Raw genomic sequence first — 72,089 nt, 5'->3', positions numbered from 1 at the left:
TGCTTACGCCATTGTTATAGGGTCTCTGTCACATATCCAACCCGTGTCATAACGAACACAGCACTTCCTCTGTCTTCACATTTGCTGGTCCTTCTCATCTCAAGACTCAATTTAGGTGTCACCTCAGAGAAACATGTCTGTCTTGACCACCCTATTGAAAGTCAGTCTGTTGAACTTCTATTGCCTTGTTTTATTTTCTTGATAGCACAAAGCAGTATATTAAATTGTTTTATTTAGTTATTCGCTTTTTAATTGTCTTTCTCCTAGATTGTGAGTTTCATGAATGCAATGGCCTTGTCTGTCTTGCTTATTGTTGAATTCCTAGTGCTTGGAACGGGGCCTGGTACATAGTAGTTGAGCAATATATATTTGCTGAGTGATCCACTACCTCATACTAGGACGTCAACAGATAAGAAGTTAGTAGATAAAATAGAAAAATCAATAAAAAGTATCACACACATATTGTTTGGAAATATAGAGATAAATTAGGAGATGCAACAGCTAAAATATTCTTAAATGGCTGCTTCTGGGGACAAGGGATGAAGTTAGGACAGGTGCCACAGAGTGCTATTTTTTTAAGCCTTTAATATTATTTTATTTTTTAAACTTGTGCATATATCACTTTGGAAAAGTCCAAATATGAAAATTAAATCAATTAAATACTGTATAGCCATTAAAATGATATGATAGAAGAGTGCTTAATGACATGGAAAGACATCTACAGTATGAAAATAAAAAGAGGAGGTTATATAACACTTCAATATATACAGCAGTTAACTATTTTTAAACATATAAACCATATATGATTTTAAAAGATGTTATAGTTAGTGCATACAGCAAATTCTTATCTTTAGGTATAAATGGATATTCCATTTTTACTAATAGAGGGAGTGTTTCCTGATTAACAATGCTGAATGAATATTTAAAGATTTTAGGTTTGAAGTGACAACATGATGTCTTCTTTCCCTTGGCTACTACATACCTTGGTCCAACCCTTCTATTTAGCCATTTCATAAGGAATTCTACCCTCACTCTAAGAGTAGTGAGGAGCCACTGAATTATGTTAAGCTGTGATAGTGTGATAAGATTGGGTCTAGGTAGATTTGTGGAAATAGTTTAGAAAGGCAAACCTAGAATCAGAGAAATAATCTGGAAACTATTAAGGCAATCAAAGCAAGAAATTATGTACACCTCAAACAGGAAAGCAGCAGCTGTGTTAGAGAGAAGGGGACTGTCTTAAGAACAGTGGAACAGAGAGTTGGAAGGATTGGAGAGAGTGAGGAAGTGTCCAAGAACCATTTTGACCTTGTCTGCTACTTGGTCCTGGCCCTACCTACCACAGTTCTGGTGCATGTTGACACTCAGTAAATATTTACAACCTAAAGAAGAGGAAAGGCTGAAGGATGAGGATAGAAGTCTGGTTAGGTGGCATGGTGAACCACGGTTGTTCACTGAGTATGACAGGAGGGCCAGCATGGGTAGAGGGAGACATACGGAACTTGGGTTATAGATGCCTGGTGCTCACTCAAGTAAAGGCAATCAGGGAACAGTTGGTTGTTCAGAGCTAGAAGATCTTGGTTAGGATAGGTTTGAGGTTCCTCAGCATACTAATAGTACCTACAAGCAGAGAGTGAATCATTTTCTATTATAAAAGTATAAATGGTGAGAGAAGAAGATAGGACCATCAAGCAACTCAATTAAAGTTCAGGGACTCCTAGAGGAGAATGAAAAGAGGAAACTGGAGAGGGAGGAGGGAAAATCTGTGTCACAAAGGAAGGGACAGTCATCAAAAAGAAATGCTGCCAATACAACATTAAGATCAGTTCTTTAAAAATGTCCCTTGTATTTACAACAAATAAGTTGTTAGTGATGATCACTTGGGGAGTTTTAGACTACACAGGAAATTAGAGATTGGGAACACCTCAAATAGGCAAGCAGTTGGATGTTCAGATCTAGAAGATCTTAGTTAGGATAGGTTTGAGGGTTTGCAGCATACTAATGGTACCTACAGGCAGAGAGTGAATAATTTTCTATTATAAAAGAATAAATAGTGAGAGAAGAAGATAGGACCATCAAGCAACTCCTCAGTTAAATTAAATTTGTGTTAGGGAGACTGACTGAGTGATGATGTACTTTTACCTCCATTTTTAATTTTTTTCTTCCTTTAATTTTGATGAATCTCTAAACGTGCGCCTACCACTATATTGTCACCTTCTTATCAAAGTTCCAGAGACTACTTTGGCAGCAGGGAGGTTTTTCCACTTGGTCACATTTGTAATCAGTTCACTATCAGTTAGCTGATAGAGACTTGTTTGTGCTGGTTCAGAATGTGGTTCCCACAAAACCAGTTCCCAAATACTTGACTTTCCTGCTTTATGATTACATCCACAGTTCATGTGTATCTTTTTCATCTTTCCTAGTACAAAGACACACACACACACACACACACACACACACACACACAATCCAGAAAAGGCTAATAGGTTAATAACATTAAAAATTATGCTGCTGACAAATTCTTGATTATTAATTGATATTTGGATTTTATAATTTTTCCAAATTTTCTTGGGTGAACATATTCTCAGCACATAATTATTTTCTGAGTGCGGCTTTTATTCACCTCTTTTTTCCTCCCCCAAGTCATTATTTCTCTTTTTCATCACAACTCCAGAATGTTAATACTTTTCCTGTACAACTAACCAGACCTGGTTAATTGCTTCTACTTGATCAACATGAAGTCTTTCTCTGTCATCTGCCCAGACTTGTATTTCACGATTTTCTCTTTCTAAATAATTCTTGGAAACAAAAAGTGATTTGGCAAATTACATAGGAATACCATACTAAGAACATGATTGTTTCATGGTAGAGTGTACTATGTTCAAACAAAACATTTTTAATTGTATACAACCTATTTTGTCATCAAAACATTAATACCAAAACACTATATTGAGCACCATCTGGATAGTGGGCACCACGAATGTACTGTAGGTATCAATAGCAGATATCGGCCTCAGCTCAGTGCCTGGCACCAAGTAGCTATTCAATTCATCTGTAAGTGAATGACAAACCTCAGGCAACCACTGATACAGCAGGTTTTGGGGGAAAGATGACTTGAGGTTAGAGCCCACACTTGGAAAACCCTGGTGATAAAGCCATGCATAATAGCATTGCACAAGGAAGTAATAGCCTCTGTCATAACCACCCAGACAGGGGCTAAGTGATGGATGACAAATCCCGAGGACCTTCTAAAGATGGGTATGAGTGGGTAAAGCAACCCTATTCCCAGTATGGCTGCGGTGATGAAGTCCTTTTGGTTGGAAAGGCCACAAACCAAAGGAGGAGGAGGAGAATTTTGTCCGCTCCAATTAAACAAAGTGAAGTTAGCCAAATAAGCTAAGGACATGTCTTAGTCTGTTTGTGTTGCTCAAACAAAATACCTGAAAGAGGTGATTTATAAATAATATAATTTTTTTTTTCTTACAGTTCTGGAGGCTGAGAAGTGCAAGATCAAGGTGCTGGCAGATTTGGTGTCTGGTGAGGGCCTTGTCTTTGTTCCCAATATGGCATCTTGAACTCTGTGTCCTCACATGGCAGAAAAGATCAAAGGACAAAAAGGGCTGAATCAACTGGGTGCAGTGGCTCATGCCTGTAGTCTCAGCACTTTGGGAGGCCAAGGCAGTAGGATCACTTGAGGCCAGGAGTTCAAGACTGGTCAGGGCAACATAGTGAGACACCCTGTTTCTATTTAAAAATACATATATATATATATATATTTATTTATTAATTATTTTTTTATATTAAAAAAATATATATATATAAATTAGCTGGGTGTAGTGGCATGTACCTGTTGTCCCAGCTACTCAGGAGGCTGAGATGGGAGGATTGCTTGAACTCAGGAGTTCAAGGTTGCAGTGAGCTGATTACACCAGCCTGGATGACTGAGCATGACTTCCAGTCTGGATGACAAAGTATGACTCTGTCTCAAAAAAAGAAAGAAAGAAATGACTGAATTATAAAGCCCCTTTCATAAGGAACTAATCCCATTCATTTAGAGGAGTCCTCCTGACCTAATCATCTCTGAAAGGTCCCACCTTTTAATACTATTGCCTTAGGATCTTGGGCAACTTAATTCACTTTCCTGAATCTCAGCATTGTCCACTAGAGAACTGATCTCTAGGTCCTGCCTCTATAAGTCTGTGAGTCTGTTAGCTCAGTTGCTACTTTTTTCAGAGTGTTTTCTGCTTTTCCTGAGCTTGGACATGGTCATATTGTTCAAGCTATTTATCACAATGGATGAGTTTTCTTATATTAAAACATATCAGGTGAGAAAATATTTTGAGCCTATTAATTTTGCTTATTTTGCTTATTATTTAATATTTATTTACTATTTTTTTCTTGTATATAAACAACAAAATTTTCCTCCAGTTTAGGTTTGGGGCCTTGAAGGTAGACCAATCCATTTTTTTATGGTGATATTATCTGCAAAATAATTGTATTGCCCTTAAAATGAGTCAATGAGCCTACAGCAACAGAGAAGCCCAAAAGTGAGTAAAAGAAAGAGGGATGAGCAGAGTATATTAGTTCTTTAGCATTCCCAGGTTATAGTGAATACGCAGGAGTGGAACAAATCCACACATGCAAATTACTTATTTTTATAAACTATATGTTGATACAAATAATTGGTAAAACCTATATCTTACGTCAATTGCCGAACAATGGCTCTTATAGTTCAGAACTACAGTTTTCAGATGTATGCACTACATGAGCAGACTTTGGCAGATCTATGAAGTTTCTTTGGTGATTCCTGCTAGATGATGATATACTACAGTATCTGCTCCTCCCTGGCACATAGAGTACAACAATGGTCCAAGAGGCATCAACGAAAAGTATGTATTTGAAGGTTTGAGGTTGAAACATATAAAAGTAAAGTGACCCTGAGTAAGAGTTGCTCGTTTCCTAGTGGTAGGAGATACTTTGCATGCCATTTCCTTCCACATACTCAGATTTCCTCTCTAGGCTTAGGACAGTCAGGTTCCCAGATGGAAAGTGAGCTAATTCCCTATCTGGCAAGGGAATTCAGAGGTCTGACTTCTAGTGGAAATACAAAGGACAGAGCTATTCTGCTTTTGTGAAAAGAAAGTATTGTTTTTAAAGTTTTTTCTCATGGATTGGCGGTAGCAGACACTGCTGGGTGGGGGTGAGGGAGCGGGGAGGACGGGGCACACATAGCATCAACAAGAGTGCCGAATCTCAAACCAGGTGAAGCAAGGACCAATGGGAGGCCCAAACTTCACCTGTACGATGGCCACTTACGCACCTAATCTCGAATTGTACCCCACATCTTTAAAATGAAATATGCTTAAAAGAAAATAATAATAATAAAATAAAGTTCTCCTTTCTCTCCTAGGATTATTCTCTCAGGACAGAACTCTCAACTCGAAGGAGGAGGTTACAAACACTGTCAGGATCCAAGTCCCACTGTTACCTGTTCATCCATTTTTGCAACTTCTTTCCTTCCATTACAACTGCGAAATATTCAAAAGACAGTGAGCATTTCCCCGCTGCTTATCCCTCAAATGGTCCATGAAGACGTGTTTTCATCATTTCCTGGCTTGGTGAGAGAGAGGATGTTGTCAACCAACTGCCATCTCAATGCTCAGATTACAGTGTCAAGATGAACAGGGCAGCTGGTTTGCTTCACCGATAAGAGAATGAAAGACCTGTGTTTGCAACTTCTTAAATTAGTCCTGCTACCCTCACATTCCCCGACTTCTTCTTCAAAAGCTTTGCTCTTTTCTTAGGTTTTGAGTTACCCTGGTTACTAATCTTGATAATCAGCTCCTGGAGGTTTCTATTGTGGTTACCTGAGAGTCCTGTGGCAGCCTCTCCCTTAGTTCCTCTGTGTGATGGCTTTGAACTTGGTGGGACTCCATGGACTGCCATCTGTTTTACTATTCCTGTCACAGAGGGTGGCGTGGGATGGGGAGAAATGCTCCCTGCTAGGATCTGAGCAATGATGTACTACTGAATTTCTCCACTATTTTAAATAATGCCTATCAGATTCGTTTTAAAAATAAGAAAGGTGATTTATTCCTAACCAACGTCAGGACTCTGGAGATAGTGGTCACTTGGTTTTCCTGAAGTGTTGAATCCCACCTCTAAGTTCTGCTATCATTGGGTACATAGCTATGCCATCTTCATAGAAATAGTTACTTGGCAGCCTTCAAATCAGCCTCTGGAAAAGGAGATTGGATAATGATAGGGGAAAAGAACATTTGCCCAAATGAACCAAAAGAGAAGGAGGAGGAAGAGAGGAGGGGGAGGGGGAGGAGGCGAAGGCAGGAAAGAGGAAGTAGAAGGGAAAGAAGAAGTGACAGAGAAGGGAGAGAAAGAGGAGAGGAGATGGTGAAAGGGAAGGAGGAGAAAAAGAAAAAAGGCAATCAGAGGATTAAATAAGACTTTTTTTTTTAAACCAAGGTGTCACCCTGTTGCCCAGATACAGTTCTGGCTCACTGAAGCCTTGACCTCCTGGGCTCAAGTGATCCTCCCATCTTAGCCTCCCAAGTAGCTGGGACTACAGATGCATGCCACTGTGACTGGCTGATTTTGTAGTTTTTGTGGAACTTTTCCCAAGCTAGTCTTGAACTGCTGAGGCCCCACCTTATCCTCCCAAAGTGCTGGGATTACCTTTTTTTTTAAAAAAAACAAAGCATTTTCCTTCATCTTTTCTCAAGGCATCCAGAAACCATTCATTGTAGAGCATTCAGTTCACTCAATGCTCACTCAGTGTTCACTCAAAGGAGGACTTTTTAACTCCTCATGGGTTTCTTTTTGAGTTTATGCAGAAATGACCCCAGACAGTAGCTTGACAAGTGGGTGAAAATGACTAGAATAGATCTTCTTCTTTCTAGGGTTCCTCGGAGCATGATCTGTGGGTCTGCCTCAGAATTATCTAGAACCCTAGTAAAGAAGAAGGTAGAGGAGGAGAAGGAGGAGAAAAAGAAGGAGAAGAGGAAGACAATGACAAATTCCTGGACCTTTATCTTCAGGAGTGGGGCCTGAGAATTTGTCATCTGCAGGGTTTTGTTGTTTTTGTTTTTAAGAGAGAAGGCCCCAGATAAGTCTGGCTGCCAACAAAAATTCAAGAATCATAGTTTAATCCATAGGACTCAGGGCTCTATTTTTCTCTTTGCAAAAGATAAAATTTAGTTCTGCTTAATTGGGCAAGACTAAAAAAAAAAAAAAAAAAAAAAAAAGGAGCAGATAAAATTTAGCAGTTTTTTTCTTTTAGCACTTGAATCATCAGGCAAGAAATGTGGGTGTTGCTTTGCTCTAAGCATCCTGAATCCTGAAATATTAAACAAATATGTATGTACAAACATTGAAAGAGAAAAGAAATTCTGCATGGCTATGCTACACAGTCAGACATCATAAGAGATACCAGCATAATGAGTCACTAAAGAATAAGAATTAGGAAACTTGTCTGCTGGTAGTTTAAGAGTATAAATATGGCCAGGCAGGGTGGCTTATGCCTGTAATCCCAGCACTTTAAGAGGCAGAGGCAAGAAGATTGCCTGAATCCAGGGGTTTGTGACCAAGCTGGGTAAATTGGCAAGACCTCGTCTCTACAATAAATCAAAAATTTAGCCTGGCATGATGGCTCATGCCTGTGGTTCCAGCTGCTTGGAAGGCTGAGGTAGAAAGTCGAGGCTGCAGTGACCATGAGCGTGCCACTGCACTCCAGCCTGGGCGACGGAGTGAGACCCTGACTCAAAAAAAAAAAAGAATATAAGTATGTATAAGTAAAGAGATAACATGCCAGAAACAAAGTTTGAATAAGGAAGTAGCTTTGTTTGGGATATCTTAGCACATCATACTATAGTGAATTACTAGTACAAGCTGTCTCCTCTCCTCCCTGGAAGCACTCTATAGCCTCATGGAGGGTGCACGGCTCATTGCCCACAGTTTAAATATTGCGTGACCAGGGAATGCAATCAACTTTTAATAATACTATAATGAGGCAGAAAGAAATTGGAGTCTAGTGCCCAGTCAGGTGACTGGCTTGGCCCCATAATGGAAACCCATGCCACTGGAGTTTTCTCTGCTGTGGGCTTAATTGCAGGAACTTCCAAAAGATGATCATAAATGACCCATAGAGGGGAGGAAAGTAAGAGTCATAGGGAGAAGACATTCCAGTTAACAGTGTGGTGAAGATAAAACATCGTGGAGTGTACCTGATGACCAGACATCTGTGAATAACCCAAAGCAAAAAACAAACATACAACCAAAAAAGCCCTGACATGTTTCCATTTTCATTCCTTAGTGACTCATCTGTTAAATTTTATTTTTTATGGATAGAAGTAGAATGAAGAAATTGCCATATTTAATTAAACTTAAACCAAACTAAATCTATCAAAAACAGATTGTTTTAAATAAATAATTCAGATGAAGGATTGAAAACTCAAAGAGGTAGACAGGCAATTGGAGTCTATTTTTGGCATCCAGAATTGAAATATTTTAGTAGTCAATAGTCCACTTTGAGTGGATTAAATGAACATTTTGTGAAGAAATGAATTGATCAAGGTTTATGCTGATGAATTAGGGAGTTTTCCATTATTACTCAGTCATAGTAGGTTTCAGCAAATACTGCCTACCTATTGACCTCATATTCTTATTTTTGTTTCTCCAAAGAGGTGACAGATGAGAAAGATTCAGCCAGCAAAGCCAGAGAAGGAAAAAGCTGGGTAGGAAGAGGGGATAGCATGTACTAAAAACTTTCAGTGGGAAAGAGCTTGGAGCATTTGGGGTGCAAGTAGAAATCAGTGTGGGTGAGGTGTGGCGTCCAAGGGACAGTGTCCATGCCGGCAGCAGTGCTGTCACACAGGGCCTGGCTGACTGTGGTAAGGAAATTGGGTTTATGCTCAGGGTGATGGAATACTCTCAAAGGGTCTAGAAGTGACCTGATCTACATATTCAAGATATAAACCTGTTTCTCAAAATTTATAATAAGTGAAGATAGAATAAGAGGAAAATATGATAGTCCATATTTAGCTACTGTCTTTATTTTTTGGTTGGTCAACTATTTGTTGCTATTAGTTAGTTGAGTAGATCTTGTATTATTTTGAAATAAATAGATAAATACTTAAAGCAATTATGGCCTGGGGCAATGGCTCACGCCTATAATCCCGACACTTTGGGAGGCAAGGCAGGAGGATTGCTTGAGCCCAGGAGTTCAAGACTAGCCTAGGCAGCATAGTGTAACTTTGTTTCTACAAAAATTAAGAAAAATTAGCAGGGCATGATGGCACGTGCCTGTAGTCCCAGCTACTTGGGAGGCTGAGGTAGAAGGATCACCTAAGCCCAGGAGGTTGAGGTTGAGGAGAGCCATGATCATGCCACTGCACTCCAGCCTGGATGACAGAATGAGACTCTGACTTGAAAAAAAAAGCTATTACCACTCTTTGGGGATAACTACAAATATAGCCAGCAACCAGCTCAGGACCCCAAGTCATAATAGATGCTTGGTGATTGTGGCAAATGTGATCACAGTCTGGGAAGGAGACATACAGATAATAAATGTATATCAACAATGTCTGGGATACATGAAGAAGAGAATATGATTGCACTGAGTGAAAACTTTGTCATACAATAGCTATTGAATTTCAGAGTTGTTAACTACATTTTTAAAGATACTCTTTCTCCCTCCCAATTGTTGACAATTAGGAACCTAAAGAAAGTTAAGTAAAAATGTTCCAAATAGGCTAGACTCTAATTTACCCAGTGTAAAAATGAGCTTTGATAGTAACACCGAGAGATGGGATTTCAATGCTAAACCATTTCCAAAGGATTAGAGTTATCCCTTCAACATTCCCAGTGTCTTCATGTAAGTCATATGGATGTGTCACCAAAAAACTTACACAAAGCATTCTCAAACTCATTAGGATGAGGAATTTCTTAATTTTATAGGCATTCAGAACTTTGTTTATCCTAAATTCATTTCTTTCAAAATATCACCACTGCTCAACTCTCAGTCTCTACCCAAGCTTGGTGGCTCAGTGTCCTTTCTTCCTGGGGCACATTGCAAGGAAAGGGAAGAACAACGCTATTTCTGTGCATCTAGAAGAGAGGCTGATGAGGAAGGGATCCTGCAGAGGGACATTACCCAGACACAAATCAGAAGGAGCCACTGATTACAACCGTGTGCAGTCTAGATTTCCTAGGAGGAAGAAAATCAAACTTGTAAGAAAACCTGAAAGAGAAGCAGTTTAGCATAGTCAGAGTCTTGAGAGTCAAAATGTTGGTTGGAATTCTTGCCTCTTAGTACGTTATTTAGCCTCTCTAAGCTTCAGTTCCTTCTATAAAGTGGGCTAAAAATTTGTCCTCACTCCATGGAGTGACTGAATAATAAATGAGAAGATTCAGGAATGCTAGGAGCTTGCATGGAGCAGATGCAGTCAGCACCCTGGAAAGTTTGCTCCGATCTTCTCCCACCATGCTCCTACTTTATAGAACGCCATACTGAAGGCTTCATCAAGCTTTTATCCTGAGGAATCCTGCTATGACAGACTTGCCAAAACCAGTTCAGTTCCACATCTCTGAAGATCACATGCCTAGCACAGGCCTCAGGAAATAATGAACACATGCTCTTTCCAGAAAAGAATACTCCATCTATCCCTAATATTTATTTATTTATTTATTTTGGATCTCACTCTGTCTCCCAGGCTAGAGTGCAGTGACACCATAATGGCTCACCGCAGCCTCGACCTCCTGGGCTCAAGCAATCCTTCCACCTCAGCCTCCCTTCCGAGTAGCTGGGACTACAGGTGCATACCACCACATCTCGCTAATTTTTGTAGAGATGAGGTCTCACTATGTTGTCCAGGCTGGTCTTGAACTCCTGGGCTCAAGTGATTCTTCTACTATGGCCTTCTCAGGTGCTAGGATTATAGGTGTGAGCCACTGTGCCTAGCCTCAATCCCCAATCTTTGATTGAGCTCCCAGGTCTTCTGTCTGGATTTATTTTATTTTAAGTACCCTTCATATGCAGCTCTGATCCCTCTCCAATGGGTCTTTGAGCATGGCAATTGAAACTGCCTCAAAGATTCTGGGCACATTACAGATTATACAGAGTTTAGTTTGCATATCACTTCTTGAGGATGCTTTACATTTTGTAGACATTTGTTTTTAGTTCCAGTACCTTCAGCTCACAAGAAACTCCACAGAGACAACTCACAGAAGTAGCTGAATCCCATGCTTATTCAAGCATGGTTTCCTTGTTCTCTTGTTTGTCTTGAAATGTTCTACTTCTATTCTGGCCACTCTCAGAGCTCAGTTAGCTCTGCTGCTATTTATTCTTATTAACTTGGCATTTTGCCGCTAGAAAACTTAGCGTGATGTACAAACTTGGTGATTTCAATTCTGAATTATTCATAGAATAAAAGACTAATTCTAGCACAAATACCTGGGAGATTGTTAATATCTGCAGCTTTTCAATTCAGAAAAGAATCATCCATCGATCCCTAATCTTTGATTCAACTCTCCTGTCTGGATTTATTTTGTTTTAGGTACCAAATCCATAGGCCTGTGTTGATTTGCATATTAGCTTTAGATCATCATTCCATCTGTATCTGTATCTGAGGTTTGTCTTTTTGTACAATTACTGGAGATAAGTACAGTCTTAAGGTTATATTCCCAAGAGTACACCCAGGTTAACTGTCCCCTAACTCTTCTCATGCTGGACATTGTGCCAACACCTAAAATTTGGTTCTTGTGCTAGGGAGACATGAATTACAACCCTAATTGTTTTGCTGTCTCTACTACCTCAGAGATTTCTTGTTATGAATCTAGAAACAGAGCTGAAATTGATATTTAACTTTGTAAACTTCTAAGTGCCAGAATGCCCCAAATCACTACATTACAAAAGAATTATTTGCAAAGCTGTCCTGTTTATGTGTTTTGTCAGCCTTTGAAATATTAACCCTGTTTGAATTTATTTATTTTTTATTTTTATTTTTAATAAATATTTTTTATTTTAAAATTGTGGGGTACAGTTAAGGGTTAGGTATACAAATATGCACTGTGCAGGTGCCCTTGTTGATGAGGTGTGGCCCCCCTGTCCCCCAAACAGATATCGACTACTGTTAATCCCACCTCCCTCCCCTCCCTGCCCCATAGTTTCCCTCCACTGTCAATCCTTTTCTTATAGTATTACAATAGTTGTTCAAGGTGCACTTATGAATGAGAACATGTGATACTCAGATCTTTGTTTCTGTGAGAGATCACTCAGTATTATAAACTCTAATTCCATCCAGGTTGCTGCGAAATTCATGATTTTGTTCTTCTTTATGGCTGCATAGTATTCCATTGTGTATATGTACCCCATTTGAATTAAATCCAGTAAGAGATATGAGCTTCCCATGTACCTTGAAATGAGGACTAACAAGAGGATTTTATTTGCAGCAAGTTGAGTCTTTCTTGTGATGAAGGAAACAGTGTGGCCATTCTGCATTTTAAAAACCAAGATTGAAGCGTTCTTGGTAGTGTTTTGTTCTGACTCTACATTCCAATGGGACAAATGAAAGTCAAGCCTTTCTTGGGTTAAAATAAATGATGGATGGCAATCTTCCTCTTGCTTGTCTAGTGCTTTTATTCATTACAAATCCCTGTCCCAATTATCTCTCTTAACTAAACTCAGACCAATACGTGTGGATGTCCTGAAAGCCTTTATTCAGAGCTTTGGTAAATCATTTTGTTACTTTTCTTTCCAGCACCAGGTCTTGGCCAGCTAGCAAAGTTCCTGGAGGCAGGTTGAAGTAGAAGAATCCTCCCTTTTTTTTCATATTCTTATCATCTCCTTAAATATCACTATTTCTGCTTTTGTGTGTTCTACTCAGACTGATAATCTGGAGTCATATGGGACTTGCAGGGAAATGGCAAGAGAAAAAATTCTCCACATCTTTTATGCCTTTGCAAAGGCATTCACTCAAACATCAAATCTTTGAGCTTCTTTATGTTCCATACGGATTCATCCCACAGATTGGGGGTTGTAAGTCTTAAGTTCAAGTTCTCGTTTTGCTACTAACCAAGTAATCTTGGGCGCATCTTTCAACTTCCTGGAGTCTTAAAACCTCACTCTATAGATGAGACTGTTAGGCCAGATGTCCTCCTATACTCCTTCCAAGCCCAGCACTCAAGTATTACAGAGAACTTTTGTGTGCCTGCTATGACCAAGACAAAGTGTGCTTGCTCTTCCGTCACCATAGTGGGGCTGTGGAGTTCAAGCACACAAACAAGAATCAAGTTTTTTTCAATATAAGGCTATGTATTATGAAATGCCCAGGCAGCTGACTGCGGAGGCTCACAATTTTGATTGCAGAGCTTGAAAATAATACTGAAAGTGTTTGTAAATAAATCTGTGAACTCTTGGGAGGCCAAATATCATCAACAGTCTTGTGCAATTTGTGAGAGGAGGGACGGACATCTGCAAATTGTAGATATTTACATAGATGAAATACAATACTCTAAGGGGATTATGCTGCATCTCAGTAAAAATGAAATTTCCAGTCACCATATTGTAAATTTAATTCCAAGCAAAATCTTTATTAAGCCTTTTGGGGCAGGAGGACATGGGGATATAAACATTTTAAAACTCGGCTGCTTTCCAGAAGTCAGCACGCTAAAATGTAGTTCTCTTCCCAGTTGCTGAAAAGATAATGTCCTATTTTAGTCACACCGAAGTAACTCTAATTGAAGCATTAACTCCTTATTAGCTAGTTCTTGAACCACCAAGAAAAAGCCAAAGCATGTATAGGCATTTAGAACAATGGCTATGTTTTTGGTGAATATTCTTAGCCATACTTGATGACAGGGTCCTTATTAATCAATAGCCCTTGGTTTAGAGTTCTGCATATAGAAGTCTCTCAAAAAAATTGCTGCTAGGGGATTGACATTGACATTGCAATATACCTTAAGCCATCTTTAATGAAAGAAAATAGTTCACACTTGTGCACTTGAACATTTAAAAAATGGTTTGCATTTCCATCATTTTTCATCTCAAATCCATTTTATAAATGAGGAAACTGAGACTTATAGAGATTAACTTGCTCAAGATCATATTCTCATGGCATCAAGATTACTCCACCTTTAACTTTAAATTCTATGATTCCATCAGATGGTTTGGTTAAAGAGCACAAAGTTTCAGTTAGGATGAGTAAGCTTTGAAGATCTATTATACAGCATGGTGACTATAATTAGTAACAACGTATAGTAAATTTGAAAATTGCAAGAGAGTAGATTTTAAATGTTCTTATCACAAAAATGACAAGCATGCGAGATGATGGTTATGCTAATTAGCTTGAGTTAATCTTTTCGCAATGTATGCATGTATCCAAACATCATGTTATATGCTATAAAATAAATTGATAGAAATATTTTTCCTAATAATTTTGCATTCTTTGGAGGCAAAGACGTCGCTGAGGGAAAAAAAAATTTTATTCTTTGATTTCTTTTTCCTCCCCACCCTTTTGTAGGCTTTCACATACCTTGCCTTGGTTGCATGCATTGAGTTTTCCAAATATCAGACCCAAGTATAAATTTCAGAGAAAACCCAAAACCACATCCTTGAGAATAACTTTAAGAAATTCTTCAATCCCTAAAGATTCCTTTTGATGCCCAGTATGCACTGGCAAGCCTTCTTAGTCAGGACTGGCGTCCGGCCTGTTTTTTATTTCTCTCTACTGCTATCTGCTGGTAGTAGACCTGCATTGGCATCTTCCAGAACATAGGCCACATCATCATTCATGTTTCTGGGTTCAGACTCTCTGTAAGACTTAAATCAGTGATTCTCAACTCCAGCTATATATTAGAATCACGTGGGATGTTTTCAAAAATACTGATGTTCAGGTCCTACCCCTAGAGATTCTTATTCAATTTGATTTGGAAAGAGTCACTGGTATTTTCTGAAAAATCTCACCGGAGAACTAGTAAGTCATATGTAGCCAGGGTGGAGAACCACTGACCTAAGCAATCAAATCTCACTAGTAGGATGATTAATGTAACTGAAAAAAATCTGCATGCAATTTTATCATATCTAGACCAATACTTCATTTCATACCCTTAATACAACTCACTTCAACTTGATGCAATTTTTATGATTTAAGAAAAATTGAAATCAATGATTTTCTCTGCAAACTTTCAGAATTTTCCGCATGACTAAATAGGAATACAGCCTGAAATAAATCAGTTTTATAATTTTATGACATTTTATATTATAAACCATGATATAAACAAGACTGGGTGTGGTGCCTCATGCCTGAAATTCCAGCATCTTGGGAGGCTGAGGTGGGACGATTGCTTGAGACCAAGAGTTTGAGACCAGCCTGGGCAGCACAGTGAGATCCATCTCTATTAAAAAATACTAAAAATAAAATGAGCTATGAAAAATGTATAATTCAGAAAGAAGTAGGCTTGCATTTTCTATTTATGTTCCTGTACACTTAGCATTCCTTTACCATGTTAGTTCTATGTTAGACTATGAAATCAGAGGTTTGTTTCCTTTTATAAGCAGATAGATTGAAAAGACAATTTATTTGAAATTGAATTTCTGTCCAGTCTTGAGGAAAACTGAAAACTTGCAAAAGAAGAAAATAGTATAAGTTTAAACACCCACGTGCTCCCTATCACGTATAGATCATATGTATTCACATATTACAAATGAGTGAGAATGAGGTTTTGATTTTCTTGGAAGTGAATTCAACAAATGACCCAAAGAACTTCTACTAAGACAAGCAAGCATCAGTTCTGTGATCCCAGGAGACGTTCTATTGGTCTGTAGGCCAGGAAACATCCCTAGACCCCAGCTAACCTCAATCTCAGGCAGTCCAAGTGAAAATGTGGAGTGTTTGTTTTCGTAGATTCTCAAATTGTAGGGATGCTACCTATCCTGTCAGCACAGAATGTCAGATATCTTTTCATCATTCCCTGTACCTGACAGGCCTTGACCTTACAACCTGCTGGACCCCATGGTATTAGGGACACTGCAGCTGTGGTATTTTCTCCATAACTGTGAGTTTTCTGGGATAATAGGAACTAAAAAAACCAACCAAACAAACAAAAAATTCACCCAGTACTGTTTAGCTTGTAGATTTGTCATTAACTTTTAAAATCTTAGGAACACATAAAAATTTCACAGTCTTGTTAAGGAGTGACTTCTCAGTCTGATGAGGAACACTTGGGGCTGTTAGTTCAATGATAATTTCTATTGGAAAAACTCTTAAATAATGAAATATAACCCATTTTTTAACCAGATAGATCTCACATTTTCACTGAACTTAAAAGATTTCCAATAAATACAGCTCTTACAAAAATTAAGGAAATGTGAGAGAGAGGCGGAGAAAATTCAGTTGTTTTTTAGTCTTATTGCCTCATTTCAACCTAATTAAGTTCTGAAAATATTGTGCAATTATTTATTTTTATGGCTTAAGACATGAGTTACAATAATTTGAAAATAACCCACTAGTCCAATTTCTCATCCTTATTTTATCTAGAAGATTAAATTATTGTTCCGTGATTTTCCCAATATCATAATTTTGGATTTAGCCAAGATTCCAATTCTGACCATTCAAAACCAATCTAGAGAGAATAATGTGACTTAAAAATTTTACTACAATTATTTTGTACTTAGAAGGAAATTTCAAGTGCCCTTTGATACTGAAACATAAACAACCAGTTCTAAATTCCTGAGATTAGTGTCAATCTCAACCAAAATGTTGCCACTAAAATGAATTGTACCAGATTCTATTTAAAACTCAACAGAATTACCCAAAGAAGTCCAGTCTACTGGATTTAAGCATCATCAAATTGTTTGGGAGGGAAGGCTCATTATTTGGAGCCCAGAGATAGGTTTAAATGGAGAAGCGGATGAGGGCATAGAGAATGTACATCCAGGGTTGTCTAATGATTCAGTGGTGAAGGTCAGACTAAATCTAGATGTCTTGCTGGTTACCAGTACCCTGCTGCCTCAGGAACCCCACTGCTGATTTCATTGGTGACATTACTCTTATTTTAGTTCTTTTGATAACTGCAAACATTCCAAGGTTTTTAACAAGTTTCTTGCCTTTTCCAAACTGTGCATTTCATCATTTGAATGTTAAGTTCCAGGATTCTTTATATACAAAAGATGTCACTAGGAAATGTGTAATCCAATTCAACTATCTTGCAGAAATGCAGCAAAATTATGTGGAAAAAAATATGTGGGGCCATTACAAGGGTGCGCATGTGGGATTGTTATTTCTAAGGACAAAAACAAGTTATTCAAGAGATTACATTTGTCAGGGATAAAAAAAGACAAAGTCAAGATTATGCTGGCAGCAGAAATCACAATTTAGCAAGACCCAAGATTTTAGGAATAACAGCAAATTCACAAAAGAGTTTTGATGTTATCGGCATGTTAAGTATATTCAAAATTTTTAGATGATTAATTTAGTAGATATAAATTAAATCCATAGTATAATCACATTTCATTTTAGTGTAAGTACACTATTAATTTTTAAAATAAGGGCATAATTAACTCAAATAGCAACAAGCATGCATATTATTGAGAAGAGTTTATTTTCAATTCAGATGTCAGACAATAAAAATTCTCCTAAAAAGTTGGCAGAAAATGCATAATCTCTAACAACTATGTATGAAAAATAGATCTATTATTATAATTTATATGCTGGAGGTGATGATTTTATGAAAATGTAAGCCCCACAAGATCAGCAATCTTTGCTTCTTTTGTCTGTTGTTAGTACCTTGAATACTACCTGGAATATAATAGGTGCTAAAAATATTTGTTGAGTGAATGGCTTTTCTTAAATAGACCCAAATAGGCTAGGAAGTAGACAAGACTAAAACTGTGGACAATTTCCCAGTGTTAAAGGGCATTTAATACTTGGATTTTATTCCCATTTTCAGATGTCATTAATCTGGGAGTAAAGAAGGGATTTTTGTTTTGACACTGATTTGTTTCTTCCAAATCTTCAGCCTACGTACTTGTAGTCACGTGCTCACCTTAACAGTTTGCAATGCCAGAGGTGGAAGGAGAGAGAAGGGTTATATGTAATCTGTCTTTGTGTCTTCAGGGTGTCTTGCATATAGTGGGTATTCAAAACATATTTATGGAGTTGCATTAGACTAGGCAACTTTAAGCTTTAAGGGTAGCTTTCTATTTTTCTTGGCAAATGTTATTCTGGGAAAGGATTGACATAAGGACTGAACACATCGACATATTGTTATTCAGTCCTGCCACAATGATTAAGTTTGGTTTTATTTCCAGACCTGAAATGAAAATCAGTTACCATATGGGAAAATGCTGTACAATTCCTCTCCACCTGCCAGTCATTTTCTAAGAAAGTGCTATCTGCATAATTTCCCGTGGTTTCATAGTAGATTTATCTTGTATTAAGTTACTAAGCATTTCAATGTGAGGCCCCCTCCAGGGCCAGATAGGTAGCAGCATGCTGGGTGAGCTTGCCCTATGCTACCCTCACCTAAGAAGGATTCAGGTCACCCAGCTGGGGAGACTTCATGGCTGAATCTTCACTGGAAGGCACCAGAGGGAGTTGAGCTCCCGTAAGCGGACCTCCCCACATCCTCACTACACTTTCTTCTGTTCTGTTGGTCCATATTGTGCTGAAATCAGTGCAGTGTTACTATTGAATGCTGACTTTACTTCCTTTCCAAATGGTCATCTTCCTGTCTAGAGCCATGGGATCCAGAATTTTCCTATCTGCAAAGATGTGTGTTTGTGCTGGGTATTCATTTGGTCTTTAAATTAGTCTCTAATTTTCTAATGTGCCTATTGATATTTGCCTCCCTCTGTCTCTTTCTCCCAGGCAGGTTTTAAATCCTTTGTGCATTTCTTTGAGCCCTTTAACTAATACAACAACTATTTATGTTATTGCCTCAGAGAATTTCTAAGCGAAAGGTTTTGTTTCTATCATATAGTCAGTCCTTGTGCTTCAAGCAATTAAATAATTTAAGGCTAGGCCTCTAATATAGAAATGACATAATCTAAGAAGTCACTTCCCCATTGCCCTCCACAATATGAAAACAAAACTGTTGCGACTATCATTCTACAAAAAAGATACCTGCACACGTATGTTTGTTGCAGCTCTATTCACAATAACAAAAACATGGAACCAACCATGTGGCCCATCAAAGCTGGACTGGATCAAAAAAATGTGTTACATATACACAATGGAATATTATGCAGCCATAAAGAAGGACAAGTATATGGACTTTGCAGCAAATTGGATGGATTTGGAATTGATCATACTCAGTGATTTATCACAGAAACAAAGAACTGAGTTCCATATGTTCTCACTCATAAGGTGAACTTGAACAATTATAAGACTGTGGGAAGGTGATCGGCAGTAGCGGAAAACTGTCAGGGGAAGGGGGGTTGGGACTGACAGTTGGGGGAAGCTGCTAGGGGAGGGAGGGGCATGCCTCATCAACAAGGGTACCTGCATGATCAGTGTTTGTATACCTAGCCCTGGATTGTACCCCACATTTTTATAATAATTAATTAAAAAATAAAATAATTAAAATAAAAATTTTTAAAAATTAGTCTAAAATTATAACAACAGAATTTGGAATTCTGTGTCAAACACAATGAAACTATAAGAAATGTGGATTACAAAGCAAAGATCTCAAAAAACTATCTTCCTCTGAAGGATCCTTGGGAAATGTGTCTCTGGAGAGTATTTCATGTGGCTGCCATTTCTCAGATGGGATTAAGGATTAAGGAAATAAATCTGCTTATTCATTGACTAGCCAACTTCTCATTATTGTTCTTTCAACATGGAATAATAGATAGATTATTAAGTTAAAAAAGTTACTAGATATTAACTTTCAAAAAGAGGAAGAAAAGATAATCTTCAAAAGGGAAGAAAAGCAGATACTGGAAACCACCTTGATTTTATGTTGACATTGAGACAAAACAAAACATTAAATCTATTGACATTGGCAAAAATGAAATGATGTGATGAATACCCAGAAAAGGTTAAATTAAATGAGTTGGATTTGTTGTATACTAAACGGTAGGGCAAGTTTTAGGAATCTGGGTGAAGTATTGCATCTCTTAACAGTTTGTGGAAAAAATTAGTTCCCAAAGACTGATACTCCCGGTGACTATCGAGGCAACCTGCATCTCCATATTCCTCTCCTTTCCCAGTCAAGGGCGTGGAGTCAGACTTTAGCTCTACAATGTAGTAACTGCATGAGCTCTCTGACTGATACTTAGTTTCCCCATTAGTACAAGGGGATAATCCGACACCTACCCTCATAAAAATTACTGGGAAGATTAAGTGAAACAATGCTTACAAAAGGGCTTGGCACACTTCTTACTGTCTAGTGAGCACTCAACAGATGGCAGAGTTCATTATCATTATGGACAGTGGTCTCTCTTCATTACCACAATTATTTTAAGTTTTCTCCCTATGTTCAATCTACTCTCTCTTGTCTTTCCAGTTATCATTCATTTTTTAAAGTTCCCATTTAAGCCCTATCTGTTCCAAGGGGCCTTCCTTGAGTATATTAGCATATTCTCTTCCTCTGAATTCTAGCATTATTTATGGTTTATACGGTGAATTTAAACACTCAAACATTCTTTCTTTTCTTTTTTTTTTTTTTTGAGTTGGGGTCTCACTCTGTCGCCCAGACTGGAGTGCAGTGACCGCTCCCGGCCACCACAGCCTCAACCTGCTGGGCTCCGGCGATCCTTCTGCCTCAGCCTTCCTAGTAGCTGGAACTACAGGCGTGCACTACCATGCCCGGCTAATCTTTTGATTTATTGTAGAGATGAGGTCTCGCCAAGTTACCCAGGTGGATCTGGAACCCATGGGCTCAGGCAATCCACTCACCTCGGCCTCCCAAAGCATGGGATTACAGGCTGAGCCACCGAGCCCAGCCTTCAAACATTCTTTCTTATGTTTTACACTATTTCTTTCAAGATAATTAGTCATATCTCCCAGAATGGATTTAGAATAATAGGCCTTAGAGTTTCAGAGTTTCTTAAAAGAGTATGCCATCATTTGTCAAAAAATGTAGTTTCACTTCCATTTTACTGATGCAATAATTGAGGCCCAGAGAGGTGCGGTAAATTTTCCAGGCCAAAGGTCAAGCTAAGTGGCACCTTAGGACTTCAAAGACTACAGTGGAGCATGGGCCTTGCAGGCAGGCAACCCGTTTGAATCTATGACCTTGAGACAGATACTTAATCTTTCCAACCTTCAATTTCCTTACTGGTAAAATGAGGCTGATAGTACCTTGAAGCGTTGGGTTTTTTTTTTTGTTGTTGTTGTTGTTGTTTTGTTTTTTGAGTTGGAGTCTCACTCTGTCACTCCGACTGGAGTGCAGTGACTGCTCCCGGCCACCGCAGCCTCGACCTGCTGGGCTCCGGCGATCCTTCCGCCTCAGCCTTCGGAGTAGCCAGACTACAGGCATGCGCTACCACGCCCGGCTGATTTTTTGATTTATTGTAGAGATGAGGTCTCGGTGCCCAGGTGGGTCTCGAACTCGCGGGCTCAGGTGATCCACTCACCTCAGCCTCCCAAAGGCGCGGGATTACAGGCTGAGCTACCGAGCCCGGCTCTTGAAGCGTTGTTGAGGAGATTGAATGGAATGATGTAAGTAGAGCTCCTAGTACAGTGCCTAGCATTGTTAAGTAGATGTTCAAGAAATCAGACTCCTTCCCATTCCTTTCCACATCTTTAAGAATAAAGAAGGTATCTTCTAGGCTCCTTTCTTAAGCAGCACTGAATAAATACTTGGCTTACTGACTCAAGAGTCAAAGGGAGGATTTTTGCAAATGTTAGAACTCTATTATCTCTGAACCATACAACTCTAAGAACTCATCTACCAAACCAAAACCAACTGGAGACTTGGTGTACCTGTGGGGATTGTAGTTGCACATTGTGGAAGGATGGTTTTGCATTGTGAGATTGTGATCTCATATTTCACCTTAATTTGACATGCATTTTTTAATTATTTTGAACACTCTTAAAGACTCTTAAATATAAATGTGATCAAGATATGGCTTTGCCCACAAAGAACCCACAGATTTGTGTGGAATGACAGATATATCGACAAATAATCTCACTAGATGTATATGTGCAGGAGAAATGGATACAAAGTGATGTGGAAACAGATGGGACAATCAATTTGGTCTGGGAAGGGGAGGCAGAGAGCTGTCTAGAAGGGTGACATTGAAGCTGGTTCCTGAGAGTTGAATGCTTGCCAAGTAAATTAATACTTTATTAAAAGTGTTCACAGCATTGCAATTTGCTGTATCTTTATTTTCTCTCTAGTTCCTATAATCATGGAAAACTAATCAGGCAATTCTGACAAGATTTTAATGATCTGGATGATCTACACTCTCACATACAGTAAAAAGAGACAGAGTGTGGGGGAGAGGAGGGTTATGACCATGAAAACACTTTGAGGGTTATAAATAATGTGCAAATGCCTAACAGCCAACATAAGACAATATGAAGGGACGCGTCTTTCCTAAACTCATGGTGACACTAGTATCAAGTCTATTTATGTAGCTCAATAAATAAATACTGCATTAAAGATGTTCACAACACTGCCTAATAAATCCACAACCCAGCTCAAGTTTGGCTTATGTAAGCTGGGAGGAATCTTGGCAGAGTCCTTTGCAGTTTCACCCACTTTGTTTGGAAGTGCGAGATATTAATTAAAGAGAAGGTGGATCACAGCATCACGGCTGGTTTGAGCTGGCAGCATCTTGCTAGCTGTCTGTAATTGGTTAAGACCAATTTCTTCCTAAATCTCCCTCTTCTTGAGATTGAGCCCACGCCTCCTCCGCTGAGCTTGCTGCTAGAGTTTCTGGTCTCCTAGCTAGAGACTTCGTGATTTGGCCATTGTTTAGACTTTCTGAAGACCTTTTTGACTAGTGCTAAATTTTGTGTGGCAAGATAATGGGATTGCAAGACAGTCTATGAAGAATCAGGATTGAATTAGCATATAAGGCAAAAAAATTGATTAAAGAGTCACCTTTCTTTGGAGCACAAAATCCTGCCAGTCCCAAGTGTGCAAAAATAGCAATCATGTTTTCTCAGCAATTTCTAGAAGGTGATTTTAGAGGAGGACATGCAACTTCCAGCTACGTTAGCTTCCATCGGTAACTACTTAGCTATTGATAAGTTGAGAAATGTGTTATTCGTTTTGGATGCTTTATTGGTATCGTTTCACTTTCTTTATAGTCTGTCTCTGCACACGCTACCCTTCTAGGCACTGAGTGCCCTCTTGTTCGCTCTTGTCATCCTTCTGCTCTCAGTTAAGACTCATATAGTCATTTATACTTTAGTATAAATGAATCATTCAATGGAACCTCTAATGGTTGAGGGGTAATTTTATTTTATGATTTGATGGTTGCAAGAATTATTACCTATAAAGGAGTCAAAGATTCTTGTTTAGCAGGCAGTCAACTATTTTTTACACAGGAAAACTCTTACCAGGTTCACGTGAAGTAATGCATCAGAAAAGACTGCTTATTCAGTGCCTGGGAAAGCTACTCCTGCCATCATTATTTATCAATTATACAAGAAACTTATCTCCAAGGTTGAAGAATGCCTTAATATCTAATTCCCCTACCCCAGTTTAGGCCTACAATGGATATTTTTTGTTTGCATTTTTGTGCATACCATATAATCTACATACCATAAAATTCACCTCTTTAAAGTATATAATTCAGTGGTTTTTAGTGTATTCAGAGTTGTACAACTGTCACCACTATCTAATTTCAGAACATTTTAATCACCCCCAAAAGAAACCCATTAACAATTTAACAATCACTTCCCATTCTCTTTCCCCATTCCCTGGGGAAATCTACAGAATCTACAGAAAGTATACCTATTCTAGACATTGCATATAAACAGAATCATAGAATATGTGACCTTTTATGCCTTGTTTATTTCACTGAGCCCAATGTTTTTAAGGTTCATCCATGTTGCAGCATATATCCATCAGTTCTTCATTTCTTTCTGTGGCTAAGAATATTCCATCGTAAGTATATATCACATTTATTTATCTTTTCATCAGTTGATGGGCATTTCTCCTTTTTGGCTATCATGAATAATGTTTCTATGAACATTCATGTACAAATTTTTGTTTGGATGTATATGTCAATTCTACAAGAAAAATGTTTACTCCTAAGCAATTTTCATACCTGCACCCTTAATTAAGCTATCATCTATCTGAGAGGAAATATCTTATTTCTATTCCACCATCACTGCCACCAAAGCAACTGAGCACCCCAAATCAGTGTCACAGAACCCTGTATTAAAACTGAAGTCCTTCCTCATAAAATCCCTTAGCCCATACTCACAGCCTATTGACTCTTAGTGTATGCAGAGTTAGAACAAGCTGCACATGGCACAGTATCCTGAACCCAGAAAGTGCTCAAAAAGTACTGATGGTGACAACTCAAAGAGACCAAAGAGTTTTGCAGACCCCTGAAAACTTCTTTGGTCTTCTAGTTATATTCTGGGGACCGCACACTGTGAGTTTGTTCTGCTCTAGAATATTAAGCAAATCCTGTTCTTTCTTTGAGATGTGAAATTCCTCCCATAACACTCCCCTGCTCCCCCGATAGACCCCTTTCTTATAACTTTTCCCAAACCAACTAGTTAGAATTAGTCTTTAAGTCTTCTGTGTTTGTAACACTGAATTTGTGCTTTTTTTTTTTTTTTTTTTTTTTGACTTGGAGTCTCACTCCGTCGCCCAGACTGGAGTGTAGTGGCCGCTCCTGGCCACCGCAGCCTCAACCCGCTGGGCTCCGGCGATCCTTCCGCCTCAAGCTTCCAAGTAGCCGGAATTACAAGCATGCACTACCACGCCCAGCTGATTTTTTGATTTACCGTAGAGATGAGGTCTCGCTGCCCAGGTGGGTCTCGAACCCGCGGGCTCAGGCAATCCACTCACCTCAGCCTCCCAAAAGCATGGGATTACAGGCTGAGCCACCGAGCCCGGCTCTGAATTTGTGCTTTAACAAAAGATTTAGGCTGATCATACTTGCATCGTAGATATATATGTTTATGTTCATATTACTCTCCCTTGGTGATGAGGTTTACAGAGTCAAGGATTCTTTATTACTCATCTCCTGTCCAGAGGACCAGCTTGATGTCTTTGTCACTAGAGGTATACATTCATTTCTTGTTCACGTGAATGTCATATTCAGCCAGGGGACCACCTAAAAGTAGAGGTGTAAAACACACTCACCTGTCATAACAAAAACTTCCACAGCATTTCCCTGGTCCCTGGAGTATAAATAACGTATGGACTTTTGTGACTTTTCTGGGCAAGGGGCCCGGAAGATGAATACATGTTACTAAAATCAGAGGCATATGAAAAAGCTGAGTCACCCCACGAGTCATTGCACACGTCCCTCGTTTTAATTTGGAAAGTGAGCTCTGTGCCTGATCCTGTCTACACTGCTTTCCCTTGTGGGATGATCCTCTTCCAGAGCTCAATTTCACCTCCTCTTCCAGGAGGCTTCCAGTGTGGGGGTAGAGTCAGGCCTGGGCTCTCCAAAGCCAGGCTGTCTAGTTTGAATTCTGGCTCTGTCAGGTACTAGTCATAGCCTTGAGCAAGTGAGTTAACTTCTCTGTGCTTTGGTTTCCTCATCCCAGAACTGGTGGTAGTAATAACCTTGGTCTCACGGGCCTGTTGTAGAACTCAAAGGAGTGTTTGAAGAGTGCCTGGCATACAGAAGGTACTCACTGGATGTTAGTCTTGGTTAGCATTCTGGTCCTTCACAATCTCCTTCCTTTCTGAATTCCTCTGCCTCCACACAGTTTGGTAGCTAACTGTTTCTAATTTCTCTTAGGGAGTATTGTTATTTGGTCCCCCAACATTTTTCTAGTGGTCTCACCAATCCAGGACACACTTGAGAACTTAGAGACAGGCAAATTACAAGATCTCCACCTCCACCACCATCATCACTGCCACCAAGGCAACTGAGCACCCCAAATCAGTGTCTCAGAACCCTGTAGTAAAATGGATGTCCTTTCCTCATAAAACCTCTTAGCCCATACTCACAGCCTATTGACTCCTAGTGTATACAGAGTTAGAAAAAGCTACACATCTGCTTTTCCAGTCCCCAGCATAAACAAAAGCAGTCCAGGATCATTTGGCATAGGGGAAAATAGTCCTCCACATCTCAGTATTCCTTAAGAAATGCTTAGAATGTGGTGAAGACTCAGAATGCCCATAACGATGTCCCGGAGTGAGAGGAGTTTATGAATGCAAGAACATGTTAAATTTTAGCAAGAATATAATTAACATAATTTAAAAATTAAATTTATAAGATAGTGCCTTCTCAAATGACATCAGGTAAACAAGAGGTCATGATGTACTCCTCACCATGTGATAAACTGTTTGTTAGAGAGTTTTAGACTTTCTATTTCTTTTGTGTCCCCATAACAGCTCCCAAGTTTCCACAGAAACCTGTTAATTGTCAAGAAAACAGCTTACATTAAAAAGGCCCTTGGCTGGGTGCCGTGGTTCACATCTATAATCCCAGCACCTTGGGAGGCGGAGGTAAGAGGTTTGCCTGAGCCCAGGAGTTCGAGACCAGCCTGGGCAACTTTGCTAGACTTCATCTCTACAATAAATAAAAAAATTTGCCGGGCGGGGTGTTGCGTGCCTGTAGTTCCAGCTACTTGGAAGGCTGAGGCAGAAGGACTGCCTGATCCCAGCAGGTCGGGACCACGATGGCCGGGAGCATGCCACTGCCCTTCAGCCTGGGTGACAGAGTGAGTCTCCAACTCAAAAAAAAAGAAAAAGAAAAAGAAAAGATATCTTAACTGATCCACACTTAAAAAGGCCCATAGTCTGGTTTTCAAGTTAATTGCATCTAACCCCAGACCAAAAAAAAAAAAAAAAAAAAATTTATCAGAGTCATTGATGTGAATAGGGTATTTAAAAAACATTCTCAAAATAAAATAATGTTTATGAATTGGCATTTAACACAAAACTTGGTAATTCCTTTTTTCAACATATATTTACTAAGCACAGGTTACAAGCTATGGATATATTTATATGTTAGGAATGGTGGTGAATAAGACAGATGTGAATTGTTCTCCTCTTGAGGACTTAACATCCTAGAGCAGTGTAGTCCACTGCAACTTTCTGTGATGATGGAAATAGTTCATATGTATGCTGCCCAATATGGTAGCCATTTGCCACATAGGGCTATAGAAAACTTTAAAGTTAGCTAGTATAATCAAGAAACTGAATTTTAAATGTTACCTCATTTTAATTCGTCTAAAGTTAAAAAGCCACACGAGGCTAGTGGCTGTTGCATTGGGCAGCACAGCGCCAGAGTCCAGTGCTGTGACTACAAGGTTCACTTAGACCTTTCTTCATTTTCCAGACCAGCTAGCCAGTGTTGATACAGAGAATGACTCTGAAATCCTACCAGATCCTTGATCATTAGACAAAGATTTCATTAACTCAGACATTTTCAAGAGCTTTCTCAATAAATCACATTTCTTGCGTATCCACAAGTTCAGCTTCACTAAAGAACTTGGAATTAATCCAGCTGAATCTGAAAGCCTGCTTCCTTCGGGCCTGTTTATGATACTTTGCATTCTTCTTATCATCTCAGGGAAAGTCACTTGGTGCAAGCTCTGGAGAGAACAGGGGTGGGAGGGAATTGGGTGTGTCAGCTTCTCAGCTTATTAAAAAACAATTGTGACTCCCAGCCTGTCCTCTCCACTCCCCAACATATAAGTACATGCACACTTGTGTACACATATGTGAATGTACAGTGGTTCATGCTCTACATGGGGGAAGAATGCCTTCCTGGAATCCACACTAGCAAGTTGACAGTTTCAAGTAAGGACAGATGTATTTGGCCCTGTGCGTTCATTGCATATCTTACCAGCTGCTTTTTAGATTTCACTCCGAATATTTGCATCCTCAGCCAAGATAACAAAGTGGAGACACACAGATTCCCTCTGTGGCCTGTTCTAGAGGCATGAGGCACCCTTTAGGAAGACAAGGCAGAGAGAAGTGGTACCTTCAAATGCCCTGCTGAGAAGCTGTGCAAGTACAGAAGAGGTGTTGGCCTGGACAGTGGAGGCATGGCGTGGAGCTGGGGGAGCCCAGCAAGCCTCTCCACATTCCTGGGCTCTGGTTTCTTCCCCAGAAAGACTGGAGAGCTGCACCAGACTTAGGTTAAGGATGTGATGGCCTAGGATAGTTCCAATCCACTCTTATGACCTCCAGAAATCTGCCCAGTGTGTAGCAGGGACAGCTGAGCCAACCTCTCTGCAGTCCCCAGCCCTGCATTTACTCACTTGGACTCAGGCTGGGGTGAACATCAAGGGCAGCTCTGGAAGGAGGAGGGTCCCACGTGACACTATACACCAAGGGTGGGTGCAAATGGGTCTATGGAGGGCAGTGTATGAGGATGGTCATCCTACCTCTGAGCTCTGGTGAAATTACACATATATGGGACTTTTGCTAGTCCTAGCCTGGAGAGCTGCCCCTATCTTTCAGGCAGCTGTCATGTGGCTCTCTCTTACCTGTACAACAGAAGAGGACCCCAAAAGCTGGGGTCTGAGACAAGTGCCTTGATTATTGAACTTTTGAATCAGTTCTGTCATGAGCTTCCCTCGGGGCCACTACCATTGTTGGGAGAAAGAACCTACATGGATTCCTGGAGAAACGAGGCTGGCTCCAACTCTGGGAAAGAGAGGGCACAGGGGAATGAAACTGGGCAGTGGGAAACAGCCGACCTTTCCCAAAGCCAAAGTTGCAGGTTCATTTCTCCATGACAAACGCCCAAAGGTGTGAGTTATCTCCCAGTCAGGAAGGCGTCCCTTCTTCCAGACACTGCTGGTGCTAACCTCCAAGTTGCAGAGAGCAAGTAGTAAAAAACAGGCTTCTCTCTTCAAAAACAGGCTCTTTTTGGAGGAGGAGTAAGGTGTGATAGTCATTAGCTTTGTTTAGAACAATTGAAAACGATGGGCCCTGACCCCTCAAAAATGCCCACGTACACGCCCATGTACTGCAGCCTCTTGGGGGACTCCCATGTCTCTCCATGGGACCCCTGGGATGATGCTTCCCAATGTGTGTTCCCTGGTCCACCTGTAGCCAAATCCTCTGGTGGGGGTGGGGGTGGGGTGGGACATTAGAATGCAGACTCTAGGGCCCCGCACCGGACCTACTGAATCTGAATATTTGGGTGGGGGGACCTTGGAATCTGCCCTGAGATTTCCTTTGGGAACAAATACTTCTGTGAAAGAAGTCCAAGGTCAGTATATAACAAGGATGCGAACTGATTCTGCTGCAGGAGAAAAGTTCTGGTGTTCTGGTCCCAGTAGTTCTGTGAGCCACGTGCATGATTTGGAAAGTCCTCAGGCCTCTGACTCTTCTTTGCCTCATTAAGGGGTGGTAGCAGGAACTGATGGCTAAGGTTTGCCCACCCCCTCATTTTAGCTTTTATTGGCATTGCAGTGTAGCCTTCTGAGCAAACGAGGGTAAGGATCATTGGGGATCAAAGCAGTGTATCCCATTCACATTGTTGGTTACCAGGTGGTTTTACTTTGATGGTTTCTAATTTCTTTCCATCTTGGTGACTTGGTTTCTCACTTATGAAGGTTTTAAAAAATAACATACATACATATATTTTTTTTTCATACTTGTATTTTTCAAATTATAAAAGTGACATATGCTCATTGCAAAAAATCTTCTTTCTAACATTACAGAAATGCTTCTCCACCCCTGGCCAGCTCCGATCATATTTTTGTGAGATAATTCTTATTAACAAGTTGATATAGCTTATTCTAAACTTCAGTTAAAAAAAGAAAGCATATCAGCACAACAGTACAACTAACACATATTGAGTGTTTACTGTATATCAGGCAATGTGCTTAAATTGAAACCTTACAACAACCTTGTGAGGTAGGTATCCCTCTCTTTAATTAGGCCTGGAGAAATTTTATATATACATATACATATATGCAAATACCAAAAATCTATTTTTACAAAAATGCTATGCTAACTGTACTATAACTTGCTTCTCTCATTCTTAATATATCATGCTATGTGCTGATTGTCATATCCTGATTTAGAAATAAAAAGAATATATATATTATATGTATACATATATTATATATGTATACATATATATATATCGTGAACATTTTTCCTTAACTGTATATGCTGAACTTTTTAACATCTGCAGTGTTCAATGATATGAAATCATAAACAATCCCCAAATGATTTTTTTATTATTTCAAACAATGCTACAGTAAACATTTTTCATAGGTATCTTTATATATTTGTGCATTTCTGTACGATAAACTTCTAGCAGTAGAAACAGTAGGTCAAATAGGGTAGGTACATGAAAACTTTATACTTTCTGAACAATCTAGATAACAGAAATGCACTGTGCTTGAATGGCTGTTCTAAGTACTGAAGATCATTTCATAAATCCAAATACAAGGTGAGAATCAGGACATTTGTTTCCCAGAGCTGATTTAAGAGAGCCTTGGTTCCGTCACAAAACAGCTATGAAACTTGGAGTCACGATGGAGGAATTTATGTCATTCATTGTTCCAGGCCTTTCTTCCATGTGAAATGACAACATGGTGAGATGTGATTTTTAAAGCCCTCTTTTTCTCTGACATTCCCCAATTTGATGTGCGCTTTGCCTTTCTGCCTTTGTTTTCCAGTTTAGGAACAAGGGTTTGATTCTTCTGGCCTTCCAGGCCAAAGAAGTTAATGCATCCATTAGTTAAGAAGTTCCAATTTTTGAAGTGCTAAGTGTTGCTGTTATTGCTCGTAGAGCAAGCAGCTCTCTGCTGCATATGACCTTAATCTAAAATAGTCACTGGGTTTTTAAGAAAACAAGATCCTTATTGAATCCCAGAGACCACTCTGTCTCAGCACTCTGGACTGTGGGGATGATGAGAGACAGGGGGTGTTCGGGAAGGCTGGTCAGATATCACATCTCTCTTGGGAATCTTGCCTTCCTGGATAAGTATCTCCATGTGCGTTCCCTGACAAAGAAGGGATTGTGTGGACCATGACCTCACAGAACACTGTGTCTATTACAAGAGGGACTGACCCAATCTGTGTCTGTGGTGCTTGGGACAAAGTCTCAGATAATGTCTTCTATTTTCACTGTGAGCCGTAGTCATTATCCCATGTGACCCTCTCAACATCTCTGATGCAATCGCCAGGGAGGGGATAGTTATTCCCATTGTTAAGATGCAGAATTTCAGAGAGATGTGCTGACTTGTTTCATATCATGTGGCAGTGAGTGGCAGAGGTTCCGCACGGTTCTGCTGCAGTGGGTCACAGCACATTACTCTCTAGTCTCTTTATTCTGGTTTTTTCTAACGGCTGGACTCCTCTTTGGTGCTCTGTCCAGACCAGACTGATCTACTTGAGAAAATGCAACACCTTGTTGTTTTAAGGAGCATGTGCAGGGTACAGCATGGAATGTCTCTGAATTTGGGATCCTCCCGATGGTGAGTTTTACTTTCTGAAACACAAGAAAGAGGAACGTTAAATGACTAAAGATGATCTAGCCTTAAGATTTTTGGCTCCCAATCTGTCCTCATTCCTGCCTTTGATACTATGTTTTGAAGCTCTTGTGATGAACTATAGTATCTGGTCCAAAAGAAGCCAGTAATAACTTGGATGTTCAGGTGGAAAATGGGTTTTTATTTTCTGTCATCCACTGGCCTGAGCCTTTAGAGAAGATTCCAGAGAGCATTGATGGCGCCAGATGGGCCCAGTGGCATCAAGAGTTAAAAGGGCCACTAGTGAATCAAAATGAGGCTATTAGACAGGACCAGACAAAACTGGGAGGAAATTGAAGTTTGATGAGTTTCACCAGCAGTCTAGCATGTCCTCTTCCTGCATGCATGTGCATGAGTGCACACACACATGTACACACACACACACACACACACACACACACACACACACACACACACGCTCTCTCTCTCTCTCTCTCTCACCTTTTAAAATTGCACATTCTCTCCCCTCACTGTACAGGCCCCATTCTCATTCCAACCTCCTATTTCTCTCAACTGCAGTTTAACAGAAAGAAAAGGAAATCTAATGGGCTTGGACACTTTAAAACATTAGGGCCATTGGTTTTCCTCTTTGGTTCTCAACCCTCTCTTTCAGTGTCCTTCATTTTTGAGATAATCGTGTTGGTGGACACCCATACTTCTCAGTGGCATCTAGGAGTTGTTATCGAATAGAAAAGGGAAAGCAGAACAAGCACAAGAAAATGCTGTTGTCCCTTCCCATGCAATGACTCCACAGTCTAGAAAGACAGTCATGATAAACTATAGTCCCCAACAGCCAGGTATAGTTCCTGGTTCTGCTCCCAGGCAAAAGCTCTTTTCTTGGCTTCTGAGCAGATGCCAAACTCTTTTCTTGGTTTCTGAGTACTCTTTGGGTCAGAGTACTGTTTGTTAACTTTCTGAAGGGTTCAGAAGATTATGTTAACTTCTTGGCCCTCATAAGGACTTTTGACAGGGGAAATATACCATGTCACCAGATTTTTGGACCAGATCCCTGAAAGCTACCTCTTTTCCACAACGCAAGCTCCTATCCAGTCTCAAACCCAAGCTAAATACCATTTCCTCTAAGATAGTCTCCTGGCCTCCTTTAAATAAATTTATTCCATTCTATGTCTATACTCATCCATGGCCCTCTGTTCATGTCTTAGGGCACACACTGTATTGTAAATAGCATATAATATGCCTGTTGTATCCACTAATCTGTGAGCTCTTTAAGCTCAGGCTGAGACCATTTTTATACCTCTCGAATCTAGCACAGTACCCAGGCAAATGTTCAATAAACAGAGTGAATGAATAAATGTGTTTTGCTCTACCGCTCACTAGTTATATAGCTTGGGAACACACTCATCCAAATGGGTTTACTCATTTAGATAACAGGGATAGTACAATTTGTCTAGCCAAAGGGGTTACTATGTGATACAGAAGAGATAAGACATATCCTTTATATATGTGATACATAATCAGAAGCTCTCAGAGCTGGAAGAAATTGGGGAAACTTCTAGTACTGTGACTTTCAGAAGTTTTGAGATAATGAACTGTTTCTTTGGGAAAAGCTAAAAGGAAAGTCCAATATTTTGGACTTATCTTTTTTTCCACAAAAGATAAATGATAGGTTAGGTGCAGTGGTTCACACCTGTAATCCCAGCACTTTGGGAGGCTGAGGTGAGAGCATCACTTAAGCCTAAGAGTTCGAGACTAGCCTAGGCAACATAGCAAGAACTTGTCTCTACAAAAAAAAAAATTAATTGAGTGTGGAGGTGCACACCTGTAGTCCCAGCTACTCAGGAGACTGAGCCCAGGAGGTCGAAGCTGTGGTCAGCCTTGATCGTACCTCTGCACTCCAGCCTGGGTGACAGAGTGAGACCCTAACCCTCACCCCACCCACAAAAGATAAATGTAAACTTCTCCAGTATCCTGTCCCTTTCCTCTTTTTCTTTTCACTCCCATTCCAGAGGTGCAAGTTCAGTTTGAAAAACAACTCTCACTTTAGAGAGAATAAACTAAAGCCCAGAGAAGGAAATGACTTTCCTAAGGTCACGGGGCTAGTTAAAAACAAAAGTAGACCAGAGAAAGAATGAACAATATGGAAACTGTGTTGATATGTAAGACAATAGCTAATTCTTTAAAACACACACACACTCACTGCATACACACACACTATGTTTAATTTTTACAACCACTCTATGAAGAAGGTATAGCTCTGATGACTCCTAAGATGAGGAAACTGAGGCATTAAAAAAAATGAGCCTGAAATTAAAACCAAACCAAACAAAATCAGCCTATTATTAGAAAGTCAAAGGACAACAGATGTTGGCGTGGTTGCGGAGAAAAGGGAACGCTCGTCCACTGTTGGTGGGATTGTAAACTAGTTCATCCTCTATAGAAAATAGCACAGAGATTTCTCAAAGAACTGAAAATTGAATTATCATTTGACACAGCCACCCCACCTCTAGGGATCTACCCAAAGGAAAAGAAATCAATATATGAAAAAAATACCAGTACTTGTATGTTCATTGCAGCACTATTCACAATAGCAAGATCATAGAACCAACCTAAGTGCCCACCAACCATTGAATGGATAAAGAAATATGGTTTATATATACCATGTTCTCGTCAACAATTGACTAGATAAAGAAAATATGGTATCTATACACTATGGGATACTATGAAGCCATAAAAAAGAAGGAAACCATGTCCTTTGCTATAGCATGGTTGGAGCTAGAGACCATTATCCTGAGTGAACTGACTCAGAAACAGAAAACCAACACCACATATTCTCACTCATGCGTGGGAGCTAAATGGTCACAAAGTTGGAAACAATGGGCACTGGGGACACCAAAAAGGGGGAAGGTGGGGGAGGGACATAGGGTTCAGAAATTATCTATGGGGTACGATGTTCACTATCTGGGAAATGTGCCACCTGAGACCCAATCCCCAATACAATATGTCCATGCAACAAACATGCATGTGTACCTCCTGAATCTAAAATGAAAATGGAAAAAAAAGAGCCTGAACAACATTCCACGACCAGTCAGAGTAGCAGGAAAAGTAACTATAATATATATTAGCACTTAATATGTGCATGTTACATATATTATCTCATTTTACCCTCCAACAACTGGTACCATCATTATCCCTAATTTTGCAGAAGAGAAAACCGAGACACAAATTGGTTAAAGAAGCTGGCTTGCCAAGTCTGAGCAGGTCTGGTTCCATGCAACCTCTTTTTGCCACATGATGATCTGAGGTTCTGAACCCAGGTGCTCTATTTCCTAGACCAGCACCCTCTCCAAATGCTCCTTGATATGAAAGATTTCTAAACAAATCCTAAAAGGACATTCTGTTATTTACACTCAGTGGGGGAAGCAGGAAGAGTCTCATTTGTATTCAGAGTTCTTTTCAGACTCCATCTAAGACCTTGATCTTGTTCCTTCTGGCACAGACTTACCCTGGCCAGGGCTGGTCAGTAGAACTCACCTCCTTCTGGATGGACCTGGTGAGAAACAAGTTGACCTCCTCCATGTTCTGGGGCTTCAGGCCATTCACCGCCAAAAGATGATCTCCGTGGCAAAATAAGCATCCCAGCCTTGCAGGGCCTTTCCACTGAGACACACTGCAGTGAGAATACAGTCCCCAACACCAATGTGAGACCGAGATTGCTGGGAGAGCAGGGCACGCATGGGGCCCGTGGGGCTCCTCACTCCAAACTCTGTTGCTCCATCTCTGAAGTAAGCCATCTCCTTTTTCTGCCTGGAAGCTTAGCCCTTCCTCCAAAGCCCAACTCAAATCATACCACCCTTACAAAGCCCTATGAAGTCCTGCATTCTACTCCTCTGCCATCATTAATCTGCCCTTCTCCTGGGCTTCTACTGCATTATGTGAGTACCTTATCTATTGCATTTTATTTAAAATATTTACTTGTTCATGCAACTGTCTTTTTCACTAGGCTACATGACCCAAAAAGTACAGTGCCATCTTTTGTTCGTTTGCTTTGTGTTTTAATTTTTATAACCCCATAGCTCCCAGTAATAGAAGGTGCTCTATACGTGTTTGTTGGAAGTGAGCACATAATGATTATACAATGAATAGCTAATGAATGAATAAATAAATTAACAAATGAAACAGTTCAGTCACAGAGAAGTCTACAGTTTTGGTCAAGCATTTATTGAGCTTTAGACTGTGGAAATTTGGGGAAAATGGAAGGTTGTGCCTGCTTAGAACTTACAAGACAACTCGTGTAGTGTTTATATTAAAGGGCTTTCTTCCCTTGTAAAAAATGTAATTTTCCATCAAAATAAATCAGAAAGTCTTTAAAAGAATGTAGACTCAAATAACAGTGATTACTTTAAGAAAATTCTCTGCCAGTTTTTTGTGTCTGAGTTCCTGACTAGTCGTTTTTTTTTGTTTGTTTGTTTTTACCTTGTGTGTGTGGATGTCTTAGACTCTGATATGACTTTTTTTTAAGACTTTTCATTCTTATTGACTTCACTAATTTCATTTATTCATCAAATACTCATTGCACAGTGATCAGAAATGATGTTCTTTGACCAGTGTATTCCTGCCCATTTTTCCTCATCTTTGAGAAATCAGAAATGTGCTGCTTCCTGGACTTTTAGGTTCTTTTATATGCCTTTCCCTCATCTCCCAGCTGACTCCTGCACAATAATATCTTTACTTCTGTCTCAAGCAAAGACCTTTTTTCTAGCAACAACTATACAACAATCCAAGCCTCCCAGTCAATTTTGTCAATACAGTTTCAAGGTATAATTGTTCTCTTCATATCATCCAACTCCATTTATAATCAATAACAATCAAGCCTCCAACCTACCATATCCGTCCTGCAGCTTCTGTGAGAGCAAGGTAGTCTATGACATCAGAAGAAGAAAGGAACACATTCAATTTCTCCACTTGGCTTTCATCAGAGATGTTACTATGAGACAAGACATTTGTAAAAGTCAACTAGCCAGGCATGGTGGCATGCACCTGTAGTTCCATCTACTCAAGGGGCTGAGGCAGAAGGATCACCTGAGCCCAGGAAGTCAAGGCTGCAGTGAGCCATGATGGTGCACTTCAGCCAGGGTGTCAGAGACACCAACTTAAAAAAAAAAAATCACCTCAGGCAATTAACTCTGGCTCTGAACTATACGTTTAGAGCAGAATTTTAGTCCACTATTAATAGTTCTGAGATGGTATTGTTATTGCCCAGGTAAAGGTTGTCTAAGACATTTGGGGAAAAATATGAATTTAAGTTACAGAAAATTACTCATGAATGTCCTTCCCCACCATCCTACTTGGGGTGTGGTATTAGATGGTAGGCAATGAGAAGAGAGGCAAACATGGACTAAATTGGTATACAGCTGTCCACATCAGGTCCATCTGCCTATTTCTCTGCTGGAAATGATTCCATGGAAGAAATCATGGCAAAGAGTTAAAATTACAACAATCATATTAAATGCTCTTGGTATCACGTAAAACCTAAACACTCTCCTCCCAGACTGTAACCAAGCCTCATGCAATTGGCGTGCCCGACATCACTGTAATGTAAAAGATGGGTGGCATGCTACTCAAATCAATGCAGACTCAAAGTTCTGAGACCTGAAAGGCTAGCTAAGGGAGAGTTTTAAAGAATACTTGAAAATGCCAACCCCAGCCCAGGGGACCACTTTGCTCCAGCTGTTTTTCACTCTCCTTAACCACAACATCAATGACACTGAGAAGCTGGTCAGATTCTTGGCTGACTTGGAGATTTTTAGGAACTGCTTTAAAATTTAAATTCAAGTTTAAAAAAAAAGCTGGGGTAGGGGGAAGCCTGCCTTGCTCTTAGGGCCCATAAAGTTTTAGAAATTAGAGCTTTACTTGATCAAGATAGACAATTGCACAACAGTTAGTGAGGCCGACCCCTTTTTATCATTTGTGGTCTGCACTTCCGTTTTGGCAGGTGAAAGACACAAATCACTTCCGGAGCCTTGTTCTTGCAAGTGAAGTCCCCCATCCTGAGTCTCTGGAAGACTCCGGGGCTCTTCTTTGCCGAAATCTGCAGACTCATGGGATGCTTCTTTGAAAAAACTAGAGTGTAAGAAATTAAAATGAACCCTTTTTTAGCATGTCTGTTTACAATTTTCCATTGTGTGTGTCAGATTTAAGTAGCTAACAGCCATGTAAAAACTAACAAGGTCTTGAAGTTTGTCCAACCATCAGAATCACAGCCACAGTTAGAATCGAAGCCAACAAACTTTCTTTCTAAAAATGGATATAGAATTAAAAGAACCCTTTACAGGGTTTGGAGGACAGAAGTGAAAGTGTGAGAGATATAAATGCAAAATAGAAAATAACTTTCCCAGGAGACAGAAAATGTCCTGAGGATGTCACCAATGGTTTTCTGTGGGTGGAGAAATTGCTACCCACAGAATAATTTTGAGATTATTGAATAATATGTGGAATTGCTCTGTGGTAATGTTTTGCATCAATTTATCAACTACTAAAATGAACTGGCAGCCATTGTTCTATCACATGGATTAACTAAAATCAATTTTTTTTTAAGTGGAAGTTTTCCTTACCAGGACTTCATTGACATGTAATGACTTTCAATTCTTCTAGAGACCTGGTCTGGACCACAAGGTTCATAAGATTCACCAGACTCACTGGAAGCAATAATATTATCCAACTGTAAACAAGAGGAATAGGCATAAGGACGCACATCTACCAGTAAGTCAGGCACTTTCTTATCCCTAATATGATGACTCTGGGCCCTGAAATAGTAGGTATATCCACCATTGGATAAACATGGTTCTCATTTGGGACGTAGCAACCAACTTTCTCTTCGCAAGACCAAACCAGCAAAGCTTCTGAGTCAATTTTCTTCTCCTGGACCCCCCATGTTCCTGATATGAGTGTTCTTATTATTGGGTTAAATTGTTATTTACCTTTCTGTTGCATCATTAGGCACTTAATGACATAAAAGCTTTTCCCCATTCAGTTCTACTGGCACACACTGTGGAGCTGGTCTTGGGCTACCATGCTCACAGGCAGCACAAGTTGCTTGGGGGCGGGGAACACTAAGCATGCTAGGAAATACTGCCCTGGAGAGGCTTTCAACAGTCCCCTTAGAAAAAAGATGGTCACTTGAGGTAATGGTTGCTCAAAACCACTAAGACCTACCTAGCAAGTTCATCATTAATCCATAATTGGAATACTTCCTTCCAGTCAGGCCAGCCTTCCCAACTGACCCCCTACTGTCCCCACATGGTGTTCCTCCTGTCCCCACATTCTTGCTGTTTCCTTCACCTAGAATGCCTCTCTTTTCTTCTGTTTATTGAAATCCTGTTCAGGCCTAAGCTGAAGACTATAGCCTCCTCTGATCCTTTCAGCTGCTGCCAATCTTTCCTTTCTCTGCATTTTTATTACATAGTTTCATACTTAAATTTTTTTATTGTCTTTTAGCATAGTATTATCTGCCTTACTAGACTTTGTGTTCCACGAAGTACCTAGTAGATGCCAGGCTTATAACTGATGTTCAATACACACCTGATTGATTGATTGGACTATTATAAAAGACCATCCCAGGGAACACGAGTGTGAAAATATTTCTGGTGCAAGAAGGGCTCTGTGCTCAAATGAGCTTGGGAAATGCTGTGTGTTTCATGTAGCTTGGCTATTTATAATGCACCACTGCATACCAAAGGCTCTGATAATTCTGCTGTTAAGAAGTGTGCCTAAATTACTTTAACTTAGCTTGGTCTTTCTAGAACTTATTTAAACTCAATGTTTTTTTTTCTTTTTGTATAAACAAATGTCATTATCTTGTAGAAAACCCCAAGATTGGGAATTGATGCTGCCCCAATCCCTAATTTATCTTCCTATCTCCCACTTCCATTCTCTGTTCTCTGTAGTCTACCACAGACATAGCTGCTGGGTTAGTATTACTGGAATATAATTCAGGTTTTGTCACTTCTCAGCTCAGAAGTCATCATTGTCCCTACACTGCCTACAGAATGAAGTCAACTTGGCATTCAAGATCCATCACGGTCTGGCTCTTTTTCTGTTTATTTCCCACGGTACCATTCACATACTCTAGGTTGCAGCCTAACTGCACTGTTCACCATACATATATCAAATACCATTTCATCTCTGAAGTCTTCTCTCAATCCAGCAGAGAGAGGAAATCTGTCCTTTTTCTCTTACTTCCAGAGTACTTTCACCATAGCTCTTGTGTAGCATTATCATGTGATAACTGATAAGTCTGTGAGCTTGAAATGCAGGGCAATGTCAAGTTTACTATTGTACCTACAAGCATGCCTAGTACGGAATAGTGAATGGTGCTCAGAATGAACTCAGAATGGGCTTCCAATTAATAGGTAAGCTGATCGATACACCCATCCAACTGATCACCCAAGAACCTTTGTTCATGCTGTTCTTTCTGCCAAGAATGCAGAAAGACTCCTCAAGTCAACACCCATGTCCAAATTTAACCCATCAAGTAAGCTCAAATGTCAACCCTCCTGATTTTTGTCAGAAGTCAGCTCCTCCTCCTTCCACCTTCATGTACCCCTGGACATTTTATAAGCATCTCTCTTCAACACGGAGCCCTTTCTGTCTGTATTAGCATTGGCTCCTATTCAAGTAGCAGCACCATGAGCACATCATCTATGACTGATTTAACTCTGTGTGTCCACTGATCCCAGCCTAGTGTCTCATGAATAGTGTATGGTAGGGGCTTGGCAAATATTTCTTAATGGGATGAATGATTATTGGAAGAAAGGGGTTACCTCTAAAAGAACACTTCGAGGACTAAGATAATAATTATCTTTGTTTGTATCTTGAGTGGTCTCTGACAAGAAATCATGTGGCAGACGAGCTGGAGAACTTTTTTCCGTTAAATGCTGAATAAAAGAGATAAGAAGAAATTAATGCTTTTCTTTTTTCTTTGCAAGAGATGGAATGAAATCACGTGCTTTCTAGAAAAGCCATAATAGATTAGTTAGATTGAAAAGACCAGAGAATCTTCCAAGGTTATATCCAGAAGCTCACACAACTTGAACTTGCCTCTTGAATCTGGGTCACCACTGATGATGTGAAAATATAAGCACATCATTGTGGCTTTTTTCTCTACCATTTGGAGCTGTAACTTTGAACAAGTGGGTTTGTCCCGTGGGTAGTATTCTAAGTCACTAAGCTCTGTCATGAAGTCCTCTCTCATATCTTTTTCCAGTTATCACCCAATGCCATCTAAGAAGGTAATTAACCCAGAGTCAAGGCATTGCACCTTTCCTCTTCCTGCTCAATATTTCTCTTTTGTCTTTTGCTCACATACTTCTATTGTTTCCATAGCAACATAATTTGGTTGGGTTGATCATGTGACAGGATGAATTATAGGCTTCAAGGTGATCTAGGTTCAACCAATTATCATCTTCCCTTCCCCAATAGATACACGAGACTGTACTAAAGTAGCGTTTTGTATGGCAGGAAAATTGTTATAAGTACAGTTTAATTCTTCCAAGAACAATGCTTTAGAAAAGACTCTGCTCTCTAGGAAGTCCTTGAAAGATGGTGATTTTTTTAAAAAATAGATGTATTTAAATTGTGTCCATTTTTGTCTAGCTCCAAGCTCATGAAGCCAGATAAAACTGAGTAGAGGGTAAACGAAGTTCCCCCACTTAATGAAACAACAACAGCACCACCACCCAACAAAGCAAATCGTACTCTTAACTTGAGCTGGCTGAAAAATCACTGGAAGCTGGGCTCGGTGGCTCAGCCTGTAATCCCGCACCTTGGGAGACTGAGGTGAGGGGATTGCCTGAGCCTGCGGGTTCGAGATCCGCCTGGGCAACTTGGTGAGACCTCATCTCCACAATAAATCAAAATTAGCCAGGCATGGTAGCGCGCGCCTGTAGTTCCAGCTACTCGGAAGGCTGAGGCGGAAGGATCGCTGGAGCCCAGCAGGTAGAGGCTGCGGTGGCCGGGAGCGGCCACTGCACTCCAGTCTGGGCGACAGAGTGAGACTCCAACTCAAAAAGAAAAAAAAGACAAAGAAAAATCACTGGATCTGAATACACAATGTGAAAAGGCAAAATGATCAACAATGTTAAGTCTGGAGGAAAGAGGGTATCCTGCGTAAAAAGCAAGAGGCCTTTACTGAAAAGGATGAGGCTTCCTGACTGTTGCATACTACTGTTTCCACTCACTAAATGAATAACCGAGCTGAGGTGTTTGGTCTGGTAAATTGGATATGGTCAGAACGCTTTTAAAATAGTTGGAGAGCTATCAACAGATAAAATAGGAGGCTGTAGCTCATTTGATGTGCTTGGTACCCACAAGCAGGGGAAAGTCACTGGCTAAGTCCCTAAGGAATGAAATAGTATCCACGCAGGAGAACAAAACTCAACCTGTTTATTACTAATATCCCAAGTTGCAAACATTGCAAATCTAAGAGAGGCTCTAATTACAAGTCACTTTTAAGAGGCAGTATATTTTTCTTCCTCAAGTAGACGTCATTAGAAATGAAGATGGAGTGATATACAGCTATAATGGGAAGAAAGACTAATCAGGGTAAATGAAGGAAATTAATAAGAAACTTTGCTTTTGCCTGTGGAATACAGACAGTATGGCAGGAAATCAAGCAGTGTTTGGAGGATATTTTTACCGAGGGATCTGGGCCCTGTGTGTGGAAGGAAGGAAAAGGTTGCCAGCCAGGCTTTGTTTCAGCTGAGGAATCCTAGCCTCGCATACCCAGACACACATCAAGAGCATCCAGAGTGAATAAGTGCATGGAGAGATGGGTGGGGCATGCAGTAAGTCTTGTCTGTGCTATGGGAAACATTGCACGTAGGTTAAATATCAGGGCTGAGAGGCATTTTCACAGTGCGTCAGGCTTTGAGGAATGTGGGCACAGTTAAATTAAACTGCCAATTGGTAAGATTTTGAAGCATTAGCGGTCTCCTAGGAGTAGCATCCTGAGAGAGAAAGAGGTGAGTCTGATTACCATGTCTGGTGGACTGTTTCTTGTCGAGCTGGAGCCAACTACCTCTGATGCAGTAAAAGGACCAAGGGGAGGGCTGGGGTCTGAAGGAGGTCTTTCACCACCCAATGAGAGTTCCTCCTGCTTTTGAAAAAGGAATGGTGTCATCAGGGTACAGTCTCTCATTTGGAATGAAGCCTCAGTCTCTCTCCTGGACTCCCTGCTCCCGGTCTCTCTTCCTAGCCATCTGATATTCATGTTGCCATCCAGCATTTTCTCACTAAGACAAGACCTGATCTTGTCTGCAGTTCCTACACCCTCGGGGATATTCAGTCAGGCTTTCGGAGATGAGGTCATCATTGACTTTCTCTCAACCTGTCTTCTCAACTGCATTTCTCTCTGCACTTGGTTCCTTTTGCCCTCATTATTTCAGTCTACTTGTAGATATGCTTTGTTTTCTCCTTCTCCTTGACTTTTGGAAGACAGGTCAAAAAAAGGCACCTACAGTTTCATCTATAAGGATTTGCCCTAGGAAAGGACTTGGGAAAATTAGCAGAGACCCTTAAGAACTAAATCAAGAACTTAAAAACTACTAGCACTTACGTGAAAGAGACATTCTATTAAAAATGCAAGATAGATGAAAAACATTTTTATAGAAACTGCCCTAGACTTAGTCATCTGAAAAGAAGCTTGTTATGTGCCTTGAATAACATTGATGGAAAATACTATCGTTCTAGCTACTGTTTAAAAGTGCTACAGTTAACCTTCCCTCCCTACCTCAATAATGTAAATCTAAAGTGTCTGTATTTTACTCTCTTGCAAAACACAAAAGTGCTTTTGTCCTATTGTTAATCATAAAAAATAACAAAGATGTACATTTTTCACTTAGTTTTTTCCTTGTATTAACACTGGTTGCTAAGAAAGAAAAAAAAAGCTACCATTGTTTTCTGTTGAAAGAAGGGTGTGATCAGGTGCCCTGTCATTTTATTAGTGATTGTGAGTCACCTCTGTGTTCTGCTGTGAGGCTTTCATATCCCGGCAAAACGACGACATGAAGGAGACCCAGTCTTTAATCTTCTCTCTGTTGATAGGAATACACTTTCAGCTGGCAGGCGGCAACAATAGCACCCGCGCTCCTTTTGAACCAGAGAAGGATTCTTTTATGAAGGTTAGAACAGGCTGCAAGAGCAGGTACCAGGGAAATAAGGATTTTTCCTAAGTAGCCTAAATAGCCCACTGACTCCTCACCACCTCCACGTTTGCACACTAGAATTAACTCTCATGTCACCTCTGTGAGGAAACCTCTGAGAAACGGGAAGAAAAGTAGAAAATAATAGTAGTAATCACAGGGTTTGGGGCTTTCAGCTTTGATGCTGATTTCTTTTATGTTCTCAGCAAGCCCCTAACCTGTCAGGGCCACTTTTGTGTAACTATCCAGGTGTGCCTCCCCTTAGGGAATGCATGTGTTTATGAAGAATGTGCTTGAATGACTTTCTAGAAACCACATCTTCTTTTCTGTTGACTCACATGACAATTTAAAGTAAAACTTTAAGTCGATCTGACACGGATCCAGACTCTTCCTACTTTGGCTTTGGCATTCGCTGCCTCCTCTGCACAGTCTCGTCCCTTCCCCAACTTTGCCTCTCCCTCAAGCAGACCATTAACTATGAAGAATCCACTAGGCGCCCTTCCTAGCACCAGGAGCCCCTCTTAAAAACTGAAGACTCCTCCAGGAATGAGTATAGACCCTCCCTGATATATGTAGCTTGTATAGATGTTTGTGTATTGTATTCCTTTACTTAGAATGCATCTGGGTGATGGTGAATGTCATGGGTTGAATTGTGTCCCTCCCCCACCAGATTTATACTTTCCAGTTCCAACCCCTAATACCTCAGAATGTGACATTATTTGGAAATAGGGTTGTTGAAGATGTAATTAGTCAAGATGAAGTCATACGGCAGTAGGGTAGGCTCCTAAGCCAATGGGACTGGTGTCCTTATAAAATAGGGGAATTTGGACACAGAGCTGTGCACACAGGGAGAACACCATGTGAAGACTGGAGTTATGTTGCCACGGGCCAAGGGAACTACCAATAAGTAGAGAGAGGTCCAGAACAGATCTTTCTCTAGTGCCTTCTTCTTCAGAGGGAGCACAACCCTACCAACACCTTGATTCTAGACTCCTACCCTCCGGAACTGTGAGACAATACATTTCTGCTGTTCTAAGCCACCCAGTTTGTAGTATTTGGCTACCGGAGGCCTAGGAAACTAACATGGTGACTTTTCAAGGTATTTTTTTAAAAGAATAGAAATTGTCAAGATGAGGTTTTAGATTGTGGCATGGAATTCTGTTCAGAGCATGTTTATTGTTTATTTATTTAAAGTGTGATGGGACTTTTTGTTTAATTTTTGGTTTGTTTTTGTTTTGTACACAATAGACACTCTGTTATCTTACCACTCTCACCTGTCAAGGCCAATGAGGTAGTATGCCCTGTTAGTAGTTCTGATGGACATCACCTCATCAGGGTGGCATTTAAACATCTTCTGCACAGATTGCATCTTTTCCTCACTACTTATGCCAATTTCTATACTGGAATTTCTGTTAGACATAGACACAAAGTATTAAACCAAGGCAAATACAAAAATAGACAGCTGACATATTTCATAGTGGGATTCAAATTGAATAAAATTTTAGATATATTTTAGATATGTTTGGCAATCTTCTAACCACTCCATGTCTAGAAGATTGCCCGATAATCTGAGAATAAATTTGGATCTTGTTTATCTCTAATTGAAAATACTTTGTTTTAGCCTGAAATTTAATTCAAAAGATTCCATTTTGGTTGGAGGTCTTGATTCCACAAATTATCTTTTTAATTTTTTGTACATAATTTCTTAAAGAGAAGACAATAAAAGTTGATCTAAATATTTTTATAAATTCATCTTGGAATCAGGCGCAGTGGCTCTAATTAGTCAAGATGTGTCAAATGCTACAATCCCAGCATTTTAGGTGGCAGAAGCGAGAGGATTGCCTGAGCCCAGCGTTTTAAGACTACCTGGGCAACTTGACAAGAACTCATCTCTACAATAAATCAAAAAATTAGCCAGGCATGGTGGTGCACGCCTGTAGTCCCAGTTACTTGGAAGGCTGAGGCAGAAGAACCACCTGAACCCAGTAGGTCGAGGCTGCGGTGGCCAGAAGCTTACTACTATACTCCAGCCTGGGCGACAGAGTGAGACTCTGACTCAAAAAAAAGAAATCCATCTTGGCTTTATAAAATGACAATTTCACCTGCTTCCTTTCATCCACAAATTATGTGAATCAAAGTCCTTAACTAAATACTTATTAATTAAAGATTTATTAGCTATAACATGCAATATAAAATAAGTATTTAACTATCACTGACTCAAAGTGTTCACTATTTCAGCTTCTGTTTAGTCACAAATATAGTAAGTTTGAAGCCTTTGGTTCCTTTGGTCAATGATTTAAATTTCTGTTTGCATACAACTTGTTAGTGTTGATTCTATAGTATTTGTTGTTATAAAAGTTTTCTTGCTTAGATACACACTGGTCAATTTCAATGGAACCTCGCTGATGATAGTCTTTGTAATAAGAAAGATTAAAGCTCTTTTCCCCACTTTTTGACAGGATGAAAAGCCGCCTTTTCCAAGAGGTCTGAAAAAGAGAAAGGTTTTGCATCTCAGTTAAATCTCAGAGGGAAAGAAAGAAATTTTGAAAATGCTCATGAGGCTGGTGATAGGTTTATTAAATTGTAGTGAATACTTACTGCAGAGTAGAAAAGCTGAGGAGGTGGTGACTTAATAAAGTAATCATGTTTGCAGACTTTATTTTCATAATGAAACATACATTGTTTGCCTAATAAAAGAAAGTGAACAGGATTCAGTTTGTTCCTCTTAGATTTCTGAGAAGAACTGCTTCAACTGGAAAACATTGTTTACCTCTGGAAAGGCCTTCAAATTATTCAGTTATGGAAAAGAACACCTATAATAACCCAAGAAAACAAAAGACCAAGTGTATAACTCTTACTTATCCTCAACCAGGACTTTCATTCAGACAACATTTAGAAGCACCTTAATTTAGCTCACACCTGTCTGACTCTGTTTCTGGTATGGCATTAGCTCTCTAGGTGTGAGCAAAGATTTGTCTATGAGGAGGACCCCTCCCAAAACTGGAATTATCTCTTGGAGGGCGGACCCCTTGTAGAAAAGTTTCCCCTACTAGTTAAGTGTTCTAGGAACCCACTGGCATCAGTGTACTAGCTAGCGTTGCTGAGAGGTTGCAATGTGGAAGGAACGTCCCAAGTTGTGGCAAAGAAGTGACTGGTTCTTCCATCATGATAAGGAACCTGCCCACAACAAACTGAGCGTTCAGCAGTTTTTTGTGTTTGTTTTTTAAATGTAAGGGGGACAGGCAGATCATGACTCCCAGGCATCGGCAAAGTAGGCGGGTCACCTCAAGGGCAACCTTTACCCGCTCAAAAATTAGTCTCACATTAGCAGTGGGATTCGGGCATCATCTCGAATCATTATTTTCCTTACTCATAAGTTTAAGGCATGTTCAGCAGTTTTTGACCAAACATGGCATGACCCCCTGCCCTACCTTCCCTGTTCACCCAATCTTGCCCTAGCGACTCTTTTTCACTTCCCCAGATGAAAAAGTCTTCAGAGGCAAACAATCTGATGATGTGGAAGAGGTGAAACAAAAAATAGCAAAAGCACTAAAAGGCATCAAAATGATCGAGTTCAAAAACTGTTCTGAGCAGTGGAAAAAATGTCTCAATAGGTATATGGCATCAAACGCAGAATACTTTGAAGATAACTAAAATATAAACATGTAAGAATAAACACACAATTTTTAACAAATAAATGCCGGGGTTTTTTTAAGGGCCCCCTTGCACATGCTCATTGAAGAAGTATGGTAATTCTACATTGCCCTTGGGCTTACAAACAGAAGCAAATCCACCTGCTACTAGGAACAAGGGGGCAGAAGTGCTATTTTGAGAAGGGGAGAATGGCTTTGCTGAGGAAGTTGGGGAGGGAGGAAAGGCAAGGACAGCCACCTCACCGGAATTACTGGATGCAGTCATAGCAGTCCCGGCAGCGTATTATCAAGTCCTATTTTCGCTTACTGTAGTCTAACTTTTTAGTAAAGGCTGCCTTTTCCAAAACTAAGAATAAACTAAACCTAAAGTTTAGGTGTGAAAATAAAACCAAGCTCAAACAAACAAACAAACAAACAAAACTTTAACTTTTTAAATTTTTTAATTTTGTTGAATCTTCTTGAGAATCTTTTTCTTTTTCTTTTCTTTTTTTTAATAGGGATGAGGCAGGGCACAGAAGCTCATGCCTATAATCCCAGCATTTGGGGAGGCCAAGGTGGGAGACTCACTTGAGCCTAGGAGTTCGAGATCAGCCTAGACAGCATAGCAAGATCTTGTCTCTCCAAAAATCAGAAAAATAAGCACGGTGGCACGCACCTGTAGTCCCAGCTACTCAGGAGGCTAAGGCGGAAGGATCGCCTGAGTCCAGTAGGTTGAGGCTGCAGTGAGCCTGGGCAACAGAGTGAGACCCTGCCTCAAAAAAGTACATAAGTAAAATAAAATAAAAAATAATATAAGCATAAAGTCTTGCTGTGTTGACCTGGCTGGTCCCAAGCTCCTGGTCTCAAGTGATCCCACCTTGGTCTCTCAAAGTGTTGGGATTACAGGCATGAGCCACTGCACTCGGCATATTTAACAACATTGTGTTTTTCTAAATAACAAAAGTAGTGCATAATTATTGTAGACATTATAGAAAATATAGAAAAATTAAAACTACCTATAATTTTGTCACATACAGTGAAGCAGTTAACATTTTGGAAACTTCTTTTTTAAACATTTTTGTCACTTCATTTTTAACAGAAAGTGGTTTTGTTTTTGTCTGCTGAGCCAAAGGGCAGTATATACTGTCCCCCTCAAGTATTCAAAAGTATTGATCAACATATGTGTGTGCTGAAACTACCCGAGACTCAAGAAAGAATTATTTTAAAAGAATAGAGAGTCAGAAAAAGTGCTCATTCCCTCCAGTGAGATTGGAAAAACTTATAATCCACAGGATATTGGCTAGAGTACTCAGGAGTGTCATGCCTCAGTAGTAAGGAATAATTAGCCCTAGACTGAGGAAAGTGTCAGATTCACCTAAGAAACCATAAATGCAAAACTTACAAAAGATAAAGTTGTTTCCGTGAAACTTAACTGCATCCCAGAACAAAGTTCAAGATTTATGGGAATACAAAAATATCCAGGACCCAACAAGGTAAGAGTTGCAATATCTGGCAATCAATCAAAGATTACTAGGCATGCAAAGAGAAGAAAAATATGACCTATAGTGAGGAAAATAGTTAGTCAATCAAAACAGGACTAGAACTGGCACAGACTATTAAAATTGGCAGAGAAAGCCATTAAAACAGTTATTAACACTGTATTTTCAAGAAGTTAGATAGAAATATAGAAGTATTTTTAAAAGACCCAAAGTGAAATTTTAGAGATAAAAGTTATGTTTCAGGAAAAAAAAAACAACCCAACATTGGATGGAGTAACAGCAAATTAAATATTATGGAAGAAAAGATTAGTACGCTTGAAGGCATAGCAATAGGGACTATCAAAATAAACAAAGAGTGAAAAAAGAACTCAAAAACATAAAAAGAACATCAATACACTGTGGATGAATTCAAAGTCTAAATTACAAGTAATAGGAGTCCTTGTAGTGGAGGAGTGGGAAAGGAAAAATAGTCAAAGAAATAATACTAAAAATTTTACAAACCTGAAACTACAAACCCAGAGAGTCAAGCAGCTCAATGAACCCCAACACAAGATACACGAAGAAAAGTACACCAAGGCATATCATAATCAAATCTCTCAAAGCCACTAAGAAAGAAAAAAATCTTAAAAGCTGCCAGAGGGGAAAAAAAGACAATACACATAGAACAAAGACAAGGAACCAAGATGTTGATTTCTCATCAGAAACAATGCAAGCAAGAAAAAGAGAAACAAATATTTAAAGAGCTTAAAAAAAAAAATCAAAAGTCTATCTTCAGCAAAAATATCTTTTAAAACAAGGCAATTTCAAGACATTTAGATGCATAAAAGCTGAAATAATTCATCACCAGGAGGCTTGCACTGTAAGAAATATTAAAGGAAGTCCTTCAGGCAGAGGGGAAATGATACCAGATGAAAATCTACACATCTTACACAACATGCACCCAGTTAGAAACTCATTGAATACAACATGCAAATAAACAAACAAATAAAGAAAATAAAGAAAAGATAAAGAATATTGAAATGGTAATCCCAAGGATAAATATATTCTTTTTTCTTATTATTTAAAACAATAATAATTGACTGTTCAAACAAAAATAATAGCAACGCATTGTGCAGATTATAAAATATGTACAAGTAAAATGCATTTCAACACTAGCATAAAGGTCAGCAGAGGAAAACAAAAATACACCTTTGTGAATTTCTTGTATTATACGTGAATTGGCGTAATATCACTTGAAGTTAGACTGTGACATGTTAAAGATATGTATAAACCCTAAAGCAATCATTTAAATAACAAAACAGAAAGTTTTAACCAACATGCCAACAAAAGAGATAACATTTAATTATAAAAAATAGTCAGACAGAAGACAGACATACTCAGTGATCCATCACAGAAACAAAGAACAGAGTACCACATGTTCTCACTCATAAGTGGACCCTGAACATTTACCACAACACAATAAAAAAGGGATTGGCAGCGGCAGGATACTGCCTGGGTGTGGGTGGGGCGCACAACATCAATAAGAGTACCTGATCTCAAACCAGGAAAAGTGGGGACCAAAGGTAAGCCCACACTTTACCTGTACAATGACCACTTGTGCACCTAATCCTGAATTGTACCCCACATCTGTAAAGTAAAATTTAAAAAGGAAAGAAGGCAGAAAAGGGGGAACAAAGAACAAATGAGACAAACAGCCTGACCATATAAACTATCACATTAAATGTAACACACCAATTAAAAGGCAGACTTTGTCAGATTGAATATAAAAGCAAGACTCAACTATATACTGCCTATAAGAACAATTAAAATATAAAGACACAAGTAAACTACAGATTAACAATTGGAAAAAAGACATCCCATGTTAACACTACTAAAAACAAAGCTGGGGTGGCTATATTAATACCAATGTGAATTTCAAAGCAAATAATATTACCAGGGAAAAAGACAATAATTTCATAATGATAGAGGGATCAATTAATCCTAAAAGAACATAAAGATCTTAAACATATATGCACCTATTAACAGAATTTCAAAATACATGAAGCCAGAAGTGATAGGACTGCATGGAGAAACGGACTCATCCACAATTATAGTCAGAGATTTAAATATTACTCTTTCAATAATGGATAGAACAGATAGGTAGAAAATCAGCAAGAATATAGTAGGCTTAAATAACATTACCAACCAAATCTATCTGATTGGTATTTATAGAATATTCCAAGAAGGACAGTAGAATACATATTGTTCTCAAGGGCAATATTTAACAATTCTGGGCCATTTAACATTTAACATTTGACATATTCTGGACCATTAAATAAGTCTAAAAATTTTTTTAAATTTCACGTTATATGAAGAATATTTTCAGAGTACAATGAAATCAATTTATAAATCAATAACAAAATACCTCTTAAAATCCTGAAATAAATAGCCTCTGTATCAAAGAAAAAAATCCAGAGAGAAATTAGAAAGGTTTTTGAACAGGGTAAAAATTAAAACACAACATTTCAGAATTTGTCAATGCCACTGAAGCACTACTTAGGGGAAAATTTACTTTATTAAAGTCTTATGTTAGAAAATAAGAAATGTCTTAAATTAATTACCTTATCTCCCACCGTAAAAAAAAAAAAAAACACTTAAAAATAAAGGGGGTAAATTAAATCTAAAGTAAATAGAGGAAAGGAAATAATAAAGATCAATGTGGAATTCAATATAATAGAAAAACAACAGAGAAAATCAACAAAACCAAAAGTTGATAGCTTAAAAACATTGATAGAATTAATAAACTTCCATTTAGTCAGACCAGAAAAAGTAGAGAAGACACAAATTACCAATATTAGGATGAGAGAGGGTACATAACTACAGAGTCTACTGATATCAAAAGTATAATAAATATCATGAACAAATTTATTCCAATAGATTTGTCAGGTTAGGTAAACTAAAATATTCTTTGAAATACACCAACTAACAAAGGTCACTGAAGAGGAAATAGATAACCTGAATATCCTCCTATATCTATTAAAGAAATTGAGATTTTAGTTAAAAACCTTCATATAAGGAAAACTTTAGGTCCAAGAGGCTGTACTGTAAACTTCTATTAAACATTTAAGGAAGAAATAATCAATGATACACAAAGTCTTTCAAAAAAAATTGAAGAGAAAAAAATATTTTCTAATCTGTTCTATGAGGCAAGCATTACTGTTTCTGATAAAAACTCGAACTAGGAAGAGAAGCACATCTGTAAAAAACTTTAACATCAAAGACTGACAACTTTTCCTTTAAGATCAGGAGCAAGAATAAAACATCCACTTTCATTCTTGCTATTCAACATTGTACTGAAAGTTCTAGCCAGAGAAATCAGGCAAGAAAAATAAACAAAATACATCTACATCGGAAAGGAAGACATAAAACTATCTCTATTCACAGATGACATGACCACCATACATGAAAAATTTCCCAAATCCACAAAAACTAGAAGGGCTAATAAACAAATGTAGCAGTATATAAGATCAACACACAAAAATGAGCTATATTTCTATAAACCAGCAATAAATAATCCAAACATAAAGAGGACAAACATAAGAAAACAATTTTATTTACAATAGCATTCAGAAGAATAAAATACCTAGGGGCAAATTTACCTAAGGATGTGAAACTGGTACACTGGAAATTATAAAACATTGCTAAAAGAAATGAAAGAAGGCATAAATAAATGGAAAAACATCCCATATTCATGGACTGGAAGACTTAAAATTGTTAGCATACCAATACTACCCAAATCAATCTACAGAGTTAATGCAATCCCTACCAAAATTCCAATGGCATTTTTTGCAAAACTGGAAACTGGTCCTTAAATTCACATCGAATTTCACAGGACCCTGAATAGCCAAAATAATCTTGAAGACAAAGAACAAAATTAAAATGCTCACACTTCCCAATTCTTACTACAAAACTACAGTAATAAAGTAATAAAGAGTATGATTCTTGTAGAAGGATAAATACATAGACCAATGGAACGAAACCCCAGAAACAAACTCATATATCAGTGGCCAAGGCCACTCAATGGGGAGAGAATTTTTTTTGTGTTTTCAACAAATGGTGCTGGTTTTACAGGGGGATCTAGGTTAGTGAGAAAATAAAAAAGAAGAAGAAAGCAAATGGTGCAAGGGCAACTGGATATCAACATGATAAAGTTGGACCTGTACATCATACAAAGTAAAAAAGTTAATTCAAAATAAATCAATGACCTTAATATGAGAGCTAAAACCATACAACTCTTAGTAGTAAACATAAGGGTAAATTTTTTTGATCTTGGATTTGAAAATGTATTCCTAATTATGACACCAAAAGTGCCAGCAACAAAAGAAGAAAATAGGCAAATTGGACTTCATCAAAATAAAAAGCTTTTGTACATAAAAGGGAACTGTTAAGAAAGTAAAAAGACAATCTACAGAATGGGAGAAAATATTTGCAAATCATATATCTGACAGAGGCCTAGTATTCACAATATATAAAGAACTCTTACAATGCAATAACAAAAAAACGCAATTAAAACATAGACAAATGACTTGAATAGACATTTCTCTAAAGAAAATAAACAACTGGCTAATAAGCACATGAAAATGTGTATAACACCATTAGTCACTAGGGAAATGCAGATCAAAATCACAATGAGAAATCACTTTATGCTCTCTAGGATTATAATAATTTAAAAATGGAAAATAAAATGGTGTGGATGAACAAATTGGAAACCTCATACATTGCTGGCGAAATGTAAAGTGGTTCAGCTGCTGTTATTGAAGAGACGGGCAAGATGGTGATGAAACTGGTTGGAGTGTGAGAGTCTTTGCAAAAGCAAGTGTCCATAAAGACTGCATGACTAGGTGTGTGCCAGTGGGTGAGTGAAAGTCCATCTGAGGGGAGACTCAAGTTCAAGCACCTGGGGCTCTCCTCCAGAGGTGACTGCAACCCCTCACTGCCCTGAGATCAGAGCGCCTGGTGTGCAGGATCATTTGCCATACTTGGGGGTCTCTTGAGAGGAGGTAGCAGAGATTAGCAGCTCCTCAGTACCTGGCACCTGGTCCACACTACCACCTGCAGCAGCAGGTCAGGGGCTAGCAGCAGGAATTGTGGAGAAGGAGCAGCAAGGAAATCTGGAACAGAACCCCAGTGCTGGTGAGGAGATGCTGACTGCCACCCTTTCCTCTGACCTACACTGCCCCGCCCAGCTCTGTCCAACCTTCAACCTGAGATGCAGAGGCTATCTCTGCACCCCCTGGCATTGGCCATCAGACACAGAGAGACAGATACCCCTCCTCCAAGCTGGGACAAGGCAAAGTCACATCTCATCTGAGTGGGAGACTTGGCAGCAGCAGTAGCAGACAAGTTGAGTGAATTCAAATCTAATGTACTTTCCTCCCACAGCAGTCCACAGGGTGTCTGTTCCATGCTGAGAGCAACCCCACTGGCCTGCACTGAGAGAGGAGGGGGTGGGCTGGAGACCAGAACTGCACCCTAACGCAGTGGCAGTCAAAAGTGGCGGCAGTGCTTGGCAAAGGAACCTGAAGTTCCAGAAAGGGCCACAGAGAGAGCTCTTTTTTGTTTTGTTTTCTTTCTGTTTTTGTTTATGTTTTAATGCTTGCTTTGTTTTTGTTATTTTATTGTTGTTTTTTAGATTTTCTGTTTGCATATGGGTATTTTTGAGGGTGAGTACATCAACAGGGTTTTTTTGTTTGTTTGTTATGTTTTTGGTTTTTCTGTTTTCGTTTCTTTCTGTATTCATTAGTTGGTGTGCCTGTCTATTTTCCTGCTTCTTCTTCTCACTCTTCACCTTCCTTTTGTCTCCCTCCTTTGTTTTTCCATTCTTCTTTTTATCTCATTTCACTCTCAGGGGACAAACATATACCCCCACTGCATGGATACATTATAAGGTGGTGTGGCAAGTGGGTTCCAGGGGACTTACACACCTGCCAGAGGATAATGTGATCTGCAGATAGCTTTTGAACCACAGCTCCCCCCTGAATCAAATCTCAAAACTGCAAAAAGCACAGCCCCCAACCCCAGTCTGGCTTCAAAACCACACAAATCCAGAAGATCTACATAAGGAAGAATAAGGGATTAAGTAAACAGAAGTGAAAGCTATCCCCCCATCACTGAACAGCAGAATTAAAGAAGAGAGAAAAAAGGGGGGAGGAAAACCTTCACAAATGAAGAATAATCAATGGAAGAACACGGGTCCCATACACAACCATGGGAAGACAGCAACTGAGAACACAGAATTCAGAACTCAAACAATGAAAATTCTTATCTCAGACCACAAATCCAGATATCAAGATTTTAATAGAGGGAATACATAGAAATGAGGAGAGACAAGAGGAAAGAATGAAGGAGTTGATAACTGAGATGACAGCAATAAAGAATACAGTGAATGAAATAAACAACAAACTGATAAGCATGGAAAGCAGAATTAACCAAGCAGAAGAAAGAATCTCAGAGCTTTGAGACCAAAATATGGAACTAACCCAAACTGTTAAAAACATAAAAAAGAAGCTTCAAAAGATGGAACAAAGCCTCCAAGAGATGTGCAATTATATTAATTGGAATTCCTGAGGCAGATAGACAGAGACCACAAAAACATTCCATGAAATTATCCAAGAAAACTTCCCTCATCTCATCAAAGATGTGACCATCAAACACCAGAGATTCAGAGAACCCTTGCAAGACAACAAATGAGAAAACAAACTCCTAGATACATAGTAATTTGCTTACATAAAGTAAGTATAAAAGAAAAAATCCTAAGGGCAGCAAAAGAGAAAGATCAGACTACCTACCAGGAAAGGCCAATTAGAATAGCTGCAGACTTATCTACAGAATCACTACAGCTAGAAGAGACAGGAGACCAATTTTCAAAGTTCTCAAAGATAACAGTTTCAACCAAGAATTTCCTACTCAGTTAAACTAAGCTTCATCAATGATGGAGAATTAAAATCCTCTCCAGTCATTCAATCCCTAAGAGTTTATGCCACCTCCAGACCAGCTCTATAAGAAACACTTAAGAAAGTATTAAACACAGAAGAAAGAAAATAAAGAACAACAATGCCCTTCCCAAGAATGCAGGCAAAAAACTGAAAAGACACATAAATCAACCCCCAAATAAAAAGAAAGCCAACAAATAAACAAACAACCACAACAACAATAACAAACTCTGTAAGAATCTCATGACAGGGATAAACTCAAACATCCCAATAATTAACCTGAATCTGAATGGACTAAATGCATCCAGTGGATATTTAAAGACATAGAATGGAAAACTGGATTTTAAAAAAATGATGCAACAATATGCAGTCCTCAGGAGACTCATCTTATCAGAAAGGACACTCACACTCAAAGTAAGAGGATGGAAAACAAATTTTCAGGCAAATGGAACAAAAAAGAGAGCAGGAGTTGTGATCTTTATGCCAGACAAAATATCCTTTAAGCTATTAAAAATTTTAAAAGATATGGAAGGCCACTATATAATGATAAAATGTTAATTCCATTAACAAGAAATATCCATCCTAAACATATATGCACCCAACACAGGAGCAACAAATTTCATAAAATAATACCTAGTAAACTTAAACTAAAAAAAGATATTGACTCTACACTATCATAACTGGGGACTTAAATACCCTACTAACAACCCTAGATAGATTGTTGAGAAAAAATAAACAAGGAAATCTAGAGCCTCAACTTGATGTTTGACCAAATGGACTTAATAAATACCTACAGAACACTCCACCCTATAACTACAGAATATATGTTTACTCATCACCACATGGAACATAATCTAAGATTGACCACATCCTCAGTCATAAATCATGCATAAACAAATTTCATAAGATTGAAATATTGCCACGCACCTTCTCAGACTACAGTGGAATAAAAATAAATATCAATACCAACTAAGTTTCCCCCAAACTCACAAAGACATGGATACTAAATAGCAAGATACTGAACAACTCCTGAGTCAACACAGAAATCAAAACAAATTAAAAGATTCCTGGAAACAAATCAAAATGAAGAAATATCTTACCAAATCTCTGGGATGCCATGACAGCTATACTAAGAAAGGAATTCATGTCTCCATGAACACACATGAAGAAAATGGAAAGATCACAAGTTAACAGCCTAGCAAATCACCTAAGGGAACTGGAAAAGCAAGATCACAAAAACCTTAACTTTAGCAGAAGAATTCAGATCACCAAAATAAAAGCCCAAATGCAAGACTTAGAAGACAAAACTGTAACAGAAAAAAAAATCAATAAAACAAAAAACTAACTCTTTGAAAAGATAAACAAGATTCATGAACCCCTAGCCAGACTGACCAAGAAAAAGCCCAAATAAGCACAGTCAGAAATGAAAAAGATCAAGTCACAACTGACCCTAAAAAACTGCAAAAGGTTATCAAAGATTATTATGTACATTTGTATGGAAACACACTTGAAAACCTAAATGAAATGGAGGACTTTCTGACATCACACAACCTCCCAAGGTTGAAAAAAGAAGAAATTGAGACCCTAAATAGGCCAATAAAAACCCAGAAATTTGACTTCATCATAAGAAAACTACCTACAAAAACAAACAAACAAACAAAAAAACCACTGAACCAGATGACTTTCCAGCCGAATTCTACAAAACATACAAGGAGGAGCTGAAACAATCCTATTGAAAGTATTCCAGGCAATAGAGAAGGATGGAACTCGCCCCAAATCATTTTATGAAGTTAATTAAAATCACACTGAAACCCAAACAGGAAAAGATCCAAAAAAGAATGAGAACTACAGGCCAATATCCTTGATGAACATAGAAGCAAAAATTCTCAACAAGATTCTAGCGAACTGGATCCAACAACACATCTCAAAAATCATCAACCATGACCAAGTAGGCTTCATCCCCAGGATACAGGGTTGGTTCAACATATAAATTAAATATATGAATAGTTGTAAAAATGAGAACCACATGATGATGTGTAAAAATGAAAACCACATTAGATCCAGAAAAACTTTCAATAAAATCCAGTATCCCTTCTTGATAAAAACCTTTGAACACCCAGGCATAGGTGGAACATAACTCAAATTAGTAAGAGTCATCTACAATAAAACCACAGCCAACATTGCTAAACAGACAGAAATCAGAACCATTTCTCCTGAAAACTGGAACAAGACAAGACTGCCCACTCTCTCCCCTCCTATTCAACATAGTGTTGGAAGTCCTAGCTAGAGTAATCAGAGAAGAGAACGAAATCAGAGGTATCCAAACAGGAAAAGAGGAGGTTAAGTTATCCCTCTTTGCAGAAGACAAGATCCTATACCTTGAAAATCCAAGAGAATCTGTCACAAATCTCCTTGCACTGATAAGGTACTTTGGCAAAGTTTCAAGATATAAAATAAACATGCAAAAGACAGTCGCATTCCTATACATCAATAGTAAATGAACAGAAACTCAAATAAAAAGCACAATCCCATTCACAATAGCCACAAAAAGAAAAGAAAAGAAAAGAAATACCTTGGCATCATCCTAACCAGAGAAGTGAAAGACTTTTATAACAAAAACTACAAAAGACTGCTCAAAGAAATAAAAAATGACACAAATAAATGGAAAAAGATTCCGTGCTCATGGATTAGAAGAATCGACATTAAGATGTCCATCCTAGCCGGGCTCGGTGGCTCAGCCTGTAATCCCACGCCTTTGGGAGGCTGAGGTGAGTGGATTGCCTGAGCCCGCAGGTTCGAGACCCGCCTGGGCAGCGAGACCTCATCTCTACAATAAAATCAAAAAATCAGCCAGGCGTGGTAGTGCGCGCCTGTAATTCTGGCAACTCGGAAGGCTGAGGCGGAAGGATCGCCCGAGCCCAGTGGGTCAAGGCTGCAGTGGCCGGGAGCGGCCACTGCACTCCAGTCTGGGCGACAGAGTGAGACTCCAACTCAAAAAAAAAAATGTCCGACCTACCCAAAGCAACCTGCAAATTTAACGCAATACCCATCAAATTCCTGGCTGCATTCTCAGACCTGGAAACGACAATACAAGAATTCATATGAAAACATAAATGAGCCAGGCTCGGTGGCTCAGCCTCTATTCTCACGCCTTTGGGAGGCTGAGGTGAGTGGATTGCCTGAACCCGTGGGTTCGAGACCTGCCTGGGTAGTAAGACTTCATCTCTACAATAAATCAAAAAATCAGCCGGCGTGGTAGCGCGCACCTGTAGTTCCAGCTACTCGGAAGGCTGAGGCGGAAGGATCGCCGGAGCCCGGCAGGTCGAGGCTGCAGTGGCCAGGAGCGGCCACTGCACTCCAGTCTGGGCGACAGAGTGAGACTCCAACTCAAAAACAAACAAACAAAAAAACGAAAACATAAATGACCATCAATAGTCAAAACAATCCTCAGGGAAAAATTTAAAAAAAAAGCGGGAGGTATCACACTCCCAGATTTTAAACTTTATTATAAAGCTACAATAATCAAAACAGTTTGGTATTGGTACAAGAAGAGGGCTATAGACCAATGGAACAGGATAGAGATTTTGGAAGCAAAACCTCGATTTCTCAACCAACTCATCTTCAACAAAGCCTCCACTAACAACCACTGGAGAGAGGATAACTTATTCAGTAAATGGTGCTGGGAAAACAGGCTGACCACATGCAGAAGATTAAAACAGGACCCCAACCTATCACCATACACAAAAATCACCTCTAAATGGATCAAAGACCTAAATGTAAACCCTCAAACTATAAGAACCTTAGAAAACGCAGGAGACACGTTTATGAGTATTGGAGTGAGCAACCAATTCCTGATCAAAATTCCAAATGCCCATGCTATGAGAGATAAGATAGACAAGTGGGACCTCATCAGACTGAAAAGCTTCGGCAAAGTCAAATAAACCATTAAGAGAGTGGGGAGACAGCCCACAGAATGGGAAAACATATCTGCCAATAATATGTCTGACAAAGGCCTAACACCCAGTATTTACAAGGAACTCAAACATGCTGAAAAAAAAAAAAATAAACAGCCCTATTAAAAAGTGGGCAAAAGATATGAATAGAACCAGGCTTGGTGGCTCAGCCTGTAATCCCGCGCCTTTGGGAGGCTGAGGTGAGTGGATTGCCTGAGCCCGCGGGTTCGAGACATGCCAGGGCAAGTTGGCCAGACATCATCTCTACAATAAATCAAAAATCAGCTGGGCGTGGTAGCGCATGCCTATAATTCCGGGTACTTGGAAGGCTGAGGCGGAAGGATCGCCGGAGCCCAGCAGGTCAAGGCTGCGGTGGCTGGGAGTGGCCACTGCACTCCAGTCTGGGCGACCAACTCAAAAAAAAAAAAAAGATATGAATAGACACTTCTCAAAAGAAGACATACAGCAGCCAACAGATATATGAAAAAATGCTTGGCCTCACGAGTCAGCAAAGAAATGCAAATTAAAACCACACTGAGATACCAACTAATTCCAGTCAGGATGGCCGTCAATAACTCATAAAATAACAGATGCTGGAGAAGGTGTGGGGAAAAGGGAATACTTCTACACTGTTGGTGGGAGTGTAAACTAGTACAGGCTCTGTGGGAAATAGTTTGGAGATTCCTAAAAGATCTAAAAATCGATCTTCCCTGTGACCCCACGATCCCCCTTCTGGAAATATACCCAGAGGAAATCATATCACTCTATGAAAAAGATACCTGCACATGCATGTTTATTGCAGCATGATTCACAATAGTGAAAACATGGAACCACTGTGCTGCCCATTGAAGGAGGACTGGATAAAAATAATGTGGTACATATACGTGATAGAATATTATGCAACCATAAAGGACAAAATGATGAACTTCACAGCAACTTGAATGGACTTAGAGTCTATAATACTGAGTGATCTATCACAGGAACAAAGAACTGAGTACTGTTCTCTGCTCATTAGCAGACCCTGAACAATTATCATAATACAATAAGAAAAGGATTGGTGGTGGGGAACTACTAAGGGAGGGAAGGGAGGCACACCTCTTCAATAAGGGTACCTGATCTCAAACTAGGTGAAGTGGGGACAAAAGTGAGGCCCAAACTTTACCTTCACAATCACCATTTGAATACCTAGCCCAGAATTGTACACCACATTTTTAAAATAAAAATTGAAAAAGAGTTTGGTGGTTTCCCAGAAAGTTAAACACAGATTTACTATATAACCCCTCCATTCCAATCCTAAATATATACCCAAAATAATTGAAACAGGTACTCAAACAAGTACACATGTGTTCATAATGGTATTATTCACAATAGGTAAACATAGACACAGTCCAAATGTCCATCAATGAATAAATGGATAAACAAATTGTGGCATATACATAAAATGGAATCGTTTTCAGCTATAAAAAGGAATTAAGTAATGATGTAGTCTATAATGTGAATGAACTTCAAAAAATTATGTTGAGCAAAAGAAGTCAGACACAAAAGGACATATATTGTATGATTTAATTCATATAAAATATCCAGGATGGATAAATCCTTGAAGACAGAATACAGATTATCATTTGACAGGGACTAGGGGAAAGGAAAACAGGAAGAAACCACTTAATGGGTGAGAGCTTTTACTCTGGAGTGATGGAAATGTTTTCGGACTGGGTAGATGTGATGCTTGTACAACATTTGAAAGTGCTGTCCTGGTGCAGTGGCTCATGCCTGTAATCCCAGCACTTTGGGAGGTGGAGGTGAGAGGATTACCTGAGCTCAAGAGTTCGAGACCAGCCTGAGCAATATGGTGATACCGCATTTCTACAATAAATAAAAAAATTAGCCAGGTATGGTGGCACATGCCTGTGGTTCCAGCTAATTGGAAGGCTGAGACAGAAGGATCACCTGAGCCCAACAGGTGGAGGCTGTAGTGGTCATGAGTGTGCCACTGAATTCCAGCCTGGGAAACAGAGTAAGAATCTGACTCAAAAAAAAAAAAGTTAAATGTCACTGAATTGTTCACTTTAAAATAGTTAATATTATTTTTTCTTAATTTTTTAAAGTTAAAGAGTTATTCCATTCTTAAGTAAAATAATATAAAACAATACACAGATTGGCTGTGAATGTTCATAGCAGCTTTATTTGTAATAGCCAAAGACTGGAAGCATCCCAGATGTTCATCAACAGGTGAAAGGACTAACAAATTGTGGTACATCCATACAATGGAATAGTATTTGGGAAAAAAAGAAACAAACTATTGATGCACGCAACAACACAGTTGAATCTCAAGAGAATTATGTTGCATGAAAGAAGTCAGATAAAAAGTGTTCATATTTTATGACTGTATTTATATAAAATTCTAGAACATACAAACTAATTTATAAATATAAATTACAGCCAATATAGGCATACCTCATTTTGTTGCGCTTCTCTTTATTGTGTTTGCATATCTTCCAAATGTTTTTTTGTTTGTGTGTTCGTCTGTTTGCAAATTGAAGGTTTATGACAACTCTGCATAAAGGAAGTCTATTGGCATCATTTTTCCAACAACATGTGCTCTCTTTGTGTCTCTGTGTCATATTTTGGCAACTTTTGCAATATTTCAAACCTTTCGTTATTATTATCTGTTATGGTGATCTGTGATCATTGATCTTTGATGTAATTATTGTAAACATTTTGGAGTATCACAAGTAGTGCCATATAAGATGGCAAAATTAATGAATAAATGTTGTATGTGTTCTGACTGCTCTACCAACTGGCTGTTCCCCCATCTCTCTCCCTCTCCTTGAACCTCCCTGTTCCCTAAGACACAACAGTATTAAAGTTAGGCTAATTAATAAGCCTACAATGGCCTCTAAGTGTCAAGTGAAGAGTCATATCTCTCTCACTTAAAATCAAAAGCTAGAAATGATTCTTAGTTCTTAAAAAAAAGTGCTACTCTAGTGAACACACAAATAGTAAGAAAATGAAACAACATTATTGCTGATAGGGAGAAGATTTAAGTGGTCTGAACAGTAGATCCAACCTGCTACCACCACATTCTCTTAAACTAAAGCCTAATCCAGAGCAAGGCCCTAATTCTCTTCAATTCTCTGAAGGCTGAGAGATGTGAGGAAGCAAGCTGCAGAAGAAAAGTTTGAAGCTGGTTCATGAGGTTTAAGGAAAGAAGTCATCTCCATTACAGAAAAGTACAAGATGAAGCCATAAGTGCTAGTGTGGAAGCTGCAGCAAATTATCCAGAAGATCTAGCTAAAATAATTGACAGAGGTGACTACACTGAGCAACAGATTTTCAATGTAGATAAAACAACTTTCTACTGGAAGAAAATGCCTTCTAGGACTGTCCTAGCTGCAGAGGAGAAATCAATGACTGGCTTCAAAACGTCAAAGGACAGATTGACTCTCTTGTTAAGGGTTATAGGTTGAAGTCAGTGGTCACTGACCATTCCACAAGTCCTAAGGCCCTTAAGAATTATGCAAAATCTACTCTGTCTGTTCTCTATCAACAAAACAACAAAGTCTAGGTGACAGCATATCTGTTTACAATTTGGTTACTGAATATTTCAAGACCACTGTTGAGACCTAATACTCAGAAAATGAGATTCCTTGTAAAATAGTACTACTCAGTGACAACACATCTGGTCACCCAAGACTTCTGATGGAGATGTACAAGAAGATTAATGTTGTTTTCATACCTGCTAACACAACATCCATTCTGCAGCCCTTGGATCACAGAGTAATTTTGACTTTTAAGTCTTATTATTTAAGAAATACATTTGATAAGGCCCCAATTGCCTTAGAAAGTGATTCTCCTCATGGATTTGGGCAAAATTAATTGAAAACTTTCTGGGAAAGATTCATCATTCTAGATGCCATTAAGAACATTCATGATTCATGGGAGGAGGTCAAATGTCAATATTAACAGGAGTTTGGAAGTAGATTCCAACCCTCATGAATGACTTTGAAGGGTTCAGGATTTTAGCAGTGGAGGAAATAACTGCAGATATGTGGAAACAGCAAGGGAACTAGTATTAGAAGTGGAGCCTAGAGATGTGCTTAACGGCTGTAATCTCATACCAAAACTTAAATGGATTAGGAGTTTCTTCTTATAGCTATGGAACGAAAGTAGTTTCTTTAGATAGTATCTACTGCTGGTAAATATGCTGCGAACATTGTTGAAATGACAACAAAGTCTTTAGAATATTACACAAAGTTATTTGATAAAGCAGTAGCAGAGTTTGAAAGGATAAACTCCAATTTTGGAAGAAGTTTTACTTGAGTAAAATGCTATCAGACAGCTTCACATACTACAGAGAAATCTTTTGTGAAAGGAAGAGTCAATCAATGCACAAATTTCATTGCTGTCTTATTTTAAGAAATTGTCACAGCCACCCAACCTTCAGCAACCACCACCTTGGTCAGTCAGCAGCCATTGTTATCCAGGCCAGACTCTCTACTAGCAAAAAGATTATGACTCACTGTAGGCTCAGATGATTGTCAACATTTTTAGCAATAAAGTATTTTAATAACTTAATTTAGGTATGTAAATAGTTTTTTTAGACATCATGCTATTGTACACTCAATAGATTGTAGTGTAGTATAAAAACATAATTTTTACATAACCCGGGAATACAAAACATTCATGTGACTCACTTTATTGTGATAGTCACTTTATTGCAGTGAGGTAGAAATGAACTTGAAATGTCTCTGAGATATGCCTATATGGATCCCATTAAAAACTTATCAAATTGCACACTTTAGATATGTGCAGTTTATTGTATGCCAATTATAATAAGCTGTAATAAAGCTATTAAAATATGATGAATCTAAAATGCAAATTTGACCAGGCCATTTCCGTGTTCAAAATGCTACAAGGGTTGCTGTCAGGCACGATCAAGGTCTGGCTCAGTATGGCACCACCTTTCTGCAACCTCATCCTCTTTTCTCCCAGGTCTACAATCATACACTCTGGCACATTCTGTCTCTACACCACTTCATTACGTTTGTCCTTTCCATCTCTGCTGCTGAGACATGTTTTCTCGTCAAATGTCTTTTAAATCCCTACTCATCCTACAGGGTCTAGCTTGAATGCCTTCTCCACAAAACCTCCCTGAATTACCATAACTACTTATTTCACTTATATGCCTTTTCTTCTTCAGACTCTACAGCATTTTGTACTTATTTCATGATTCCTATCATTACCAGATTATATGTGCTGATCTAAACTTCCCGGTACAGCTACTTGCGTGTGTTTATCTTAATGTTCAGTGAGGTTATAAACTCCTTGAGGACAATGACACTTATTAAGTAATCTGTATATAGCCTGCAACATAAAGCACAGAGACTTACTAGTAATAGGTGCTTTGTAAATGTTTTTTAGTTGAATTGGATAATTTAACTTCTAAGTGACTTTATCATAAACTCAGTTCTTCTAATCACTCACCTGCAATGAGTTATGTGAATATAAGCAAGGATATCTGAATAATACACCTTGAGTTACCCTCATAATAAACCCTGGTAACAATTTAAACAGTTTTTCTATGTGAGAATCTAATGTAAAATTAAGGAAATATTCTCTAGCCTTTACTGGGTGGTCACGGTTTGCTACTAGCATCATCTTCAAGAAACAACAACATCAGTTTTGGCCCCTGAAAATCAGACAATGTTAAATTTCTAGACAGGCAAACTTTTATACAATGATTAACTGAATCCAGTAGTTCCTGCTACATTCTCCAAACCAAGAATCGTTGTTCCAAAACGCCACACATTATCCCCCCTAAAATCTGTATCCGGTTATCTTGAAGGGAATTGTTGGTAGTTTTCAATAATAAGATTTCTCCTTCTGAGAATATGCCCCTTCAGTACCTGGACTCTTCTGAGGTTTGGGTTCCATGATGGAGGTCTGTCCTCGCCTGTCACAAAGAAGGGGTAAGTGTTATTCCCTAAACAACAGTATGTATGCTTCATTAATTAGCCACTGAATCACTGAGTATCAGGATGGTGCTGACAAATGTCAGTGAGATGGGTTATGAGTCTCCCTTTCCATTCTTTCTTTAGTATTTTCCTCCCTGCCCCTGAGGCTGACAGTAGCCATGGTAATGAGGACAAATCCAAGCAGCCTGCACTCACAGAGTGGGTGGTTCTGCAGAGGTGTTGAAAAGATGACTGAGCTGTCTTCCTTGGACTTTCTGTGTCCCTGTTTCATAAGTGGCTCTGACAAGAGAAATGGATGGCAACACCAAGAAGGAGAGATAAGAACAGGGCAGAGGGCAGGATGCCATTGGAATAAATATAGCTAAGAAAGCTTTGCTGACTGAGAGGAAACCCAAGACAAACTCTTCTCCATGCCAGGGGTCAGTTTTCTCCAGAATAAAACTTAAGAGTAAGTCACCAAGCCACCCTTGTTCAACTGCCTCAGCCACTTGAGGGGCCACTCCTCAAGGCTACCCAACTCTGGTGGCTCAGGCTGACACAGTGAAACTGAATCTGAGAGACCATGTCCTTTCCTGGGACAGCTGCCAGAGATTCCATGACCAACACAGGATGGAGGGAAGGGGACTCCCCCAGGAAAATGGCTAAGGGCAGGACAGGTCTTTGAAATTAGAAATGAGTTGGTGGCTAACTTTAACTTTAAATTAGTAAGACTCTCAAAATAGAAGGTCATGAAAAGGGAGGTGTCAGGGCAGCCCCACGTAAAATGGGAAGGAAGCAGAGGTCTTTGACCACAAAGCTGGCATGGTGTGATTCCTCCATTACAGGTCTCCCCCTTTCTTCAGCATAAGTTCATTCATTCCTCAAGGTACAGATGACTCACAGCAATTCTTTAATCATATATAATTATATCAAGTTATAATTATATATGATTAAGGGGGGCCCCCAAAACCAGAATTTACCTATAAAAAATTGTGTATTTAGCCGGGCTCGGTGGCTCAGCCTGTAATCCCGTGCCTTTGGGAGGCTGAGGTGAGCGGGTTGCCTGAGCCCGCGGGTTCGAGACCCGCCTGGGCAGCGAGACCTCATCTTTACAATAAATCAAAAAATCAGCCAGGCATGGTAGCGCATGCCTGTAATTCCGGCTACTCGGAAGGCTGAGGTGGAAGGATCGCCGGAGCCCAGCAGGTCGAGGCTGCGGCGGCCGGGAGCGGCCACTGCACTCCGGTCTGGGCGACAGAGTGAGTGAGACTCCGACTCAAAAAAAAAAAAAAAATTGTGTATTTATTCTCACATGCTTAGACTTCAGTCACCTTCAAAGTATTCTCCAGTTGATTCAATGCACCTATCGAGATGCTTTTTCCACTGCTCAAAATAGTTTTTGAACTGGTCGATTTTGATGCCTTTTAGTGCTTCTGCCATTTTTTTGTTGTACCTTTTTCACATTGGCAAAACATTTCCCTTTCCCTTCGAGAACTTTTTTCATCCGGGGAAACCAACCAACCAAAAGAGTCGCTTGAGTCTAGATCAGGTGAATAGGGAGGGTGGGCATGAGAGTCATGGCATTTTTAGTTAAAAACTGCTGAATGGTCAGCTTGGTGAGAGCAGGTGCATTGTTATGGTGGAAGAACCTGTTTGCCACAACTCGGGACATTTCTTCCACAAATCATGGTGTAGCCATCTCAAAGCGTCCAGATAAAAACTTTGGTTGACTGTTTGATCTGGAGGAACAAATTCTGAGTATACTACAAGGGACCTGCCCTTCAAAAGATAATTTTGATTTTTTTTTGAGGGGGGAGTCTCCCTCATATGTATGTCTTTTTTTTTTTTTTTTTTTTAACAGAGATGAGAGTCTTAAGATTAAGACAAGATCTCAAAACATACTTTTGGTGGCTTGTCAGAGCATTTGGGAACCCTTTGAAGACCGGCAAGGGGGCATTCGTGGACCCTGAAATTACACCTACCGAAGGCAAGGTTTTCTCTCTTGAGATATATTGTATAATAACAGTAGTGATTATCTGAAGAGGCTACATGTTTTCTGGGGACATCTTAAGGTGTATGTTGAAGAACTGGTGCCCTTAGCCCTCGCCTGGTGTACTTGGCACACTCTGTGCAATGAGCCATAATGTCTGGGAAACATGCCAAGCTATTGAGGCCAAAGGCCTTTGCTTGTTGGAAGAGCAGTTCTGCACAAGGAAGAGAATGCAATCTACTTAACTCTTGCCCACTTTCCAAAAAACATGCACAATATTTTAAAAATTATCCCTGAGATTTTGTATCAGATCTATGAGGTTCTTTCCAGTTTCAAGGATTTCACTGCCTGAAGAATTGAGGACAAGTAGTTTTCAGCCCATCACCGTTTCGTGCATTCATGCCTACAGGACTTACCCACTCACCCCAAGCAGCAGCTAGCCTCATGGGTAATGAAGCTCAAAGATCAGATCAGAGGACTGTGCAGGAGAGATTAGCAGTGGGTGACATGTTTTAAAGCAGTATATTTACTGCAAGCTGTTTTGGGACTGTTCTTTGTCAAAAAGCAAAAATATCATTTTTTTCTTGATAAAATAATTCTTTTTAAAGTCTTCACAGTTTATAAAATGTATTTGCATATATTATTTCTTTTGTGTTGCAGAATGGTCCTATCCTGAGATAGTTCATTTTACTAATGAAAAACTGCATTTGGGAGAAGAGTGAGTTGACCCGCACCTAGGTCCCCTGGCAGAGCCCCACACAGCGCCTTATTGATGCTCACAGACATTCCTGATGACATTCGTACTACCTGTGCACTGTGGATGGCAAAGTGTGCTTTGAAGAACATTTTTGGCCTTCCGATGTCTGTAAAGGGCTTCAGAGTCATGTGTTGGGACCACTCCCCTTCTCCTCCCCCATCTACCATAGAATGAGATGACAGTAGAGTGTGGTGGTTTAGAGTGTCAACTTTGGGGTCTGAGTTTACATTTCATCTCCATGAATTATAAGAGGTGTGGCCTTGGGCATATTACAATATCTCTTTACACCTCTGTTTCTTCATCTGTAAAATGAAGGTGATAATATTACCATGCTCATAGGATTGCTGGGAGCATCACTTAAGATAGTCTGTTGACAAGCACTCAGTATTTAATAGAAGCTCAATAAATGCTAATTGTTGGGCTCTTTCCAACTAAGATAGTCTATGATGCTATGATTGTTTAGCAATGAGTAGCACTGAGTATTAAGTAATGAGTATTTAATACATTCAAAACACTTCTAAACAATGTGTATATAATAGATTTCACATATCTGCTATAAATATATGAAATCCTATTATACCCTCAGAGCAATACTATAAAGTTTATACAGTTTTTTACTATGATATAATACACATTTACAGGCAAGGAAACAGTTATCAGAGAGATAAAACAATTTGCTTTTGATCATATAATTCAAAAGAAGCAGAGCCAGAATTCTAACTTGAGAACTGGTCTTAACCACTTTGTTCTTCTTCCCTTCTAAGAAAGATGAGTCACATATTTTCATAAATCTGCTTACATTTCTTGTCATTGCCTCCAAACAAACAAACAAAAAATCTTTTCGATTTAGCTTTTTGGTCTCATTTAGGAGAATCTCCCCACAATCGTTGCCTAACCTGTTCATTACATCATTTGGGATCTGATGAGTATAATATACCAAGACATCCTCTATTCCTCTGAATATATATATAGCCTATCTGTATAGCCTAAGAAGCTTATGAAGAAAGAACCCATATCAGCAATATTACTCATCTGTGAAATTTTCAATTTTGTATTTGCTCAATTGCAAAAAACCCAAAGCAGTCACACCAAGCAGTACTTACTGGCCACCAGGAGGTCACACTGATCCAGTGTTGAGGAAAGTGTCCTGTCCCAGCGTCTTCTGAACTCACCCCTGCTCACTCTGAGCTTTGGTGCTGGTGTGAGGATTAAGCACAAGTTTGTCTGAAATCCGAACCAGTAGGAAGTTCCCAAACTACTACCCTCAGGCAGATTTTACTCTTGCCTCAAACTGAAAAGGAAGCTGGTGCCTCAGGGGAAGTGCTGGGCTTTCATTCTTCTTGTGGCTTGGCACAGAACTGCCCTTGGTGTTCCAACTGTCCAGCACCAGAAAATGAAAGCAAACAAATTAAAAAAAAATTCCTGACAGACTTTGGACCTCGTCACAATAACGCTTATTGAGGAAAATGCCAATTTACCCTTGACCTTCCTTCTGCAGTGACTACCATTGAAAAAAATCCCTTTGCACCCATTCATATCTTCTTATCCCAGGGAGGGTAGGAAGGATTCCTTTGTATCATACGGGGGAAAAAAAAGTCTGGCTTCTTCAACGCACTTGTACATACCAGTGGTTTCCAGGAAGAGTTACTCATTCATCCATAACAGAGGTGTTGCCACCAACAGGGTGGTGCTAGGCAGGCTCTCCTGAACAGCCGCCCAACAGCTCTTAAGAATAAGCAGGCTGAGTGAATGGTCATCCTTAGACTGGCTGAGTAGTATCTGGCCACCAAAGTGTCTTGGGTATATTTTAATTTGTATTACAAATTTTAGGGGAAAAGAAGAAATACTAAACTTATCCTGGTATATTACCTTTCGAAGTAAAAGTATTTAACTTTAATTTTTATTATCCTCATTAAGTTACCTGGGCTCGAATCAGCTCTGTCATGTATTCATTGTGTGGTCTTGGCAATTTACTTAAGTTCCCTGAGTCTGTTTCCTTATCTGCAAAATGAGGTGGATAATACTGGCCTCACAGTTTCTTTTTAAAAATTAATTAAGATTTCACATACAAAAAGCATCTATCTCAGTGCTTGGTCCACGGTAAGCATTCAACAAAGATTACCATGTTTTTCTCTTTTGCACTTTAAGGAAGGTACAGGTATTGGGTTCTTTTTTTTAGCAAACTTAGCTGGACTTCAGGCATGCAGAAATTATTAATTTATTGTGTGCTTCCTGCACAGGACTGGTTTTGCTTGATTTAGGAGAAACAATTTCTTATAAGGTATTTTCTTGATGTTTCTTTAGACTAGTTTTTGACTATTCTGAAAATAGTCTTTGATATCTTTACATTTGGTCTTTAGTCAAATATTATGTTTTAGCTCTAAGTAGTTCATAAAAAGCTTGTGTTGATTTCCACTTAATTGGGAACTATAAAGCTACAGACAGCCCATTGTTATAATACAAAGACCTAATCAAAATGGGGAGAAGAGGAAAGTATTAATACTATAAGACTCGTGTTCCTTTGAAGAGGATCCCTATAAAACAGTTAGACGGACAGGTGGACTTTCCAACATCAACCTGTTCATTTTATCCATCCATCTATCCATCCACCCATTCAACCCACACTGACAGGGTTTTCTGTCTTATTTTCCCAATAGTATTTCAAAACTCTTCAGGGGAAGAAGGCTAATATATCCTAGAGGTACCTAGAAAAGCTCTTTGTACTATAGGCGTAACCTGTACAATAAAAACTGAAAAACAAACAAAAATTGGCATAGACACCAAATACCAAACTTGCAAAACATAAATATACCTATGAAATTAAAGCATAGTTATCTTTGTTAACTGCCTCTAATGACCTATAAACAAAGTATCAATGAATTATCTGTTGCAATAAATAATCACATACATATTCATCTGAAAGATCAGATGAGTTATTCCAGGACTTTGCTAAATGTGCTTCTCTGCTCTTTAGTTTTGCTGTCTTTTAACCAAGACACAACTGAACAGCTCACATTACATGGCAGGGCTTAATATTTATCGGGAATTTCTATTTTACATAGAATGTCTCATTTAATTCCAACAATTTTGCAAGATAAGTAGTAGTATTCTTAATTTTTAAAGTAGGAAATTGAAGATTGGAGATATTAAATAGCTTGCTAAAGATCATGCAGTTAGCATGTGACTGACTGAAATAAAACTCTGATCAGTGTTGACTCTAAAGCCTGTGTGTGCTCTCGTGCTCAGCACTATGTGAGTCCTGGGATGGGATCAGTTGGCCTGGGGTCTTGGTCTCCTTGGCTACTGACTGACTGTGTGACATTGCATAGGTTGTCAGATCTCTGGCCCTTACAATTTCATTTCTGTCCCTTCCTCAAAGAACTCTAAGTATCCATTCAGCTCTGATGATGATGAAGTTCTTGAATCAAAGCCAATGATATATCAATGTGCAAGCTGTCTCGCTACAAGCTTTCTGCTCATTGTCCATGTGGATAGTGAACATGTCCTTGTCAATGACACCAGTAAAGAAGTGACATCAATCACATAACTTTAAATCATCCTGACTATA

General features: G+C 39.2%; 1 protein-coding gene across 2 annotated transcripts; it reads right to left on the bottom strand.

The window, feature by feature from the left end:
- Positions 1-31,387: 31,387 nt before the first annotated feature.
- PLEKHS1 (pleckstrin homology domain containing S1) lies at positions 31,388-69,860 on the bottom strand. 2 transcript variants are annotated; one of them, XM_021709145.1, is made up of 13 exons: positions 69,625-69,860; positions 65,727-65,773; positions 46,364-46,452; positions 46,145-46,251; positions 45,040-45,174; positions 43,582-43,657; positions 42,601-42,717; positions 40,388-40,501; positions 38,180-38,286; positions 37,479-37,688; positions 36,451-36,552; positions 35,100-35,235; positions 31,388-31,567 (listed from the first exon to the last, which is right to left on the bottom strand). In XM_021709145.1, exons 2-13 carry the CDS (start codon positions 65,752-65,754, stop codon positions 31,388-31,390), a joined length of 1,401 nt encoding a protein of 466 aa, XP_021564820.1. In that variant the 5' UTR covers positions 65,755-65,773; positions 69,625-69,860. The 2 variants fall into 2 exon arrangements, with proteins under 2 accessions (XP_021564820.1, XP_008049339.1); XM_008051148.2 differs by lacking the exons at positions 31,388-31,567; positions 65,727-65,773; positions 69,625-69,860 and adding an exon at positions 34,722-34,949 and having other exon boundaries at positions 37,521-37,688; positions 46,364-46,456.
- Positions 69,861-72,089: the final 2,229 nt, after the last annotated feature.

Source organism: Carlito syrichta, unplaced genomic scaffold (genome assembly GCF_000164805.1).
Source record: "Carlito syrichta isolate Samal-C Ts95f unplaced genomic scaffold, Tarsius_syrichta-2.0.1 Scaffold167470, whole genome shotgun sequence".
NCBI lineage: Eukaryota > Metazoa > Chordata > Mammalia > Primates > Tarsiidae > Carlito > Carlito syrichta.
Note: the sequence above shows the minus strand (reverse complement) of the source record. Positions and strands in the feature narration are given on the sequence as shown.

What these genes read in the sequence shown, in the direction of transcription:
- PLEKHS1 (XM_021709145.1), bottom strand. Translation starts at nt 65,754, where the DNA reads ATGGAACCCAAACCTCAGAAGAGTCCAG. An exon ending in CAAACCTCAGAAGAGTCCAG is followed by an intron (nt 46,453 to 65,726) that starts GTACTGAAGGGG and finishes TTCTTTTATTAG; the next exon opens with GCAAACAATGTATGTTTCAT. An exon ending in CCAGGTCCATCCAGAAGGAG is followed by an intron (nt 31,568 to 35,099) that starts GTGAGTTCTACT and finishes CTTGTGTTTCAG; the next exon opens with AAAGTAAAACTCACCATCGG.